The sequence below is a fragment of the Fistularia commersonii genome, chromosome 22, assembly GCF_037954325.1.
Source record: "Fistularia commersonii isolate RoL2024-O1a breed Wild chromosome 22, RoL_Fcom_v1.0, whole genome shotgun sequence".
Lineage (NCBI taxonomy): Eukaryota > Metazoa > Chordata > Actinopteri > Syngnathiformes > Fistulariidae > Fistularia > Fistularia commersonii.
The window spans coordinates 5,439,463-5,500,410 of NC_141305.1; the positions used below are offsets into that span (position 1 = coordinate 5,439,463).

Sequence of the window (60,948 nt, forward strand, 5' to 3'; positions counted from 1 at the left end):
AATAAATGTTTAAATAGTTTGTATTTCATATTAATTGGATATTTGCTCTCATTTTCTTTCTCAAATTTCAGTCAAATTATAATTTTTCAGTTATTTCTTGATGATATTCCTATTTTTTTGAATTATAATCTATTTCCCTATTTTTTAGTTGTCGGCCATGTTTTTGCTCATTGTCACTAAACTGTTAAGAAATTCTAAAGTGAGGTTACTTTTCCCCCTCTATTGCAGGTCATTGTTTTGTGCTTTTTCCAGGTATTTTGCTTCAATTTGATTGAATTCAATTCAATTCAATTATTTTTCCTATTGTTTTGGAAATTTTACCCAGATTTTCACATATCAACTGACTGGATGGCACTGTTACACCCTGACCAAAGCAGAAACCTTCGCTCAATTAAGTATCAATGATTGAACAACACTAGTATTCAGTTTGGAATGTAAATGTGGGAAAAGAAAAAATGAAAATTGATGTCTAATTTCACACATCTGTGTGTGTGTGTGTGTGTGTGTGTGTGTGTGTGTGTGTGTGTGTGTGTGTGTGTGTGTGTGTGTGTGTGTGTGTGTACTTTATGCATGATATCATTTAGTATGAGTGTTTGGGAAAAATGGTCATGAATTCCCAGCTGATAGGTTGAAGACATTGATTTGTTCAGGAAATGAATGCGAGTATATAACCTGATGGAAATTTGTGAGTGCGTGTGTTTGTGAGCACATTTGTGTGTGTGTGTGTGCACAGGTGGGGGTGGGGGTCTCAGGTGCAGCTCCGTTTTAGTCAGACTGGGGCTTACCTCCAGTTGAGTTACTTCCAGTCGGCAGCTGAGTGTTATCAGCAGGCCGATCGTCTGGAGCTGGGAGCCTTCAGGAGCCGCCTGGCCTTCATCCACTTCCTGCAGGTCGACGTCTCTCCTCAACCTAACCCCCATCTCTCCTCCAGCTGGGGTTTATTATTTCAGCGGTAGAATTGTCTTGGTAACACCACTTTGACTTGATCTTGTACTTTTTACTTTAAACTGCCACAGACTAGAGTCCACTCAAGAGGAAATAGGAGCTTTAAAGCTACAGATTAAAAGTCCCTCTTGTATTTGGGTCTTAATTATCCTGAAAAGTACAGAATTTAAGTGTCGGGAAAAACCCTGGAAATATTTCATGTAAAACCAGATAGTTAAAGAGACCAGAATGTCGGATCCAGCACCACAAGTCAAGAGTTCAGTGCTTTGTGTTTTGAATGACTTCCCCTTACCAGTTTGTCATCTAGTTTCATTCCTAACTCACACAAGCCGTGTTTGAGGTACTTCATGTCCCTGTCTGGCCTGCCTGTCAGCAAGTAGTTGCCACGGTGACCGTCTCTAGTAGGTGAATGACTGGATGGCTGTGGACGTGCCCCTTCCTGGACCTCCTTCAAGCTCTACTGTGGTGGAAACTTGATAAGGTCAGGTGAGGCTGTAAACTGTCAGGCTGCAGGGCCATTCAAATCTCTTCAAATCCTAAGCACCTGTAAAACCCTCGGCCTGATTTTATATCTTTTTATATATACTGCCCAAGTAAGATTACAACTCTGAACTTTAGCATGTGAGACACTTTTTAAACTTTAATATAAAGCAAATTTACACATAACCTTTATTGCCGTCTAAGTGGACCCTGCAGTTAATCATATCACAGTGTTGGTTAAAAGTGTTACTGTCATTCATGTCCATAGATGGATCGAGATGGATTGTCTGCACATGCTGCTGGTGAGTTGCAGGAAACAGCAAGCCAATCAGATGTGCTGCAGGACGCAGGGAAGCAGCAGCAGCCGAGAACAAGGAGGCCGTAGGTCAAAACTACTAAGAATCCAATAGGTTCATATCGAGTTTGCAAGCAGAACTCCTGAGAGTTTATTTAAAATATGAAAATGATAAAAAAAAATCTCCAAATACAAGGAAACATAATTCAGGATCATAGTTCATGTAAAACTTGCACAACCACAGTCATATAGTAAACACTAAAAAAAGACTGGTTTGATGTATTGTTAGGATGTCACCACACTGGCGCCAGCAGACGGCAGCAGAGGCTCTTGTAGCCTGATGGAAAATCTGTGGCTTCAACGGTGACTGACAGCGTTTCAACTCCAGACTGACAGGAAAGACTAGTTTTCACTTCCATCACTACTCAGGGTCCCACATTTCTTAGAACACTTTAACTGATATATGACAGATAATTTTGATGATATTTATCACATAAATTGAACAGTTGCTTCCCCAAATGGGTCTGTGTTGGTGACAAACATAGATAAACTCAAGGCTGAAGATTTAGGTCAAAAGCTCCTCTCTAGTCAGTCAGTCTCTCTAAATCTTCAACTGTCAGTTTTCATTTGTTTCAGTACCAGACGGTCAAACATACCTTGATCTGCAAGTTTAGACACTCTGAAGGATCTTTGTTTGCCCCTTTTAGCCATTCTGAATTTTCAATAAACACACACTGAGACATACATATGATCATTGAAATATAATACAATCTGTGTTTTAAGCTGGAAAATTGAATGAAACGTAAACTTGAACAAATGGTGCAATCTTTTCCTCCAACACAAGATAGCGCTGTATGTCTCTCAGCTTTACTGAGCTGACCAGCTGGTGACCCGAGGATTCTGTGGCCTGCATTAATCACAAAACAGTGTCAAACTGATGACAGTGTTAAGTGACTGCAATCTGACTCATCAGGTTTGAAGAATGTTATACCCGTGCTAATATTGGATGCCAGGAAAAGAATTAGTGTTCGTAGGAATGGAAGCTTTCAGCCGTTGTAAGTAACCAGCAGAACTTACCATCAAGTTGACAAAAATTATCATAAAAAGTGTTGTTTATTGGACAGTTTGTAGAGGGTCCAGCCCCACCCAGCCTTGTGTGCAGGATAAGCAGTAGAGACAATGAATCCGTGAACAACAAGTGTTAGTCGGCTGATTTTTTTCTTCCAAGAAATGAAACAACAACAACCTGAAGGAAAATCTGCAACACATCTTGTTGGATGTTTTTGGGCCCTTTTCTGGTTTAACCTGAGCTCATTTTAACTTCATTATCATTGCTTTACAGGCTTTTCAGATAAACACCCGCTTTGTATTTTCCACCACAGTGACTGAGGTAGTGAGTGTCAGTGTGGGGGGAGCAGTGAATGGTAGCAGTGCAAGGGGGGAGCAATGACTGGTATCAGTAGTGTGAGGGGAGCGGTGGACCCTGGAGGCCGCTGACCAGCTGAATGAGCAGCTGCTGCTCCAGAGAAAGTCCTGCAGTCCTCAAAAAGTGTAAACATGCCAGGCATACCCGAGGTACTTCACCTGGAGAACTTTAACCGAGTCCAGTGTTGAGGTCAAGAATATCTGAGGCCCCTGACAACCTCCCCCTGCTCCACACACACACACACACACAAACACACACACACACACACACACTCACACACACGCACACACACAACCAAGAACTTCCAGAGCATGACAAATATGGCAGTTTTTCCCTTTTTCTTTTAATAAAAGTTTGTTTTCATAAAAGGATAGGATCTTACACGCTTCTGCTCAGTAATGATATATATATTATAATTTTTTTCAACATAATGGAAAAAAATGTCGGTAGCTATTTGGCCAGAACAAATCTGGCAAAACATTTCAAAAAATGTTAATAAATTACTTCATTCCCCCCCTCCCTTAAATCCTCCAGATATTTCATAAAATGGAAGAGCGATCTATAACTAAGGTACAAATCACTGGGAAATTTCTGACAAATTACCTCTAAGTTGGTAGCAAATTACAAAAAAAATGAACAATATAAAAAATCTGTCAAAGAAACTGAAGGAAAGAACTGAACGGTGAGCAGGAATTCGCTGGAATAATTAGTAAGGAACTAATTATGGGTATATGAAGAATGAAACTATTGACGTCCAAATGAAATTGGTAATTTAATAGTTCACTGGTGTGAATAAATGACTTAAAGCTGTCGGAGGTTCAGTTTTGCTGCATGTCTTTGTGCTGATTAATAAAACAGACAGGGCGCTTTGAGGCCTCCGGAGGTCAAAGGTTGTTGACTCCAGTAAAAATGGGCAAGTGGATGAAATGTTCCGGGTTGCGAGCTGCGGGCAGAACCGGCTGGGACGTTCCCCTCCCCTTAAACGTGTCCAGATGTAGTTCTTTGTTATGTTGCGGTGAAACTTGGGCTCAGACGGCGGCGGGGTGAGACCGCTGCGCTCACGCTCCTGTCAATCACCCGCTCGCTGCGTCGACTCCAACCCGCCCGTTGGACCAGTGTCCAGGCCCTCAGACAGTGTGTTTGTGTGTGAGGACCAGATGTGTTGTGTCCGTGTGCCAGTCTGCTGGCCTTAAATCAAATTATTTTTTTTTTCTCAACTGTTGGGCTTTTAAGCTGTAGGTGGATTAAAGCTTCCTCATGATGGTGTGTGGGTAGGGGGTGGGTGGGGAGGGAAAGACAGCCATCAGTAAGTGATCTGAAAAGTGTTTCACACTCTTGCAATAAAAGGCTCATGTTACCGCCGTAGCCGCAGCAGCGGCAGGGCTGGAGGTGGGTCGGGGGGTTGTGGGGCCCCGGGCCCAGACACAAACACCTCTTTCTGGGCACGGCGGCTGGCGGCTTGGCCCCCGACCCACACATTCCCCGGGCCCGGGAGCTGCGCGGGGTGTTTTGTCTGGGAGGCAGCGGCCACGTTTGTAGTCTTAGGGTAGAGTTCGGGGCAGGTGACGTACGCAGACACGCAGGCCCACTGAGGTGAGGGCAGAACAGGATCTGTGGGTTTGGATGAGTGAAGGGGAGGGGGGGTCAGTGACCTGCTGCTGTGAATTTACTTCATTATGAGCAGAAATGTCAACCCCTGCCAAGGCCTTCATCTCCCCTCCACACACACACACACACACACACACTTAAACACACGCTCAGATCCACATCTGAAACCATCAGTTACGTCTGGACCGGCTTCCAAAACCTCCCAGAGAAACGGCTGATTGTTTAATGCAGGTCCACGTAATATTTCCCCGGAATAAAGGAAACGTCAGGAGATGCTTTAAAGACACACAGGTCCAAAAGAACAGTGGAATAAATGTCTGGAAATATTCAGGAAATAGGCCGGAAAATATCTGACTCTTCAAAAAGAATTAAACGAATAATGCAAAAAATATCAAATAAAGATGTAAAGAACAATGATGAAAATACTATAATGGGTAATCAAAATTTCTGTACGTTTTTCGATAATTATTGAAACTAAATCCACTTGATTTTGTTTTTCTTACATTGAATCAAATTATTCAAAAGAAAATATTCAGCTATTTTGAAAAAAGGCTGAACGAAAAAAAGAGTTTTTACTATACCGTATGACTGGATAAAATTTCCAGATCCATGACAAAAATTTTTTTTTTTTTTTTTAATAAAAGTTTTGTTTTCTTAGAAATGAGTTCAGGCGTCAGGTGATACCTGCCCTGCCGCGCCGAAGACGTCTGGAAATATGAGAGTCAGACTGTCAAAATAGGGTCAGGTCTTATTTTCCAGTGCGGTCCTCGTTGTGCAAAATAAATCAAATTGTTTGTAAGTGTGAGGAATCGGAAATTGTGGCTTTGATGAAAAACAAATCATTTTCTTTTATGTTTTTTTCATGATTTTGTTTGAATAATTTGTCCTTGAACGATTCATCTTTTTCATTATAATGAATGCATCGAAGTCACCCTTTCTATTATTTTCAGGTCATTTTGTCAGTTATCCCTCACTTTATGCTTTTTTAGGTCATTTTCTTTTTGCATTTTTTGCAGATTTTAGTTCATTTTGTTTTTTTCTCCCTTTCCTTACGTAATTAATAATCCTAAATGATCGATTTTGTTTATTTGTTCGGTTATTTATTTTTTATTTGTTCTCTCGCAGACTGTTTAGTAACTCCTCACCCGTTTCATTTACTTCATCTTCTTGATCCTGTTTCTTTCTGTGTTTTTTTTTAAAGTCATTTCTTTAAGATTTTTCAAATTACCTCCTATATTCCTGCAGCTTTTTGCAGCGACCAAAGTTGTCTCTTGATCATTTTTGCTCGTTTCCCCCGTTCCTCCAGAGTTGTCAATGATTTCCATCAGATTCTCCGCCGGTGTCTCCCCGGTCTGCCGGTGGGCCCAGACAGCTGCCACCTCCCTTCCCTTCAGCGTCTGATGCTCCACGACACATTTGGCGCCTCGGCGTCTTATAAAAGCAGTGAAATGTGCTTTTTACGGTTGTTCTTTCCCCGACAGAGACGGACGGACAGACAGCCGGCCTCCCTTGAGGGACATTTCCGTGGACAATTTATATATTTGGTAGAGATAAACCATCTGCCTGTTTTTTCTCCCTGTAAATCTCTCCGTCAGTTTTACTGGCTGTCTCGCCGCCTCTCCTCAGCTTGTCCTCACTTTGCTTCCCGCACATTCACCTTTTTGGTTTTCTTTATTTTGATTTCTTTTTTTAATGTCCACCGTGGCAGGACAACCCCGGCTCTTTACCCGTCGGATTCCAAGCGTCGCCATAGGACCTTAAATATTCTAACAGCCAAAGACTCTTTTTTTTTTTTTTTTTTCCTTTTTTTTGAAAGCGGGAATCGACGCGGTTTCCTGCTGAGGAAAATTCACTTCCCAGCAGAGGCTGCGTACGAGACACGGCCTTTTAGGCTTCCCGCCTCCTAGTTATTACCCCTGTGCATCGCTCATTAAGACTTAATTACTTGATATTTGTAGAGTAATTTAACTCAAGTATTAAGCCTTTTTTGGTGATTTCAGATAATTCTATTATTTCTCTGATTTTGAGGTTCTTCTGGATTTTTCTGATCTTCTTGACCAATCTCCAGTGTTTCTTTCAAAGGGAATTTCTATTCTATATTTATGATTTATATTCACGTCTTACATATGTCAGTGGGCAACTCCAATTATTTAACTAATCCCTTGGAGGTTTATAAGCATTTTACAGGTATTCTGACTGATTATTGTCTGACTCCTTTCAAATTTTAAGATGCTTTAGGATTTTTAAGACTTAAAAAAGATTGCTCCGGAATAAAAAATAACCTTATTTATTTTGCACTTTTCTCAACAACATCACAAAGAACCTCCAAACAGCAACAGCAATAGGATATAGTAGAAAACCTCTAGCCAGACAATAATAATTAAAAATCAAAAACAGTAAAAATAAATTAAATTAAATCAATTAAATGTCAACCAGATATAAATCCGGATATCAGTAATATACAACAGGCCTGCCAAAACACACTCGATAATTTAAATACATTAATTACATTACAACATCTTCAAGAAGATCGATAAGATCAGAAAATTGACGGTAAATGTAATTGCAATTTCCAAAAATTATGTCTGTGTTTTGAAAGCCGTGTTTATTTATTTTCGGTATTGTAATTTCCAACTCTTTTTGGCCCAATCTTCCTTAGGGATGAGAGGGGAGAAGAACGAGGCGTCTGTCTCCTTGGACAGACGTCTTCTCATGGCTGTCTGAAAAAACATCTCCTGCCGCTGAGACATCACAAACCTACCCATCCTTTGAAAACGAACATTTTTTACCAAAACAAACTCAGCATCTGCCACTACCTGCGCCCGGAACATTTAGCGCACCCTTTTCTTTGAACGCTCGACGGATCTGAGGTCCCCCTCATCTAAAACACCAGAACAGAAACGTCTTCCCGCCTGTGGCCGCCGTCCCCCCCCCGAGTAACTTGGACCCACAGGAAGTGATGTCACTTCCAGCCATTCATTTCTTTGAGTTTGCTGATGCTGGTCCCCTTAATGGGGGTGGAGGGTGGGGAGTTGTAGAGGGGCAGCGTGGGGGTGTTAAGGCCTCGCTCCCAGGGCTTCTCCCTGGGGACTTTCCACACGCTGCGGGACAATTTGGCCTTCTTGGGATGCTTCTCCTCCTTGGCTTTTTTGTCCTTGGATGCAGTGGGAGAAATCGTCTGGAGACGGAACAGAAGACAAAACTAATTGGAACTTTAAAAAAAAAAAACTTTTTCCAGAAGGATGAGGTTTTCAGAAAAGACATTCATGCTACAGGTTTAAATGTTTGTCCTTGAAATAAATGTGTTTTAGTTTTCGATAAAGTGAAAATATTTCATATAGGAGATGTACATCTTTGAAGCCTTGGTAGTCATATTATTTCTGAATTGTCTAAAATTGACTTTAAACCAGAATTAACCACAGACAAGGAGAGAACCACAAAAAAGTCAAACCAGACAGTTAAATGGTTTGTTTTTTCGCCACTGGGTTTAGTGTATAGCGTTACATCTGCGTCATCGGGAAACAGGTTACGGACAACGAATGTAAAACATCCATCATAGGACCTGGATCAGAGCCTTGTTATTCACTCTAAGTTCCTTGGTTGGCAATTGTAAAGATAAAATATTTGTTTGTTTCAGGTGACGTAATCAAATTAAAAATAATCAAGATCTAAATGAATGATATGATCACAAATTGTCTCATCAAAAAAAAAAATGTTCCCTGAAAAAACTCCAGGGGGAAGTTGGAACGTGGAGTGACATACGCAGCAGCAGAGGGTGAAGCAGCTGAGCTTGACGGCGTTGCGTCCCGTCCCAGCGTAGCGGTTCTTCTTGGGAAGCAGCAGGACGAAGGACACGGCCAGGGACAGGTGGTAGAAGCTGTGGACGTAGGCATAGTCCCACTCCTGAGGGAAGGTAAGTTCTGTTAGTGGCATCTGGTTGCAGTTCTGCATCTTATTCCCCGTGTGTGTGTGTGTGTGTGTGTGTTCATTGTTTAGTCCTTGAAATGACAGAATCCATCCGAGCCGAAACATTCACTGGTTGACAATTGAACAAATACTGAGAAACAGACAGGAAAATAAGAAAAACGTACTCAACATTTATTCACTTCATTTTATGTACAAGTTGTTTTTTGTTTTTTTTTGGGGAGAGACTTGTGTTATAGTGAATGGCAACATTTGCCAAAGGATGAAATATTAAAGTTTTGTTTTTAAAGTGAACAATGAAGGACTTTGGATGCCTGAGATAAGAAGACTTTGGATGTTTACTCTTAAAGTTCCCCTTTTTCACATGGTAATATTATCAAAAAGTAATCTATAGTACTAAGATTGTACCATGATCTGTGACAAAGGGTTGATATATTTGATTACACTACATAACCTTCATATTGTGACGGGTATTAGTACATATCATACATGAGGTGCATGGTTTTGCAGACGTTATGATGTCAGCCTGACTATGTGATACGGATCAGTTTTAGAGTCCTGATTCAACCAGGTTTTTACTTTTAACTCAAAAAAACATCCTGTGTTTCCTCCTGCAGGTTGAGAAAAAAAAAGACACAAGGTTGTAGCCGTGAGCGGGGCGTCACCTCGAAGTAGAAGCGCAGCATCAGAGCCAGGGCGCCGAAGCAGCAGCCGGGGCCGACCTGCTGCGTGTAGACGGACTTTTCCGGGTAGACGGCCCTCAGCTCCTTCATCTTCTGGAGCTGAAACACCACACAGCAGGAGAAGTTAGGAATGAAGCGGGAGGAGGAGCAGGGAGAAGGCGAGGCGTCGGCTCACCCATTTGACGGTGATGATGAAGACGGCAGAGCCGATGGGCCCGGAGTAAACCCCGTAGCCCCAGCGATCCTGGTAGATCCTCACAGCGATAGTCAGCACGCCAAACATGGTGATGCTGGAACGCTGCGGCTCGTCAAAGTCGCCCAGAGCTGCCACAAAGAGGACAGGTTTCAAAATAAGAGCATTCAGTTCCACAAAGTAAAAGCCCCAGGCGGGCGATGAGGTTATTTGACCGACGTGCGTTTATCTGACACCTGATTTCACTGCTCTTTTTGCTTTGATTCAGAAGAACTTGGGAGATAAAACAAAAATGCGAAAAGGCCGCCGAACGAGCCGCCGAACCTACCTATCAGTGTGACCCACATAGAGAGGGCGGTGCCGTAGACGCTGAAGTACTCCAGGACGTCGTACCTCATGAAGCACAGGATGGAGAGACCCGGCCCATCGCAGGCGTGGTAGATCTATGGTAAAAACAAAAACACAACAAACGTCACAACGCTTGAGGTGTTTTGAGATGAACTTCCTTTTTCAGCCTCCGGGTTTCCCGTCAAGATCATCTTAACCCTCATATTATGTTAAGGGTCAATTTGACCCATTTGACCAATTGACCCTTAACATAATATGAGGGTTAAACTTGCTTTCAGTCTATTTTACATCATTTCTTTTTTTTTTTTAATCATATCATTTACTCTTGGTAGCTTTTAAACTTTACAAAAAACAGGTGAATTCAAATCGAGAGTTCAGGAGGAAACATACTTTGCAAAGCTGGGCCGTGTCAGTTATTGGTATCCGCTGAAAAAAATGATAAAGCTCCAGATTTCAAACTTTCTTGCTTTCTCTTTTACGGAAAAATATCACCCCAAAAACGTGCATGTGGATGATGTCACAGGGAACCCCATCTGCGGAATGGTAGCTCAACCATGCTAGCGTTAGCTCGACCTTTGCCGCGCATTACACTTGGCGTTAGTATTAAAAGTTCTCTGTCCAGTTCTTGTTCCACAGAGAAGAACGCCGTCGCCACCAGTGGAATAACTGGATGATGAGTTTTTGTTTTGTTTTGGTGATTCATGCCAAAGTGAACACCTGCTCCTCACAGAGAAGGAACTGTTAATGATTGTTTGGAGGGAAACGGGGTCTCAATATTCTCCACCTGCCTGCCTGATTTCTCCCCGGGTGGAGTCTCCATACTCTCCAGTCTGGGTTCTCTGTGTTTTGTTCTCTCCAGGTTCTCTGTTTTCCTCTCCCAGTTCAAAAAAACAGTCTGTTGGTTCATTCAGGACTCTAAATTTTCTGCAGGTTTTGAATGAGAGCATCAATGGATGGATGACTCTGTGATTGACAGCTGGCCCGTCTGAGTTACACCTCGCCCCATCATGAAGATGATGAAGGAATATACGGGATGTTTGTGTCTCAAGTCCTCACATCACGCAGGTGAGAAAAGGCTGTTAACCTGGGTCGAAACTCAAAACAACTTGAACAGCGTCTGAAAGCGGTTTCCTCCTTGTCCGACCCGGGGGATTTTGCCGCCGCCCCTGAGCCAAGTGATGAGTGACTCACACCTGCTGATGCAGGGCGTTTCACGTCTGAGGTCAAATCCCCAAAATTGAACTTCTGACTCATTTCAGCCTATTTTTATTTTACTCTTTAAAAATCCCATCTTAATTGTCTGGTGTCTCGTTGAAAAGTTCCCGATTAATAGTGAAATGAAATCAATGAAAGATCAAACAAAAAAAAAAAAAAAAAGAAATTTTTCACCTTAACAAACTATGTGAAAGGTATTTCTTCTTCACGTTTAGGCATTCAATGTTTAATATTTTCCAAAAATCAAACACATATTGAAAGCAATTTTGAAAATATTAACCAAAGTAAAGTCAGGTTTTTTTTTTTGGTTTTTTTTTTCAAAATTGTTGAAGGTTCCTTTTGATTTTTCTGAAGGAGGATCTCACCGCGCTGAAGAACATGGTGAAGAAGTAGACCATGGCCTCACAGTGGAAGCCCCTCTTGGCAGCGACACTGGCGGCCGGCAGGAAAACCAGGCTGCTGATGGTCGGCAGCAGCATCTTGGCGATAAACGCTCCCATGGTGGAACCTGGAGCTCCCAGCTGAGGAGGAGGAGGAAGACGATGAGACGGAGAGGAAGAAGGAGAATCAGGAGATGAAGAAGATGTTCCGCTTTGTATCAAAGGTAATAGAAAGCTGCTCTGAGGCTCAGCACTCTGTCAGAGTGTGTGTGTGTGTGTGAGTGTGTTTGTGTCGGGGGGGTTCACACAGCTGTCCACTTTGGCCCCTTTAAAGTTTAAAAGTCCTCGGGGTTAACAGAGGCCTGGCCGCACGGAGTCATGGCCGACAGCTGTTGTGGGTGGGGCCACGGGGCCAGAACACACACACACACACACACGCACACACACACACACACACACACAGTCAGAACAACTGGAGAGGTTGGAACGTTCCTGAGCTTTATATCAGCTGAATATTCCCCACGTTTTTTTCCCCCCCAGCAAAAATGAAAACATTATTTTGCAAAGAATGAAGGTAGAAACAAATCCAATTTCCCAGATATTTACTTTCAATTACATGTAAATATATAACATTAATGGGCAGTTATTTGCCTTCTGGTGTAAGTCTGATCAGATTAGAGGTGATTAACAAATTATAATATCTAGACACACGAATGACAATTTGACAGCCATAACTGAAAGTAAAGTCAATAATACACCACTTTTGAAAAAGCTTAAATCAACTTCAGAAACAATGAGAAACAGCAAGAGACACCACAGCAGCTCAGAGCTGATCTTTCCCACGGGCCTGTGAACGCACCTGGATCCTCGTGGCCTGGGGTATCCAAAGTATGGCGTCCTGTCATGGAGATCGTGGATCCGAGGGGCGCCAGCTTATGAGTTCCCCGTGCGTTCGGCGAAGGCTGTCGGTCGCCCGGCAAAGATGAGATTTATCAGCGGCAAAGGACAAACCCCCCCTCAGCAAAGCAAAAACCAAGCTAATATTCGATATGCTATGCTAAGGAGCACTGCTAGCACTGCCCCCTGTGTGTTAGCCCATGGATGTGTCGACTATCTTAGACTAGTTATTTAATTTTTGGGAGCCGTGTTTTCGGTTTGCCGATGGTAATGATGTGTTGGTGTGAAGTCACATGTAAGATGTTGATCAGCTGATTGAATCTGAAGTTCCTGATAGTGAGGTTCTAAGATCCTTTTCCCCCCGTGAACTCCAAAATAAAAAAAAAGGACTAGAATTTGACAAATTCTTTGTGTTTTACTTTTACTGTTACTTGGCGTTGCGGAGTGCTACCGCTGACGTCCAGGAGCCGTGAGGCGTTCAAGTCCTGGCTGCAGCCGCCGCCGCCGCTCGACACAGAAAAATGTACAGGCAGCGAGTCCAGCTCCCTCCAGACAGTTTGTAGTTTTTTTATTTGTCACTTCCTGTTGGGAGAGGATTTTTACAGCAGGCTCTTCCACCCCCCAATTTCAGAATTACTGTGTCTGTCATTGCAGTTTTTACAAAGTGCTCCATCTTAACCGGCGCAACAGATGGAGGGTGGAAGTCCAGGCAGGCGCCCCGGTCATGTGACGCCCGGGAACCCGGTGAAGGCCTTCCCCCGTGACCCGGGTGAAGGGAAAGTGAGGGGGGGGGGGGGGGTAGAAAATCACACTTTTCAAAGGCCTCTAATCACAAAAAAGCAAAACTGTAAAGTCTGATCTCACAGACATTTGCAGGTAATGGTTGTCCTTTTTTTGGTTTGGAATTACACTTCATTCTAGGCGTTCGCTCCCGTTCTCTTCTCCCGCATCTCACCGTCATCGTCACTTATCGCTTATTTTCGCTGTTCCCGACGCAACTTCCCGCTCATCCGTCCGAGGCGACGTCCTCCCGGTTCCTCCCGGTTCTTCTCCCTCGCAGCTCTATTTTCCACCGCCATCCCGGCGGCCTTTGCACGGCCGTGGCGGCAGCTGCTCGCTCCCAGCTGTCCCACCTGCTCGGCCACACAAAAGCCCCCAGTGTGCCCGGATTCCTCGCGTTCCCTCGCGGCGCAAGGAAACCCGACACCGGGCCCGCGGAGGAGGCCGAGATGGGCCCCGGGCCCGGCGGCTTGGAACCCGCCCCGGAGCGGGGATCTAGCTCCTCAGACGCTCTGATGTAACTGTTAATTATTAAGTCAAATATTTAGATTTTCCGCGGCTGCCAAGCGGGTTATTAAGATTAATCTGGTTCCTTTGTCCGCCTGTTTATATAAAAGTTGGTGGGACAAAGAAGAATCGGTCCAGTCCAGCAGGATCCAGTACCTCGTTCTGCTCTTCACCTCCCTCAACCTTGAAATATTCTCTACATTCTCATTAATTTCCCAGAAATGATCCGCAATTGTGCCATAACAATCTCTTGGAATTATTTCCAGACTCGTGATGGTTTTAATTTTCTAATACTTTTTAACGCTGTGGGATCATACGGATGCCTAAAGACGTCACATTCTTTCCATAAATCTGCCATTTTTTTTTTTTTGAGCTCATTCCATTATCCTATCCCCCAATTTCAATATATCCTTTACTTAAGGTTTATTACCTCAAATTAACAGCAAAAGACTTTTCGTCCTGATTTGCAGCTCATATGTGACCTTTTGGTTCCTCTGTTGGTAGCAGTGAAATGGGATTTTCTCCTGGCCCAAAAAAATCAATCAATAGCTAAACCAATAAATATCTGATCAGATCATTTGGAGAAAGGAATAGTAAGTTGATGAAGAAAAATAATCCGAATGTAATTTTTCGATTTCAAAGGCTCTTACTGTGGAGAAACAGGGAGTGACTCGCCACCTGCGCTCGAAAATACCCGACCCTTCCTGGAGCCTTCGCCCACCTCCCTGGGGTCAGCTGACCAGCGCTCACCCCTTCCCAAGCCCTCCGCCAATCTTCGGGACCCCTGGGGTTTTAAGGTCAAAGGTCACGAAGGAACTTGGAATGTGAAAGTGGTGAAAAGTGAGTGTGTGTCAATTCGTGTCACCCGTGCCCAGTGTGTGTGAGACACCTAGATTTGGTCATGTGAGGTCATGTGAACCAACAGGTGGAACGTGCTATATTGGAAACACCGCTTCCTTTTCAGCTTAAATTGATTTCATTCTTTTCTTTTGAAAGAAAATTGAAAGATATGACGTCACAATTTGAGAGAAATTACCAGAGAAAGTTCTTGGAAAATACCATTTAAACTTGCTATAAAGAAATGTGACATGATCAGCGAGAATGACCAGAAATCACAGATTATCATCCTCTTTGTTGATTTTCAAAACAACAAGGAGAAATTCTGAACAGCAACCAAGCGGAAATCAGCTGAAAATCCACCAAAAAATACCCAGCATTTGAATACATGAATAAAATCCACCAGCTTTTGATAGATGATGGGAGATTGATATGTTCTCTCTGTTTTTTAAGATCCGTCGAGTCAGAAGAGCCGTCCCTGAACTCTGAACCTGCGGGATCAAACGCAGGAAGGCGTCCGCGGGGTGTGGAGAGCCGGTGCCGCCCACCGCCACCCGTGAGTCCGGTTCAGACCCGGGGCTGCCGTGAAACCCGAACGGCCCCGCTGGTTATGGTCCCGGGGTCGCGTTGCCGGCGGCGACTCCCAACTCTGGACCCCTTAGTCTAAACACGCCGGGTTCGTGTGGGAACGCAGAGCAGACTTCCTGCGCGCATCTGAAAAAACACTGCGCTTCCTTTTGGTAAAGGAATAAATAGCCATGACCTCTGACCTCTCGCGGGCCAACAGCCAGGGCAGAGCTGATGTTACGCTCCGGTGTCATTTCATTTCACCGTGAGCTTATCGGTCCTAAGGAGTTTGTTTCAAGCTCTTCGGAACCCGGAATTCCTCTCTTCGTTATTCATTGCGTATTAATAAGCAGCGACTCAAAAAAACCTAAGATCCGGCTTCTGAAGGCCAAAAAAAAATTGCGACTTGTGAAAATGCGAAACTTGAACTTGAGCTAATTGGGTTCTGGTCCGAAACCGACCTTGGAACTGGCCCCAAGGTCGCTGATGTTCTGCTCCGCTCCTCTGACCGGGATGTCATAGGACCACGCTTTTGTCCATGTTTTTAATTTTTCTTTTCCAAATATACCAAAAATGTCCTCTCAAACTCAAGGACAGAATTATCTTCCTCAGTTGGCCAAAGGTCAAAGGTCTTTGTCACCAAAGGTCAAGATCACCATTTAACATGGAGATAAAATCAATCGGCCGGTGCCCAAAGAACTGAGGGTCACTCGGACGGAGCTGTAACGTTCCACATCTGCAGCGAACACCAAAGAGGCCGTGCGTGTGGTTGGTGCGCCCCCCTTTCCCCCGGGGCCTCGCCCCACGGCGCCGGGCTCAGCCCGTGGCTTCCACGGTTCGAAACGTACCAGTGTTTCTTTGTCTGCCGGTTTTCAGCGGAGAAGTGTGTTTTGTTTCACACATTCCAGAGTGAAGCCAGAGCGAGGGGCTTTTTTCCCACCTCCTCTGTTTTCTCTATACCTGCGTTTGTGTTTATAACTCTTTAATTGGGCTTTTTGTCTGCGAGCGCCAGGCGTAATGGCTGCAGACTTTGCCTGGCATCCTTCGAACCCTCCCCCCCTGGGACTGTTGTCAGCCCTTGTGCAACACATTTTCACTGTACTCCAGGAGAGGGGGTGTGTTTGTATGCATCGGGGGTTCGGGGGGCTTTTTATTGGTGGGCGGAGCTTATTCCCCCGGTCTGGCGCCCTCCCTGAACTTTATCTATCATCTAGTTAAATGTGGCAATGGAGTGAATCGGGCTGTGGAGGGTGATGGATGGGGGTGTAGGGTGTGGTGGAGTTGGGGATGCAGGGCAGAAGGGGGTGAAGCGGGAGAAACCTTTGGGACAGATAGCCTGGGAAGGGCATAAAATCATGGCTGACATAACATACATAGGTAAGAAAATGCAGGCTGGTTTAATGTACCTGTTAACACACCGCAAGTCTTTAATACACCTGTGTATGGACATTGATACACCTGTGTGTGAAACTTGATACACTTGCATTGGTGTATTAAACCTGCACATTGATATTTTTGCCCAATACAAATATGGCCTTTCAGGTGTTAATATACATCATCAATAGATGCTAATAATACATAGAGGTGTACCTGAGGTTATTAATACACATCTTTGTGAATGATATCATCTTCTTTTCCTTTCAACCTTTTCTATCTAACCCTATTCTCTGTATCCTCCTCTCTCCCACCAACTACCTTCATAACCTCTTTCGCTACGTCCATAAATCTTCACTGTGTGAAGGTTGATATACTTCATCATAAAGTTTAATATACCCGGTCAGCCTTTAACATACTTGAGTAGATGTTCAATGCACATGTGGCCATTAATTCACCATAATCTTCATGTATGCTGTAAACCTGGGCAGCTTTTTTTATTACTTAGGTGGATGTTAAGATATCTAAGGAGAGTTAACTATCCCTGGGTATTTGGTGAACATTATTAGATTTTGGTGAATTTTAAATTTCATATCTGTGCAGCTGGTAAACTTCTTGAATGACCAAAAACATAGCCAGGTGAACAACAACACACCTGCACACCTATTCATACACCTGAGCTAAAATGAATAGTCTATTCTTTGCAGTCTTTTAACAGGACTTGCACTGGAATTGCACTGGAGCGACTCGTCCGCCAGTTTTTTCCGTCGTTTTTCTACAGCCCCGACAAACTAGATGAACTCCTTGTTACGTGAAGCAAAACCAGCTTTGAAAGCAACAAATTTGTATATTTATGAGCACAAAGTATCTTTTTTTTCTTACTTCACAACAAGAGCAACACAGGACATTACTGTTTTGATCCACTGAGTTCCAAATGTCAGGATTTTGTTTCTGTGCACATATGACAAAAAAAAAAAACCTGTGCAAAATAAACAGCAGGGCTGAAAGTGAAGAAGCTCAGCGACATGAACCACATCCAGTTACTGAGATCAAGACAGACGGAGACGGGAAAAAGAAACAGGGGATCAAACGGCGAGGGGATTAGAGGACGAGAGGACGAGGCCATGGAGGGGAGAAGAGGCAGCTGAAGAAACAGAGCGAAAGGGGAAGAAAAGAGCAAAAGCCCCAAGACAGAAACATACAGAGAAACTGAGAAAGAAGTGAGAAATAACAAAGGGAGGGGCAGACAGATAGACAGACAGACGGACAGACGGACAGGCAGACATGGGAGGACGACCCGATGGGAAGGCACGGTGGTCCACAGACATCCCATCATTCCGACCTCCCATTTTTTGGCCTTGTCCTTGTTTCCCAGTGTGATTCAGAAAATGAGGAATCTCAAATAAGTGGAACTTAAAGAGCAGTCGGCCCGGAGACGAGCAGGCAGATAAAGTAAACACTGGCATCCGAGCTCCGAGCGAGAAGGTTCTTCGCGTCACAGGATGGAACCATCATCTCCAGATCCTCTGTTTTCTTTTCCTAAAGTACTACCGCCTTCTGTATTGACTCTGTGCACGTCTGGGCCCTGCCAGCTTTCACACTTACTTTGTTTGGGTTTCAGGCCTTTCAGTTCCATCCAAACCAACATTTCTGGTGCAGAACCTCCCCATAGGCCCTGGTCTGGACCAAAGGGTGGGCATGTGGTCCGACCCAAAGAGGTGGTCTGGACCGGGCTGAGCCTCCGTGTGGTTGGGAGGTTTGCAGGGTGGAAATTCTTCTTGGATGGTTCGGATTTTTGGAAGTCAGGCGAGCAGACGAAACCTACAACACTCAAGTCTGAGTTCGCGCTCCAGATCCTTGTCTGGCCCACCCCCTTTTCAAGTCCATTTCCAACAGTTTCATGGACACCCAGCCAACGCGCTCGCTTATCTCAGAGGGGGCAGGTTGATACTAAGACCTGCTGAGGAACCAGCTAGTGTTTGAGAGGACCTCCTGACCTCCAGGGTCCTCTGATTGCAGCTTCTGGCCTGTTAAATCGACCAGCTCTCTGCAAGATTCTCCTCCAAGGATTGGCTGTTATTGTTGAGTCCAGAAAGATTCACCTTAGCTTTCCGATCAGGCAACACTAGAGCTGATTTTTGGGGCCAGTGGCAGGAAGTTATTATGCTGCTTATAAGATGCAAATGATCACTAGAGACCTCTGTAAAGTAATCTGCAAATCTGCCTTTTTAAAATTCTGATTATTTTGCATTGTTTTGAAGCTGAGCAGGAGAAACTCACTTCAGTCTCAGTTTGCGTTGCATCAGGAATGTCCTGAGCACCTCATTCCACAAATGATCACACAGACGGGCAGAAGTTTGTCTGTGTTAAGTAAGAAAAGGTATTCGATTCTCCATGTTCTTCTGGTTCCTGCCTGGGCTCTCTCCATGTTCACCTGCCAGGGGTCTCTCAAGGTTCTCTGTTCACCCGCAACCACACACAATGCATAGGTAAAAAGTGAATGGATGAAGAAAGATGAACATCTACTTTCACAAGTCCTTTCCAAAAAACATACATTACATTACATTACATTTGGCAGACGCTTTTATCCAAAGCGACTTACAATAGAGGACATAAGAACTGCAAATAACACTTGCAAATACAAGATGCACAGGAAATATTCAGAACAGTAAGCTTGGGTTAGTGAGTTTTTTGGGTTTTTTTTTTGACAAAGACGTACACAAACGTACACACACACACACACTGCATAGCCTAACTTGGTGCCCAACCTGGGGCAGCTCAAGCATCAGCGCGGTAAATAGTCCCGAATATACAATAAAACACACTCAATGTGAAGGTCAGGCCCCATTCCTTCATGATCTAATGAATCGGTCATTTCCTTCTTCAGGATCTGAACTCCTGATGCGCGGATGAGACCAGGTGGTGCAGGATTGGGAGAACATGGCTGCTTTTTCTCAAGGTCAGTGGATATTTACATTTAGAGCAAGAACAGTTTGTCTCCAGATCTTCAAGCTCACACTCATGACTGGATGTTTCATGACCAGAGGTGTATACCTTTTTTTTTTTTTTTGCTTTTTGCCACCTGTTTGAGTGATCTCACTGCGTCAGTTGGAGGATAAACCACAATGGCCAAACACAGAATTCCTCTCGGGCACTTTGTAGCCTGAGTTCAGCCTCACCGTGTGACAACAACTCTGTTGTCACTGAGCTCTGGATGTCCTCTTGGGTTGATTATCTCTTAAAATCATTACTACCTCTCAGGAGACAAGGGAATTCTGAAGTATGAGGTTTTTTTAAACAGTTTTTCCTCACTCCGATCAAGGATCCATCCGTCAATACCCCAAGAAGCGATAGGGCATATTCCACTTGCGGCAAATTCAAATAAATCTTTTTTACAGCAGTAAAACCTCCAACCGCAGGGGCGTGAACTGCAAAACCTTGTATCCCCGTAGACAGGAGGACTTACAGGAACTTGAAGTAAACAACCGCAGGTGTTCTTAGGAATTATTAAAATATTTCTTTATGTTGTCCATGAGAACCTTTTTTTTGGAAAGATAAAAATCGGAATCAACTGGTTCAAAAAAAGTTGAAGTGATGGAAATTGCCTGTCACTGACTATCACGGCGTTCCTTTTGACAGCTACATTTACACTTATACTTTGCAGGATTGGAAAACCAGCGCTGTTTGGATGGAAGGGTGTCCCTCATGGTTACAACCTGGGCTCCCTGTTATTTACTTTATTTACTGTTTACAAGAAAGTCCCTTGGGCGTAATACCTAAAACTCTGCGTTTCTATGCTGATGACACTATTGTCTACTGCTCCATTGCCTGCTCCTGCTTGGGGGTTCAGTTGTTCTTACCCTGTTTTTCAAGGCCAAAGTACAAAAGCCACTTTCTTCACAAGCATGGAAACACTTGCAATTTTTATCTAGTTACTGACTCTTCTTTATTGCTGCACGTTGGGTTTGCTGCAGAAAAGCTGAAAGTCTTCTTGGGGTGGATGTGTGACGTGAAAATGAGGAAAAAGGAGATCTATCCTTTCACCTGTTCCTCAGGCTATTCCCTCCGCCAGCAGGTGGCGTTTGACCGGTCACGGTTCTCCCGCTCGCCGTTTTGTATTTCACTAAGAAGTGAACACGGTTTCCCGGATGTGTACGTTGCGTCAGCCTCTGGCACGTCTTCCTCCACAGAGCCATTCAGACTGGAAATATGGAAGTCATGGTCCTTCGCTCTATGGACATTTTGCTATAGCAACAACAAACAAACAATGACGGACAGAAAAAAAAAAAACCCACGCTCATTCCCTGCGTTTGATTGTAACTTGGAAAAATGTAATCAAACTTCTCATCAGCCTGAAGTTTCTCGTTGGAAACTCTGGTTTGGTTTCTAGACATGCAGTTTGTCATCACTCGACCCGCCCACATTGTATGTACTATATATTGCGTGTCTACATACTCAAACATAAACAACTTGTTGCATGAAATTATAGGAAATCATAGAACACGTTCTTTTTTCACTCAGTCAGCTTTTAGACAACCAGCTCCCAGTGAAGTAGCTGCACAACATGGCCGCAGATACAATCCCGACTTCCTGACTGAGTGATGATGAAGCAATCATTACATTGTAAGAGCCCATGCGTTCTGAGCAGGTGGCAGAAAGAGGGATGCAATGGAGTATTTAAGGTCCCTTGACAGTCAATTAGCAGATGGACAACTTGAGATGAATCTGAAAATTTAAATGAATGAGTCGAAACTAAAATAGTCCAACGAGAAAACGTTCGATAAAGGGTGAGAAAGTTCCTTCCGGGAGCTGGTGTTTCAGCTCTGTCCGAAGGACCCGTGGGAGGAGAGCACTGTGGGAAACCGTCTCCTATCTGTCCCGCTCCGATTGGCTGTCATCACCATGTCAACCGCTTCGGCGGGGACGAAAGGTGGTGGTGGTGGGGGGTTTGTTTGTTTGTCCGGATTCTTCACGTCCTCGGGAGGATTAGCCAGCACCGCTTGGACTCCAGAGGAATCGTCCTGCATGGTGGCTTCTGTTTTCTTTTCCCTCCATATCTCCTCTGATCCTCCCACCTTCTCCTCCCTGCTGAGGAGGAGGAGGAGGAGGAAGAGGGATGCAGGGAGAGCACACCTTACCTCCCTCCCTCCCTCTTTCTTTCTCTCTTTCTCCCTCTCTCTGTCTCTCCCTCTTCACTCCACAGCGACAGCAGAGCTCAACGACACACCACAACACACCACCGCTGTCGCTGGCACGCTAACACACACACACACACACACACACACACACACACACACACGCTCACAGTGAGCGGCATCCTCAAGTCAGCCTGAGACGCCCTTGGACTGCTGGAGGGGAGGTGAGTGGCTGAATGCTTTAAACCTCCTTAGTGTGTGTGTGTGTGTGTGTGTGTGTGTGTGTGTGTGTGTGCGTGTGTGTGTATGCACACATGTGCATGTGTGTGTTTGTATGTAAGACTGGCAAAGTTTCTGTTAAGTGTATCCTGCTGTGTATTTTATGATTTAGTGTGTGTGCATGTTCCCCTGTGTTTGTGTGTGTGTGTGTGTGTGTGTTTACGAGGCACGCCAGATTCTGTTTTGCACCAGACCAAAACAAATCCACAAAATTATGCTGACTCGCCCTCAGACTTGTGTGTGTGCGTGTCTGCCTGTGTGTCTGTGTGTGACTGTGGAGGCTAGAGCTAGTCTGGAAACTTGTCAGCTGATGGGAAATGTGTATGTGTATATGTGTGCGTATGTGTGTGTGTGTGGGTGTGGGTGTGTGTAAGAGGTTGAATCCACCATGTGTGCCAGCGCTACTTGTCAAAGCTGTGGATTCTGGTTTTTGTGGCTGTAAACTGTTGCAGAGAATTACAGGATAAAACCTCCCCACTTCCTGCCTGCTGAGTTTCACCCTCTGGTCCTTAACGGGGGTAAAAAATACTGTGAAGCGGCTGCTGCTGCAGAATCAGGCGGTATGCTCCATGTACATGGTGCAAGTGCATCCGTGACCGGCCCAAATCAGCTTCGGCTGCTCGTAATCTGGGCATCAAGCTAAAAAAGTGAGTAAACCTGCCATGTTTACTTTGGAGTACACGCAGTACTCAATATCCTACAAATACATGTGTAGATTATCAGCTGTTCTTGGAAGCTGATGGGTGAGGATGTGTCCCAGGAAGTTTCTTGAGGGAGGTTGCGAGGGAAAGACTTCCTTAAGGTAAGGGGTAATGGATGGGGTTTGTTGAGGGCGGCAGGAAGGATGAGGCCTCCAGAGGCAGCAGAGGTGAACTGAAGAATTTAGAAATGAACTTGATGGGAGGCGAGTGGAGGGATGGCGCTGGTGGGACAGACGTGGTAGGGGTGGGGGTTAGGTTCAGTGCTCAAGGGGGTTGGGGGTGCTGTAGGTCTAGAAGGAGCTGCAGGCAGGACAGAGCAGCGAGGCTTAAGGATAAAAATAAAACGTGTGCAACAGCTGTCCAGATGAGAACATCGGCTTAATCCTAACCACAGGTGTGACTGTGACACCTCCAGCTGGTCGAACTGAAATCTAGGCCAGCATGTCAAGTAACACCAAACATCCATTCATACTGGTTAGTTTTATCCCAAAGTTGCAGCGGCAACGGCTGACCCCGATGTCTGAGAGGCAACAGAAGAGGCCCCAAGACAGAACCCAGAGGAACTCCACATCAAAAGTATTCCCCTCAAATACCACCTTATTTTGAAAAATGTGACAACTGTCTCATTTATTCAATTAATCCCTAATCACTGAATCTGTAGCAATAGTAATAAGCTAGGTCAGGAGTAGCAATACTTCCTTAACCCTCATATTATGTTAAGGGTCAATTTGACCCATTTCATCCATTGACCCAATGGGTCAAATTGACCCTTAACGTAATATGAGGGTTAAATAAATCATGTGTTCCGCACAACTTAACACTGTTTCAATCATGCATCTCTTGAGTTCAGATAATCACATGTGAGCGTGACCTTGTATCACATTCCCATGCCTTGGCTCTTTGGTGTCGTGTTCCGTGCTTCGGTTCCCGTTGGTGTCCCATCTTCCCTCCTAAAAACACAAATAAAGGACTACGAGCTAATTTCGATGACGCAACCGTGCCACAAAAATTGATGCTAACATTTGCAGCTTGTCCTGTTTTACAAATATAAGGTGAATGAACATCTTGGATAACAGATGCACTCAAACACACATATTATTGCCAGTATCGTCTGGGATGTAGTGAGTGCTTTGTTGGTGGAGTAGTTTGTCAGCTAGCTATAAAGTGGAGCAGTGACATCACCTTTTACGGATCACAATTCAGATGGCCATTATGGTATCTTGCAGGTCTTTTTGTAGATCGAGGGACTTCCACTTGACCTTCTGATACCAAGGCTTGAGGAAAGGTGCTGCAATTGTTCGGCTATATCACTGACTTTGCTGAACTGTTGTCAGTCATCCTGGTATGATCCAATTCCAAATTGTTTCCAATCAAATTCGGTTTGTAAAACAAATCTAAATTCTTCTTCGCGTCAGACAAAACTAGCTCAGAAAAACTGGAGAAAACAGTAAATTTTGAAAATTCAAGAAGTGGCCACGGTTATTGAAGCAGCAGAGTGTCTTCCAGCTTGACTTTGTGAGAAACTTCATGACAGTTCAGCAAAATGAACTTGATTCCAGACCCTTTCTTGCAGCATAGACATAGGAGTCGAAAAGGGACTCGAGAGCCTCCTCTTCAAGTTTTTTCTGACCAGAGCCTCACGCTTACTTCCCAGTTGATTTCAAAACTTAGGTTTTGCGAAAGAAGCCTATGTTATCCAGTGACAATAAACCAACCTCCCCTCCCCTCATATGACTGATACACTGACCCCTCTGCAATGTGGAGCTGCTCCACTGCTGTAAGCGCAGTCCCTGCCATGTTACTTAAATGTTCTCAAAATATCTACCAAATTCAAATACAAACACATTTGTCATCCTGAATGTACATGACGTCTCCAGCCATGACGTCATTTACAGATAGAACAAAAGTCTGCTTGATAGTTATTTAATTTCCCAGCGAAGGGGATGCAGATGAACTGTTGGTGATCCTGGGAAAACCGGCCCCGCCGAGCGACTCAATAAATGGGTCAGAGTTCAAGTGTGAGCAACCCATCCCGGCCCGCCTTTGTCCCGGGGGCAACTAAACTCAGTTGACCTCCCCTTGGCTTCTCAGACTGCCCCTCTCTGCTCCTCATCGCTCCTCTTCCTCCCCCCCCCGCTCGTCTTTATGTGTCTTGTCTCTCGGTCTGTCCTCAAGAACACGGGGCTCCGACAGGCTCGGATCCAGTTTCCACTTTGCCCGAGTTCTTGGGAAGTTGCTGCTGCCGAGAGGAGAGATTCTGGCTCGGGAGACGAAGAGGAAGAGTCTGCCTGCTAACAGTAGACACACACACACACACACACTCACAGACAGACACTAACACACTCAGACGCACTCCTCCATAACTTAGCTTGACACTAATTTAAAGCATCACATCAAGCAACTTCTGCTTCACAATTTTGCACGTTTGCACATTTTGCGAATGCTAAGCTGACCAGTGTAAATAATTATCCCTGGACTGTAGGGAGTAGAACCACAGGCATACAACTTACGGAGAAACAGCGGCTTGTGTCGATTTGCTAGTATTTACACAATCGGGCTAGCTGCAGATGTTAGCATCTATCCTGTGGTCCAGTCGGCGCTTTGCCATTAGCATTACTTTTGTAGCCAAACAAGCAACAGCTTGCAGACATCTCAGTGAGGCTAAGGGTTAGCATCCTGACAACAACTGATTTTAACCTTAGCGTCAAATCAATGTCAGAGTCAAAAGTTTCCTTTTGTTTTGTCCTTGAAAGCCATGCGATAAACATACATTTGGTGTGATTGGATCCAACTGTATCATTTTCCCTACATGCTAATCGCCATGATTCACCCCTATTTCCCAGCGCGGTAGCCTCCGAAATGGTTCACGAAAAAATGTGTGTAGATGTGAGAAACTCAGCCATGTTAGCATTAGCAGCCATGTTAACAAAAAAAAAGCAATGTTAAAAGAAACACCTGAGTTTTGTGTCAGGATGAAGTCAAGGAAACAAAGCAGATTCTAAAGGGAGTTTAACTGTGTGACAACCTGACTAGATAGACCGGTTAGTTTCTCTGTTTCGACTAGATTAGATTTCCAAATCTGTCATTTCCAATATTTATCAGGCTCAACCGGAAGCTGTTTCAGCTGCAAGTCCTGCAGGACCTCCGTACAGAGCGCTCCGCCACCCAGTGTTTCAGAGCTGTAACTGCTCTTCTGTGCTGCCATAATTCTGCCAATGTTCCTTCTTGGCGGCGCTATCTTTATTTTGTTTTAGATTCCATGAACGTTCCTTCAGAAGTATCCCTCTCCCCATCAAGTTCCAGCCATTTCCCCCCAAATTTATTGAAGCTGCAGAACCCGCGTCTCCGGGTCTGCTGTCCTGCGTCAACTCCTGTCACTCCCCCTGACTCACACAAACATTTCAAACATGATTAATCTCACTGTTAATACCTTGTGCGTCTTGGGGTCCGCGCTAGTTCAGACACGGCGGTAAAAATGTTCTGCGCGGAACCGTTTGGTTCCCGTAGAACGTCAGACCCGTCCGCGGCCACGTATCGGCCCGATGTATCGGTCAGACTCCAGTCCCGCCTCCCCGGGGGGACAAACCGCTGTCTGTCTGCTCCGCCTGCCAGCGCTGCAAAAACAGGACAGTGAAGCGAGGGGCCCCGGGGGGGCGTCAGAGTAGGGGGAGCGGGGGAAGAGGTGGGTGGGGGGTTGGGGGTCAGGAGAGACGAGGGCGGCTGTGTTTACTTTAGTTCTTCATGCTGCCCAGCAGAGGGGAGGAGGAAGGAGGAGGAGGAGGAGGAAGACCCTGTCTGGGTGGGTTAGAGGCAACGGGCCAGATTGTATTGTGTGTGTGTGTGTGTGTGTGTGTGTGTGTGTTTTTGTCTGAATGCATGTGTGTGTGTTTGCGCGTGTACATGTGTGAGACGGGGAGACCCGTGCAAAGGTGACGAAAGATGCAGGAGTTTTGTTTTCCCTTCCCTGGAATCAGACCGCATGCAGGGACTTCATCATGTATTTTTAATCTGTATCAACACAATTTTTACAGTCATTTAAACAGAAGCTGCAGATTGTTGTAAATTCCAAAGACATTTTCCAGTACTCTATTTACATCAGTTAAAAACAGTCTTTTTCAAGCATTGAGAAAATTTTAAAATTTGTTTTGACATTTCTCTTTGCAGTTTCTGACTTGAAAGGTGTTATCATTAATCATTATTATACTTTCATTTTATTTACCGTAATTTCCGGACGATAAGCCGCGACTTTTTGCGCGTAAACAACGATGCGGCTAATATATGGACTTTTTTTGGGTGGGGGGGCGCTAACGAGCTTCACGCCGCTAACACGTTTATCCTCGTCACATCGGACCGATGAAATGACCGGGAAATTCCGAGTCCGTTCAACTCCGACACCGAAGAAGACGACTTTGACGGTTTTAGTGCGCAGGAGGAAGCCAAAGATAGCGATCGGCTAGCCAGCCGGTGCGGCTTATATTGAGGTGCGCTCAATAGTCCAGAAATTATGGTAGTTGCCTCCCAACTTCAAGTCTCTTACTTTGTAACCTGAATGGTTTGGTTGAATGTATTGATATCTGACCTCAGGTGGTTTTACCAGCACATCTGTCCCAGCTTTGTCTGTTTTGGTGAGGTCAAGACCCGTTATTGTTCTGAGCCACCACTGTCAGGGAGGGATTAAGGTTGAATCCTCGGAATATGCAGCGTCATTTGATACATTTTTTAACTTTCGATTGTTTTGTCAGCTTCCGGGTGTTTGGCCGCCTCGTGGTCACTTCCGGTTTGCTGGCACTAACCCCATGTGACTAGCGCGGCTGCTGAACCCACAGCGAGGAACGCTAATGACCAGCGCACTTCCAGCGACCTTGTCAAGGCGGGTTGTGCGCTCAGGAATTGGTTCTCACATGTCCACACAGTAATAGCAAGCAGACTACGAGGCCAAAGTGTGTCCTTTTACAGAGGGAGATGTCCAGTGTGTGTGAGGGTGAGGGGTTAGAAAGGGGGGTTGTTGGAAAACGTCCCTATTTTTCATGGAGAAAGTTAATGCTCCGTTCAGAAGACTTGCTTGATAGCCCAACTAGGACTAGGCGAGGGGAGGTGTTTAACCTGGACAGGTCAGCTGTCAGTCATCACATCTAAGAATTCACCCTCGAGGTCATACCTATGGACAAATCTAGTCTTTAACGCACCTAATGATTGTTTTTGAAATCTGGGAGGAAGATGGAGGACCCAGAGAGAACGCATGTGTGAGAATATGGCTAGAACCTGCAGAGAGGATCCAGGCAGACACAGAGAGAACATGGTGACTTAGCTTGAACTGGATCAACTGTTCTGACCTCTGACCTTTTTAGCACAGTTTTGTTCTGTGTTAACCAAACACAGTGGCTGACACTACATGAGCTCATATGATTAGCAGCTTATAGCGTTTAGCTACCAGGAGTCGACTATAATGAAGCTCTCTCCGCCGTGAGAGATGAAGAGGAAGGTTCTGTGACCTTTTTCCCTCCTTAAAAAATGACAAAAGAACATTCAGATTGTCTGGAGAAAAAGACAAAACGTCAGAATCAGTTTAGACTTTAAACAAACCCAAAATGACTCCAATCTTGTTATTTCAACTTTTCTTTATATCTGCAGCAAAGAAAGCCTGTGTGAACAAAACTGAAAGTAAGGCTCTGCGTGTGTGTGTGTGTGTGTGTGTGTGTGTGTGTGTGTGTGTGTGTGCATGCCCGCACGCGTCTCATTTTCATACCTGGATGCGCACACAGTTCCCAACATTCGCATGAGCGCGTGCAGCCGGTTACGACACTGGGCGAGTGTGTACGCACGTGTAGCGTGTCTGAGTGTCGGTCTCCCCTTTGTGTGTGTGTGTGTGTGTGTGTGTGTGTGTGTTTGGCAGCTGGCCGTGCTCCAGCTGTGTCTGGTTGGATAATGAAGTCCAGGTGCTGCTGCGCCTGCTTTAAGACACCTGTCACCGGTGTTTAGTGCCAGAGAAAGCCAGACTGCAAACAGGGCGAGACGAGCTGTTTGCTTATTTGAACAAGGCTGCCGAACTGGACTTGAGGACCCGGGGCGTCCTGGGAGCTCTTTCCTAGAAGTCTTGAGTGTGTTTGTGTGTGTGTGTGTGTGTGTGTGTGTGTGTACGTATACGCGTGTATGTGTGTGTGTGCATATGTGCAGCGAGGAGCCTCCAGCTCCTGCTCCTTCTAACGCTGCAGCTTCCATGCCGTGTTTTCTCTTCGAGGTTTTTTTGGGGCCTAAAAATTCCAGATTCCGTCGCTTTTTTTTTTTTTTTTTTTTCCTCCGCAAAATGTGATGTATGCACTGGGGTTGGTTTTCAGCCATGAAATTACTGGAAGCAGAGGGAGCTGCAGAAATAGTCCCGCTGGATTTAATTGTCAGTCGGTTGAAGTTCCATCGGGAATCAAAGTCACGACAACGAAAACGGCAGCAAATCTTGACATTTACCACAAATTACACATTTAAGAAATTTTATTCCTCTTAACCCTCGTAGAAAAAGGTGGAGGAAGTAATTTCCTGGTTTGTGCAATGTCAGTATAAAGCTATTTCCGTGTCCCCAGATCAACAGCGTCTTGCGGTGATGAACAATGTCTGGTGGTTTAAAAAGACAACTTTATCACCAGGAGATGAAAGCATCACGAAACACCGGCTGATGTTACCCACTTTCTGAGTGACAAGTTAATGTTTCCATCGTTTATGGAGGAATCCTGGTTACTCATCTCTCGTTTCCACGGCGACGTTGCAGACGATGGTGGCTAGAACGCTGCGGTCATCCCTGCGAGATCATACCGGCTCGTGTTTCCCAGCTGACTCACTGCGTTTTACTTTCATCAGCGTAAACCATCGGCGAACAGAAAATTCCACACATGCGTGAACCTTCGGAGATCATTTCGACTTTTTACTCCCGTAACATTTCCACCTGAAAGATTCTGCTGTTCCCTGACAGCGCTGACCAAGTCGAGGTCAGAAGCATCCCAAAGCCCTGAGGCCACCGGGTGGGTCCTTAGCACCTCCTTCCCCCCGATTCAGCCTTTACATTCAGACCCCCCCCCACCACCACCACCTCTCCTGCCCCCACCTTGTCTCCCTCCACCCAAACAAAGGCCTACCTGTGTAAAAGCTCCAGGAAACTTACCTCCGTCCTTCCAGCTAGCCGGGGCCACTCGCCGCTCTGCCGTCCAACTCCCGTCTCCAGCACCTGCGGCCTCTCAGCGGCCTGTCAGCCCTCCTCCTGCCAGCACATTAAAATACCCGCAGCGCTGGCGTGAGACGACTTCGTTTGAGAAAGAGCTCGCCCCGGTGTGCCTCCCCCCCCCGCCCACCTCCACGCCCCCGCCGGGTGTTTAGAGACACAAACACAGATTTACCTGACGCGGTAACGCAGAACATCCCTGTGAGCCCCCGGGACGGCGCTTTCAATGCAATTCAGGCGGCAGCTTTATAAACACTTTGCGTGCTGTTTACATGTGTTGGGGTTGACGGACCCGACGGGTGCGTGCGTTTAAAAAAGAAAAAAACAAACACGTGTTCGATTCATATCGCGCTCAGACAAATGTGCACGATGACCCGCGTTGGCGGTAATTGTGAGCGTAGCTGAAAATGTGGATTTTGTTGAGGAAACTTCGGTAAACTTCAAGTGAGCTAACTTGCTCTGGCCTTCTATTCAGCCGCTTGTGTCAACAGTCGTGTTTCAAAACATTGGCTTCTCATACAGGAAATGTATTTCCTTACAGGCGACACTAGACGGTGTGCTCCGATTATTATAGAGACTTCAAACCACTAGAGGCTCCTTTCTTCATTGGCTTGTATTGTATTGATTGACATCAGGTTTAATGACAAAGGTCTGACAAATATCATGTCAAGTTGATATTTACTCCGATATATCGTGAGCTGAGCTGCATGTTTACCGTTTTTTTCCAGTCACCCCCCCCATCCCCTCCGTCTGTGATTGGCCAGGATGAGATCGAGATCGTTGGACTGGTGTGGGGAGACGGGCCTGGTCCTCCTGGGCTTCCTCACCCTGGCAGTGTCCCTGGGGAACCTGTCCACCAGGGAGCTACAGGTAAGCGACATAACAAACAGTTTTAGATTAGATTCAACTTTGTCATCATTACACATGTACAAGGCAACGAAATGCAGTTTCGTCAATCTAGCAGAAATATGACTTTTCTTTGCTGAAAACACTCCCGTTAACAGAGTTGGAACTCAAACTGCCTCACGCTGAGCCAACTCGAACGGTACCTCGAGCCTTTTTAGCCAACGTGTACACTGGAGCTGCTTCGCACCATCTGGACCCAAAGCTGATTAAAAACATGAAGGGTCAAAACAAAACAAGTTGAACCAAGTCATAGCTGCTTTTAGTTGTTGCCATTTTAAGGCTAACAACAATACCGGCTGTTATTCACATGCAGGGTATCGGTTTTGGACGTCTAAGCCCTTCAGCCGGGCTGATACCTCATGGTGTCCCCCAGGGTTCATTCCTGGGTCCCCTGGAATTGACCTTAATACTTTTCAACAGGACCCCTAATTTTAGACAATCCTCTTTGTCTGGCCGGTTTTGAGCTCGGCGTTGATACTTTTGCCTCCGCTCAGCTTCAGGGAGAGAATCCAGCTCGGATGAGCCGGACAAATCCCACAGGAAAGAGTCAATGATAGTGTGAAAAAGCTTGTCTCCTCCGGGTGCGCAAATGGGCGGAACCCTCAGAGTAGGGTCGACTTGAGGACACCTGGACTCGTTCGGAGCCAGGAACGGTCTCATGGGTTTTCAGTCTGTGATGATGAGCGGTTGTAAAAACCACCGAGGCGTTTGCTGGATTTTCACAGTAAAACACGAGACTGACGCCGCGTCCTCTGAGAAGACGGAATAGCCGATCCAGGCCGGCACAAAGAACCATCTCTCTGGAAAGAGGTGCGGGTAGAAGAAGGAGGTGGGGGCGGTCTTTATGAGGGAAAGGCGAATCTTATCGGGATTGTGATTTTTTTTTTTTTTTTTTTTTTTGAACATTTATTAGAACAAGTTCCTTGACAGAGTCACACACATTCTTACAAAACCTCATGACAAGATAGACATTATACAATATTCTTTATAGGTATAATTATTTCTACCGTTCATTTAGCAATTCACTTATTTCCTCAATAGCAAGCGAAAAAAAAAAAAAGCCAACATCTAACTCAGTCAAATAGAGATAATATCCTCGACTTAGAATATTTTTTGATGGGTGCCCATTTGTCAAGATATAGGTCTGTCTGAAGTCGTAGGTTTGCTGTTATGTGTTCCATGGATTTACATCCTTAAGCCTTTGACGCCACTGGTCCAGGGTAGGTGGGTGGGGTTTGAGCCAGTTTACTGTGATCATTTTATGTGTAATTAATAGAAGAACTCTGAGCAAAAACACCTGGTTTTTCCTTAAATCACTTGTTGATGCTGTACCCATAATAAATTGCTGTGGATCAATTGGTCTGTTTAATTTTAAAATCTCACTCATTTGTTTTTTTTTAACCTCTTCCCAGAATTTCATCAGTTTAGGGCAGTCCAAGAAAATGTGAGAAGAGTCCCCCGTTATGCCACAGCCCCTCCAACACTGGGGGGAACAGTTACTATCATAAGAAGCTATTATCAAGGGAGTTTTAAAATATCTTATTCTTAACTTCCAGCTGAACTCCCTCCAGGTTGGGCTGCTTAAACATTTTTGCCAGGGCATCCAAGAACTCTCCCATTCTCCATCAGCAATCACAGCATTAGATTCCAGTTCCCACTTAGCTTTCACATCCAGTGTATCCACTGAAGTGTCCATACGTATCCTGACATATAAATCCAATATTATATTTATAGTTTCTGATGAGGCAGAAACAGTGTTTCGTAAACCCTTGTGAAGTGATTGTGTGTGTGTGTGTGTGTGTGTGTGTCCAGGAAGAGGGCGTGGCCTCCAACAGTCTGGAGGATGCGCTGGAGGTGACAACCTACTGGTGGGGGGAGTGGGCCAAGTGGACGGCGTGCACCCGGACTTGTGGTGGGGGCGTGATGTCACAGGAGAGACATTGCCTGAAACAGAGGTCAGTTGGCCCACACACACACACACACACACACACACACACACACACATACACAAACACATGTAATTACAAACATTCACATACAAACACATAAATAAGTATGCACAGACACTCTCCCACACTCACACACATGAATACAAACTAAAATAGACATAAAAATACAACATACACCCTATAACATACACACTGATATGGGCACTAAAACACACGACCACACACGCACGCACGCACACACACACACATACACACAGGCAGACACTTGCTCCCAAAAGTCATGATAAAATTCTCTTAACACACATCTGAATTTAGAAAACAGGGCAAAAATATAATAAATAACAAGAAACTCTTTTAAAAACTGGAAAATTAATTAAACAAACACTTAATTAAACCTCGAAACTCATGAAGGAATCAGCTGATGACAAACAGCAAAAATGGCTTTAAAAAGTTTAAAATGAGTGAAATTAGTCAAAATCCTTTTATATACTAGCTGATTGATGAGGTTAGACAGGAATCTCCGTGGAATTTGGCGTTTGGAGCAGTAGATCTGTAGTAAGAGCAGGGGACGGGTGGATGAAAATTTAATGGATGGGGTGAAAGAGGACAGGAAGTTAATCGGTGAGACAGAAGAGGATGCAGAGCTGAAGGGAATAGCTGACAGGAAAAGGTTTACACCAAAAACAGGACGAACGAGCAACTCAAGTCATATATGTTTAACAATTATATTCTGGAAATTCAAAGGGCAATATACTTTATGAAAATGAAATGACAAATATTTTTCCTCACTATTGATTTAACCCTCGTGCGATCTTAATATTGTGTTTACTCCCCTTGTCCTATGGGTCGAAAATGACCCATATAAGACAATCTTTGTACCCTATTGGTGTACAGCCCACATGGAAACATAAACAAAAAAGAAGTATCACTTTTTCTAATTATGGGGTCTGTTTAGGAAATGTCTTAAAATTTCAAGTTGGAAAAAAATAGGTTAAGGTGTTTTTTTTTCTACAGCTAAACATTGTAGTGGGTGACTTTTGACCCGCAAGACAACACAAGGGTTAATATTTTAAGATTAATGAATATTTGGTATCTCCAGGTTGATTGATTGGCTGTTTCTCATCACACCTCCTAGTGGCCACATCGAGTGATCGTCAGTACCAATACCATACCGATAATTAATCTTATTCGGTCCCTGTCGATTGACATCCAGAAATAACAAACCCCTTTGTGCCACAGTGATGCTGCTGTCAAATACATTAGGACAACGCCGTGAGATTGACATTAGTCGTTCTTATAAAACTCAACACTTTGTTTGAAAAATGCCCAATTTGAAGCTCAAGCAACTTGAGACTATTCACTGAGCATTTATGAATAAATAAATGTAATGCAAACATGCAATGCAAACAACATCCAACCTCCAAATTACCTGCTTGAAATCCCGCAAAACATCCTTGAGTATGATTTGAGCAGCTGCTGACAGATGAGGCAAAATTGATTTTATTTCCCCGCCTTTGCTTCCCAAAATATTCCTCTTCTGGCCAAAGAAAGAAAGTGTCAGCTGGAAAGGACAACATGACGTGCACGGGAACCTCCAAGAAGTACCACCTCTGCAATACCAAAGTGAGTCAGGCTCGTGTCCGGCGCCCTCCGGAGGCAGCCAGCGCCTACAGAAGTGACGCTTCATTCACTCCCTCTTTGCGATGCAGGAGTGTCCTTCTGCCGGGAGGAGCTTCAGGGACGAGCAGTGCTGGTCCTTCAACTCACAGCTCTACAACGGGAGGAACTACCAATGGAAGCCCTTGTATCCTGGTACAAGAACCACAAGAGAACCCTCAGGGAACCTCACCACAAAACATATATATATATAAAACTGATTTCGATCTGCAAAATGTGTTTATTTTTCATAAAAATAACCAGCATTTTTCTTCTTGTTTATTGAAAGGACTCCTTTGTTTTGTTTTTAATTGAACATCATCATCATCATCGAGCTCCCGCAGGTTCTGTGGTCGGTGTCGTTCCTCCTCAGTGTGACCTTCTGACATTTGCCCCGCCTCCACCAGACGACTACGTCCACATCTCCAGCAACCCCTGCGACCTGCATTGCACCACCACCGACGGCCAGAGGCAGCTGATGGTGATGGCGCGCGACGGCACTTCCTGCAAGTACGGCAGCTACCGCGGCGTCTGCGTGGACGGTAAGTGTGAGGTGAGTTCGCCCTCTTCCTTATTCGACCAATCAGATGGAAACTCAGATCCGACCTCTGACCCCAGAGCCTCCGGGCCGAGTTAAACCTGAATCTACCCTGAAAACAAACAATCATCTCTATCGTTACATTAGTTTTTCTGTTGGTGATCGGAAAATTTACTGATCAGAAAACCGAACGAACTGGCGTTTTCTTTACATTTTCATTGTCGGACAAACGGAGTAGGGACCAAGGCTCCTCGACGCTAAGTTAGTTTGAAAATTAGCAAATCAGTAAATGACGTAATGAGTGATTTTCTGACTCATTCAGTAACTATTTCATTCGGGAAAGGACTGAAGGACTGACTTAATAGAAAGAAAAAGATACAACCTACTGACCAACCAAACTCAATGACTGACTTGTATTACTGAGTGTTTTGATAAGTGATTTACAAGTTGGCAGACAATGATCAAGCAGCTGACTCATTGAATAACTAGCTGGCTTACTAAAGAGCTGGCTAAATTTTTTCACACCCTGACATGAATAGTGACGGATCAACTTAAATTCTGTCTTTATGACTGACCCGTTGAATCACTGACTTGTTTTTCTGAGTGATTACATAACAGACCAATCGATTGACAGACAAATCCAGAACGTCTTGTTTAACTAACAGACTCATCTGACTGACATACAAACAACTTACCAATGGACTAGCTGGCTGACTAGCTAAATCACCCACTTTCAGCACAGGTGATAGATTTAAACCAGGGGTCAGGAACGCGAGACATATATGGCTCTTCTGGTGATGCCATATGGCTCCCAGACAATTTTGAGTTGAAAAAGCAAAAAAAAATCAGTTTGGAACTGATTTTAAAATACTTGCGATATTTCTTCATAATAATTTTAGGGTTAGATGGAGAAAGTTGATTCGCTGTGGCAACCCCTGAAGGGAAAAGCCGAAAGAAGAAGAAGAAGATTTTTTCATAATACTGTGTCATTTTAAAGTAAACAGAAATTAGTTTTGAAGATAAATTTCACGGGTCACCCGTCGGTCGGGTCGGGAACCATCGGCTTCCGAGCACGTCTGGGTCATTGGAAAGGTGAAGAAATTAATTTTATCAAATAGCCAACTGCTTTATCCGCATCAACCCTCGTAACGGAAAAGAAGGCGACAAAGGAAAAAAAAGACGATGATTACCGTGCATTCCGGGCTGCGTGGACGGAGGAATTTGCATTTGGATCTGCGGTATGTCTAAGATGCTATGATAAAATTGCATAGATGAAACGATCAAATATAAAGCAGCACTTCGAGCAAATCCATGCAGCACCAGAGGTCGCATTAAAAGTATTAAGACGTATTTCATTTTTTGTGCGTTTATAAATACTATATGGCTCTCGATGAAATATATCAAGAAATATTTGGCTTTTGTGGCTCTCCCAGTTAAAAAAGTTCCCGACCCCTGATTTAGACTGATGGACCAATTGGAAAAACTTATCAGTTTACTACTGAGCTACTGACTGACAGGATAAGCGACCACGTAACGTCACGCAAACTTACAACTGAATCTACTATCTGCTAATTGAGGGACCTTATTTATAATTTACTGACATACTAACTTCCAAATCAATGACTAAATAAAGGATTCACCTCTGTACTCCTGGCCACTACATGCAACTGTCACTCACTGACGTCACTTTACTCTTTACGTTACTGTCCTTGCGTAGCAGTTTGTCATCTATTTTTATCCTTTAACTGTTGTTGTCCCTTTTTTTTGCTATTGTTATTGTTTAATGTCTTTTAAAATCTGTCATCACTCACTCTGGTGACCTACTAACCAACTTTACTACTGACTTCCCAACTGACTCATCGACTGACCTTGTAACTAACCGACTTCCTCCCCCCCTTCTCTTTTTCCTTCCTCCTCAGCCAATCGGATGTGACGGCGTCCTCTTCTCCTCCAACATCTTGGACAAATGTGGCGTCTGCCAGGGCGACGGCAGCAGCTGCAGCCGAGTCACCGGAAACTTCCGCCGCGCTTCCAACACTTTGGGTGAGGAGGGAGGGTTTCCAAAGCAAGGCGCAGGAAGATTATTATTCACGAGTTATTTAAATTAATGATTGTTTTTGATAGTTTGAGCATTGTTTTTTTTTCTCGTGAGTGTACAGGATCATTATTTTCTTAATGAAAAATTTTTGAAAAATTGGAATTTTACAAAATCCGCAAGAAAATTCACTGAAAATGTGAAGTGAAAGGTCGGCGGAGAAATTTGCCAATTTCAGTAAAACAGGAAATCTTCATCCTGCGACCCCTGCCGGGCAGGTTACTCCTTTATCACTCAGATCCCCGAGGGCTCCTGGGACATCCAGGTCATTGAGAGGAAAAAGTCCCCGGATGTTCTGGGTGGGTTCCACCGGAAATATGTTTTCAATATTTTTATGATCATGAAAATGATAAAGGAATGATAATAATTTAATCACAATCATGAGTAAAAGTTTGACTCTCCTGTTGCTCTGTTGATGTCGCACCCTAGCGGTGACGGATCAGGCTGGGAACTTCTTCTTCAACGGCGCCTACAAGATCGACAGCCCGCAGAACTTCCACGCCGCCGGAACCGTCTTTAAGTACCGGCGTCCGATGGACGTGTACGAGACAGGCATCGAGTACATCGTCGTCAAGGGACCCATCGACCAGGCCATCAACATCCTGGTACTTACTGCGAGCCCCGGCCCACGTGTCTGTCTGCTCGGGTTGTGACAAGAGTTAGGTTCCCGGTCGTCATGGCAATTCCCCACTGGGTGGAAAAACGGAGAGCATTTAGTGTTAAAGGGGAAGTATAAAAAGTTCCTTTTCTAATTTTTTGGGTCCATTTTGTCCCCGAATATCAGGACCACTTGAAGAAATTTTCTGCTGAGTTTGTAATGTGGTATTTATTTTCCCAGTATGTTTTTTGCGTGACTGATTCAGTCGTTGGAGCGTCCTCACGCTGGTCACTTGCAGCTGAGCAACCCATCAAGTCAAGGAGATCTGGTTTCTCAGGTCTTTTCTGTGCAGGTTCTTAGTCGTTCAGGTGGAGATCCTGGTTGCATAAGCTTGTCGTAGTGTATGGACTTTAATTTCTCGAGGATGTTCCTCTCACCCGACGACCTTCTTCAGCTCTGACAACTCACTGGAAGATTTACGGTGCATTAGTACGAGAAATGAGTCCGAGGTGGTGAGGAAGGACCACAGCAAAGAAGCTCTCAGTTTGAGGCAGTCTGGGATCTTTGGCGACATAACTGACAACAAGATCTTAGAATCACGTTAGCAAAATATGTTTCTTCCCCAGAAGGCTTAGCCTTAGCAATTTCTGCTTCCCCATGGCACAAGGAGTCACTGGAAGAGTTTTTGATGAGGATCCCCCTGTTCAAGGCGTTTTCGGGCTCATCCACCGGGGGATGCTGTTGTAGAGCCAGGACAGCTCAGGGTTCCACCAAGGGGTAGCTAGAGTATCTCTGGGGGTCAGGACTTGGGTCCCCTGAGTCAACCAACTCTGTTGCCATGACAACCTGGACTAGCTAAGAGGCAGGAGGATGTCTAAGTGAATGAGTGTTTCCAGGGAAACCCCAGTTGAGGGTCTTCTGCTCCTCTCAGGTATGGAACCAGAACGGTCGGACCCCCTACATCACTTACGAGTTCACCGTCCTGAGAGACTCCCTGCCTCCAGTCCCGCCTCCTCCCGTCTACACCGGCGCCGACTCCTCGGCCGGGGACGTCTCCGTGGAGACGGGGGGGCTGCTGGCCCCCAATGGCAGCATGTACAACCCGGCGCACCCCCACGGCCCGTCAGACCCGGTGGCCGAGGGCCAGAAGGTCCAGGAGACCAACGAGGTCTACGAAGAGGCGGCGGCCATTGACTGCGACCAGGACTCCGCCGCCAAGTTCACAGGTGGGCGGTGGGAATTCTAACAACAGGATACTTCATCTTCATCTGTCTTCCCTTTCGGGGCGGGAGGGGTTTGTCGAACTGGAACCGCTGTCCTTCACCAGAGGGGGGCGCTGACAGACAGACAGAGAAAGAGACAGGAGTCTTGTCTGCATTATTAACCAGCTGACAGGAGATGAAAAATTCAGTTTATCTTTTCTTTTAAAAGCGGCTGCATCACAAACATGTGGAGAGATAATGGCCTCTGGATGAGTCGACCCCCATGTCCTCCCTCTGACCGCCTCAGCAAAGACGGCCCATCGCACATGTACACACACACACACACACACACGCACACACACACATACTCCTCCCATTGTCCTGAATTTTCCCGTTTTATTCAGAACTAGAAGGACACGATGGAGTAAACCTTCAGGTTTTTAGAACTCTAATTATTGATTGCAGTGAAGGAGAAAATGAAATGAAAAATTGAGACGTTTTTCGAAATAGGCAGAGATGAGCTAGAATCAAAGAAAAAGTTAAAAACGAAGGGTGATATTTTTATAATCGAGAACATATTTAAGAATGAGCTTATACAAAAAAGAACCAACCTAAAAGTCGGAAAGGATCGATTCTCCCCAGCTCACTGCTGCCCCTGGTGGCCAATATGGCTCCCTGCAGGTAAAAAGACTTGGTTTTGTCTGGATCCGGTCAAGTTTATGTCCACCTTGACTCTGACTGTTTGTCTGACCAGCAGAGGGCAACAGCAGCCACACAGGAAGCACTACGGCCCCAGCCGGCGGGCCCCTGGACGCCGGGCCCAACTCCCCGAACCTGATCTGGCGGGTCCTGTTGGACGGACGCCTCGGAGCGGACGAGCTGCTCATCAACATCTCGACCAATCAGCTGCTGACGGAGGGAGACGGCTTGTTTTCCTCAGCCGATGTGGACATCGGCGACTTCGACCGGGCCGACCCGTTCGGTCTCAATGACACCATGGAGTTCACTCTGGGCCGCAAACGCAACGACAGCGGGGACGGGTTCTACCAGAACAAAACCGTGCAAGGCGGGAGAACCTCGGGGCGCTCCAACAGAACCAGGTGCTCCAAACAGAACCAAGTATTATAGCAGAACCAAGTGGTTCTGAGAACAAAAGTTAGGATCATGGCAGAGAGATGCCCAAAAAACAACAGCAGTGGAAATATTATTAAAAATGATCTCTTGTTCATCAGCAATGTGTGTGTTTGCACGCGATACTAGGGGGAACCAGAGGTTGAACCAGAAGAACCTGAAGCTGAGTCCAGCCGACATGTACCGCTGGAAGTTATCTTCTCAGGAACCCTGTAGCATGACCTGCTCCATCGGTAAGTCGGAAGATACGCATAAACGTCAAACGGGAAACAAGCTATCGAAATCAAACAGGAAGTGGGATACAGGAAATAGTTTTACAAAATAAAGCAGGAAGAAGTCTTAAGCGTAGTAATCACCCCAGATGCTGACAACCATCTTTGTTTCTCGTCCTTTCAGGTGTGTCCAGGTCATTCGTCACATGCGTGCGCTACGACGGCGTGGAGGTGCACGACATGTACTGTGACGCGCTGACCCGCCCCGAACCCGTCCACGACTTCTGCATCGGGAGGGAGTGTCAGCCCAGGTAGCGGGTCACATGACCCAAACGCCGCCGTCAGAAACCAGAGGACACTATTCAGTGACTAATCCGAAAAAGAAAAGAAAAGAAAAGAATCCAGATGAAAAGCCAGAAATGATTGAAAAACATATCCCAAAATGATAAAGAAATTCATTTTGAAGAACAAAAATCACACTTCTTCTTCTTCTTCTTCTTCTTCTTCTTCTTCTTCTTCTTCTTCTTCTTCTTCTTCTTCTTCTTATTCTTCTTTCGTCTTTTCCCGTCAGGGGTCGCCACAGCGAGTCAACTTTCTCCATCTAACCCTATTCTCTGCATCCTCCTCTCTCACACCAACTACCTTCATATCTTCTCTCACTACGTCCATAAATCTTCTCTTTGGTCTTCCTCGAGACCTCTTGCCTGGCAGCTCCAATTCCAGCATCCGTCTACCAATATATTCACTATCTCTTCTCTGTACATGACCCAACCATCTCAGTCTGGCTTCTCTGACCTTCTTTCCAAAACATCTAACATGTGCTGTTCCTCTGATAGACTCATTCCTGATCCTATCCATCCTGGTCACTCCCAAAGAGAACCTCAACATCTTCATCTCTGCAACCTCTAGTTCTGCCTGCTGTCTTTTGGTCATTGTAACAGTTTCTAGTCCATACATCATGGCTGGTCTCACCACTGTCTTGTACACCTTTCCTTTTATTCTGGCCGATAGTCTTCTATCACATAGTACCCCTGACACTTTTCTCCACCCATTCCAACCTGCTTGGACCCGTCTCTTCACCTCTTTTCCGCACTCTCCGTTGCTCTGGACTGTTGACCCTAAGTACCTGAAATCCTCCAGCTTCTTGATCTCCACTCCCTGTAGCCTCACCGTTCCACCCGAGTTCCCCTCATTCACACACATATATAGTCTGTATTGCTGCGAAAAATCACACTAAATTAATAAAAAAAAAAGAATAATGAATGACTTTCCAAAAAAAAAAAAAATGGAGGTAAAGAGAAAAATTTGCTTAAATTTGCTTAAATCTGGAGTGTCAGGAAAGCCCTTGAGCTCAGAACGTGTCATGTGACCCGTCAGGTGGGAGGCCAGCAGCTGGAGCGAGTGCTCGCAGACGTGCGGTGAGGGCTTTCAGTTCCGGCAGGTGCGCTGCTGGAAGATGCTGTCGCCCGGCCTGGACTCGTCCGTCTACAGCGACCTCTGCACCGTGGCGGATCTGGAGAGGCCCCCGGAGCGGCGGGCGTGCAGGGGCCCCGCCTGCGGGCCCCAGTGGGAGGTGGCCGAGTGGAGCGAGGTGGGCCGCGCTCAAATGCACACACAGAGAAATATACTTGGAGAAATTCACACAAGCAAACATGGACACACAGAAACGCACAATGCATAATCAGGAGCTGATTATTGTTGTTGTTGTTGTGACTCTCTTTTTATTATTATAAATAAAAGTAGACGTAATAGTAGCTCCACTTATAGCTGAAGTTGCAGTATTGATAGTAGCAGCAGTCTTAGTTAAAATAGTAGTAGTTATTGTTGTTATTATAGGAACAATCGTAGTTGCAGTAGTTTCCTGATACTTCCTGGATTATTTGTTGATTTTCAATTGTGTTTTAACGGGAGTTCATTCTAGTTCGAAGCTAATCGCAAGCCCAGTTTTCCCTAATCTGCGGTCTCTCGTAAATGATGGTCTTTTTCTGAAAAATTGCAAATTAAAAGGATTTTTTGAATTATTGACATGAAACCAGTAGATGCAAGTGTGCGTTTGTTTGTGTGTGTGTCCAGTGTCCTGCCAAATGTGGCCGGCGTGCTCAGGTGACCCGTGACGTGCGCTGTTCCGATGAGACGACGCCGTGTGATCTGTCGACCAAACCTCCGGGCGTGAAGAACTGCACCGGCCCGCCGTGCGAACGCCAATGGACCGTGTCCGAGTGGGGACCCGTGAGTGTGTACATTTCTGTAGATAAAGAAGGCGTGGGGGGTTCGGTGAGAACTTCTTGAACTTCAGAACACTGACAAAAGGCCCGGAGAGATGATTTCACTGCTCCCAGGTTCTGTAATTGCCCTTCACTCTACACTCACGACCTCTGATCCCTGTGTGCGTCCAGTGTTCGGGTTCGTGCGGCCAAGGGAAGATGACGCGACACGTATACTGCAAGGCTCCAGAGGGCCGGGTGGTGCCGGAGAACCAGTGTTCAGTGGAGGAAAAGCCCCTGGCCATCCACCCCTGTGGGGAGAGAGACTGCGCCCCCCACTGGCTGAGCCAGGACTGGGAGAGGGTGAGGGGGCGATATTTTTTTTTTTTCATATCTTGACCCTAAAATAAGCTAAAATAAATATGCATATATATGTAAACAACAAATGTCTTTTGAGATTAAGAAAATGTAACTTACAAAAAAATAACGTATTATTATTATTATTAGGATATTATTATTATTATTAGGATGTATTAGGATACAGAGAATAGGGTTAGATGGAGAAAGTTGACTCGCTGTGGCGACCCCTGACGGGAAAAGCCAAAAGAAGAAGAATATTATTATTATTATTATTATTATTATTGTTATTATTTATTTATTTATTTATTTATTATTATTATTATTATTACTATTACTATTATTATTATTATTGTTGTTGTTGTTGGTGTTGTTATTATTATCATTATTATTTCTATCATTAATATTATCATTATCATAAAAGGAGCAATAACATGTACATTTTTGCCCCATAGATATTTGTAGAAGAGTGGTCATCTTTTTTTTCAATTTTCCTCTTTTAAAAACATTTAAGATAAGAATCTGTAACGATTTTAATGTTTTGCCAAACACCTTGACGCTGCCCGGCTCTTTGGCCCTCTGAACGGTTGGCCGTGGGTTTCCTGCCCGCAGTGTAACACAACCTGTGGTCGGGGAGTGAAGCACAGGGTCGTCATGTGCGTCGGAATCAGCAGCGGGAAGTTCCAGGCTTTCGACGAGGACGCCTGTAGCCTGGACGACCGGCCCGAGGACCAGCACACCTGCTTTGAGAGGCCCTGTTTCAAGTGGTACACCACCCCCTGGTCTGAGGTGAGTCTCCATCCGCCTCTCCTCCACCATCAGGGAGCAGCCCTCGTGCGCGCTCTTCACTTCGGACTCTGCTCTCTGTAGTGCACAAAGACGTGCGGCGTGGGCGTGAGGATGAGGGACGTTAAGTGCTACCAGGACAGGGAGCTGGTCCGAGGCTGCGACCCGCTAACCAAACCGGTTGCCAAACAGACGTGCACATTGCAGCCTTGCCCCACTGAGCCACCAGGTAACTCCTTGTTTTCACTCAATAGCTGCTGCTAAATTACTAACTGGCAGGAAATTTGTTAGTACTTTATCCATAGAGATCAGAACATCATCAGCGTACAGGGAGGACCTTACCTTGTGTGGCTGCTGATGTCTCAGTGTTTAAGGTGCTTTTGAATTATTTTAGAATGTTTGAGGGTGAGATTTTGTTTTCAGACATGAACTGGGAAAACAACGTCCACAAAAATGTTAGTAAGATCTGTGGATAACAGGAAAGAATGTATGAAATATTGTTATGAAATAGGAATCTGATGAAGAAACAACAGGAGGGAAAGCAAAAGATCAATGAAGGTGCTGATCTTTCTGAAAGGTGTTTTTTTTTTTTCTCCCCACGGTTCAATCGACTACGAACCAAGGAACATTTCCTTCCAGGGTTATGTCGTTCAGATGAACCACAGATAAACACCTCGCTAATCACCCTGCTAATCACCTTGCTAATTTTTAAACTGGAACACAGTCATTATTAGAACGGAAACTTTTCTCAGGGTTGAACATTTTCTGGTCAAAGCTCATCTTAGACTGAGGATTGGTTGTCTGGCAACTAGAAGAACATCGATACCAAAACCCATCTTGAAAAAGTTTTATCACCGCCATTAAGGGTTGAATAAGTCAAACCTTTTTCTGGGTGAAGCCTTTAGTCACTCTAATTGGTAGTTGTTGCAGGTTTCAGGTAGAGCTTGCGTTTGGCGTGCAGGACCCTCCGGCGCCGCCCTGGCGGTGTGAGGTGACATTAGAGCTGGATGTTATGGAGCCCTGCTCTGATCTGGCTGCGCCCTTTGACCCCCCAGACGAGAGCTGCCAGGACCGGCCCTCCACCAATTGCCTGCTGGCGCTGAAGGTCAACCTGTGCAGCCACTGGTACTACAGCAAGGCCTGCTGCCACTCCTGCCGCGCTGTGCGCCCACCGCCATCTTAGTCCAGGACTCCCCCAACCCCCCCTCCCCCCTATAGGTGCAGCTCCACGCCCACTCCGTCTCCGGAACCAGGAAAACACCGGGACCCGCAGTCACTGTGAACCAGGAGGACGCCAACAGACACTTGGGGATGGCGGTGCAAATCAACCGTACTCCCTCCTCACCCCAGCAGCCAACTCATCACCCCCTTCCACCCTCTCTGGACGTCCCGCTTGCATTCAGAGACTCTCTCAACACAGCAGGAAGAAACAGAAGGATGGAAAAGTTTGTCACAGTTTTTATTTCCAATTCCTCTCCTTTGTAAAGGAGAGCCTTCATGTTCCGCCAGTTTGTTAAACAGAACAAATGATGACATAAGAACCCCATTCAAAAAAAAACTAATGGTGTTAAGAAAAATTTACAATCATGAATCCAAATTTTCAAATCCAAAGGTTTTATCTCCAACAGAACAAATAACACTGCAAATATTTAGCTAATATTTAGTTATAAAACGGTTTGAGGCGAAAACCCTCTCTTGGTTCTCCAGCCATTAGACACAGAAATACTTCAACCACTTTGAAAGTCAATGAATCGGAGTAAATCATTGATCTGAGTCAATAATGATACTTACAGGGACAACGCCAAATTACTTCGAGCAACAAAAATGCAGAATTCAAAGCTTCTCGGACGAAAAACAGAGATAACCTTTGGATTTTCATGAAAAGGGGATCGAAATCCACGACACGCTTGACGGCACGGCAAAAGCGGTCAGGAGTCAGAGGGCGGGACGTCGACCTGCCGATGAGTCACTTCCTGTGCAGAGATGTCGGCACATCGTCCGACTTGAACACGGAGGCTGATTTATCAGAACTTGTCCTTCCCCCAGCGACAGTTTGCTCGTCCAGCTCAGACCGGGGTTGGCGGCGGGTCAGGATTTCGGAGCGGCGAGTCGCCTCCAGGGGCCGGCGTCCTGCCAAGTGCATTTGTCTGATTTCCACTCAAAAAGAACCAAACATATAACAGGTAAAATATCTTTTTTATGCTGAACCCTTTCCCTGCCAGAATATTCCCATGCCAGAGAATAATCACCCTGCTGAATATCGGGAAAAAAAGAACAGGCTTCCTCGGTTTCGGGCACGAAAAAAATCGCATATCTTGATTTATTAGAAATATATATGTAATGTATCAATTTTACAGTCAGAAACCACAGAAAAACAAACCTCGGCATTCGGATTTTGTCTTCGTTCGATCAGCTCAACTCGCTGAGATTCGTCCGCTGTTTATCGGCATCCTTTTGCGGTCAGAGTCGACCATTTCTATTATTTAACAGGGAAAACACACATTTTGTACAAATTTAATTTGGATCCTCTTCAACATTTATTTGTCAGTTGGAAAATACAATGTGAGGAAACAGGAAAACACATAAACAGACTTTGAAGATGATTGGATTGAGAGAAAATGGCAGCGTTTGCTTGTTTTGCCCCTTAAACACTCACGTAAGCTAGAAATGCAGACGGCGGCCATGTTGTCCATCTGATCCGAGAAGAAGGCAAGACAAGATCAAGATTGACCCCGGGGATGCAAAGCTAATGTGTTGCCGATAGCAACCGCAAAACTTCAGACGAGCATTGTCGGGTAGTTTTGGATGGACTCAGAATGACCAAAAGCCAAGGCGCTTGCGCTCAATCAGACTTCAACCAAAGGCAGGTGGCTTTCAAAATTCAGAATTGAAAAAATATAATTGATATTTAAAATGATTCAGTTTTTTTTTTTTCCATCAAAAATAGCTTCCTAAAAATTAAACTCAAAATGAGATAGGGAACTGAAGAGAGGTGCTCCAAACAGAAGATATTAGCAGTTCGACAGGAACTTCCTGTCAGACAGGAAGTAGCTCAACTAGATTGGAAGGATAAAAAAACAGCACAATTCAGCCCTCGTCAACCCGAGAACAGAAATAAATACGTCAAAAAATTTAACCTGATATTAGAATTTTGAAGTTTTATTCCTTCTCACCCTCAGCCATCTGATGGAAACCTGGCTGCCGCTCACGACGGATGATTAATCCCAAAGCTGATTATCGGTCTATCATTGGTAATTGATCAACCTCACAGCTCAGGGTGGTTCTGCCGGGTCATCGGTTCCCACTTAGACTGTGAGATGCGGATCAGACTTGAAACCGGTGGCGTGTTTTACACTTCCAGCCTCTGGACCCTATAATTTCCATAATTCCTTTTTACTCTGGGACGGGAGTTTCAGGTTCACACTGTGGGACCTGGTGATTTGTTATTGATTATCTATCGGCCGGTGGAGTCGGAGACACAGCGGAGCCTCGGCAGCTCTTCATCGCCGCCTTGAAAGATCCATTAAATTATTTCTCAGTGGCATTTACTTGCATGACTAGACTATTTAAATACAGAACCCGTTATTTAATGACGTCTGAGTTTTTTTGTTGTTTTTGTTTTTCGCCGTGCATCTCGGCCCAACAGGAAGTTTAACGTCCTCCCCGCCCGCTACACGGCGCCGGCTCGCCCCGCAGGAGGCGGAGCCATAATTTCAAGTCATGCTGTAGCACTTTCTCATGCATGGCGCCCCCAGTGGTGCTCCTGGCGGCGCCCCCTAATGGCGGCCGGCGGCAACTCATCGGGACGGTCGGTTTTCTATTTTCAGTTTGTTTTGCGACAGAGGAGTTACTTTGCAGACGGAAAGGTTCCTGACACTTGAAGTACTCAGACGTGTACATGTATGTCTTGTGTGTTTTTATATACCTGATGCCTCTTTGTAAAGAACTTTGGTGGGGATTGTCGATGGTGAACCGAACTCCGAAGGTTCTGGTATCGACTTGTATTGCAGTTAAATAAAAGTTCTGATGAAAGTTCCGGCTCCGCTGATCTGATTTCGGTAATCTGCAAAAGGTTCCTGGTTAAACAGCAAAAAGTTAAAAGCGACAGAACGGCGACCTCATCACCTATCAACCGATAGGAATAAAATACCAGATGTTTGGACGGAATCAGCCAATTGGAGTCTTCGCTCAGTCGGGTTCAGTTGTACCAATCAGAACTCCAATCCAGAAAAAGGTTAAAATCTCTTGGGGAGCAGTTCTTTGCTAATCTTTCAGGGAGAATTCTGATTGGCTGGATCAAAGTTGGCGGCAGGGAACAAAAGTTTTCATGTGATTTCGTGAGTTCAGCTGTAACGCAACATCATATTCGGTCAAGACGCTGATTGTTGTCACCTGTAGAGGGCAGCATTTAGCTTGCAAGACAATTTAGTCCTCAGTGAAGCTTCTGACTGTCTTTAGACTGTGGGAGGAAGATGGAGACTTCTTCTTCTTCTTCTTCTCCTTCTTCTTCTTCTTCTTCTTCTTCTTCTTCTTCTTCTTCTTCTTCTTCTTCTTCTTCTTCTTCAGAATCAGAATCAGAATCAGAATCAGAATCAGAATTGCTTTACCACCAAGGAGCTCCACTGAACGCCACAGGAGGTCTTTCTTACCTGAAGCTATCAGACTTTTTAATTCCTCTTCCTTCAGCCGAAGCGAATATTCAAATCTTTGTACTTTTTAAGACCTTAAAACACTTGATAGCCTTAACTTTGACACTTTATATTTTATCGTATTTCTTATTCTCCCTCCTTCCTACTATCATGTATTATTGTTATGTTTTACTTGAAACTCTGGCACGACAATTTCCTTCGGGATAAATAAAGTTGTTCTTATTCTTATTTAATCACCAAGTAAATTTGCAACTACAAGGAATTTGATTTGGTCAATGTTGTTAAGCAGTTAAGAGTGAAATCAAGGCCATTGTTGTTTGTGGTGCAAAGTGGCAAGTTGTGCAATAGAGCGTTTGGAACAGTATCAACAGGGGACTTATTGATGAGGCAGGCATGCCGATGGGAACAAATAGTTTTTGTGGCGGGTAGTTTCAGTCCTGATGGACCGCAGCCTCTTGCCAGGGGGAAGTGGCTCAAAAAGTCTATATCCTGGGTGAGAGGGGTCACCCAGGATCTGTATGCCTGCAGGTTCTGGAGATGTGCAGGTCCGGGAGAGACGGTAGATAGCAGCCCATCGCCCTCTCGACAGAGCGAATGATACGCTGCAGTTCGCCCTCGTCTCTGGCGGCGGCGGCGGCGAACCGGATGGTGATGGAGGAGGTGAGGATGGACTCCATGATGTAGTTGTAAAAGTGCACCATCATCGTCTTTGGCAGGTTAAACTTCTTCTCATCTGCACGTCAAACTGACTGATTTGGAAGGAAAAACAACAAAGTGATTCAGAATTAATTAGGTTTCTGTTTTTGTTTTTCTTTTTACTCCTGAAGGCATCATGCACACACGCACACACACACACACACGCTCTGCTGCATGATTGACAGCTCCAGCTGAGGCCCCTGCTGGTCCTGAGGCTTTGGGAAAAAAAAAACCTCTATTCAGGAAACACTGTGGAGGATGTGCATTTGTTCAGCTTCTGGATTTTCAAAGTAATAGGTTGAAACTGAAGCTAGAAGGTCCAGAATGATCTTGTTTAATCATGTGTGTGTGAGTGTGTGTGTGTGTGTGTGTGGTTTGACTACCAGAGACGGTTGAGTCATCTTTTCTTTGACTCATATTAACTTTTTATTTGAAATTTGGTTACAACTGAGTTTTAGACAAGACGAGGGAAAACAAAGCTCACAGAAATCAAAACACGGCTTGAAAAAAAGAGAACAAAAGAATCAGGTTTTTTGTTCAATAGCCTTTTTTTAAATTATTATTTTTTTATGATTGTAACATTTGGTCCCTCTGCTCCTTCTTTGAGTGACATTTTTGCCAAATCATTTGTGATGTTTTTCTGTCTGAAAGTAAACATGTATCCTTCCGACCCGTGACAAACACTCCTGCCAGAGAGGAGTGAAAACACACACACAATAGATTAAACCAAAGGGAAAAACAACTCATGATTCACTTCTCCATCTTTGTTCTGGGTCAAACAGCCAGGTGTTACACTCCACACCAGCAGGGGGCAGCACACCAACAAACTCCACTTTTGTCAGAAACCGGTTCTGTGCCGTGATCTTCTTCAGGTAAGGAACCTGTAGGTGCAGGATCATCTCCGACAGTCTCAAAGTTCTCCAGCAAAGATAGAGTTGAAGCTCGCCGCCGCCGGATCTTCGATGCTTCAGAAAAGCCCTTTAAAAGATGCCATTATTTTCCTGGATGGCGACAACAACCATGACAGTGGTAACTATGAGTCTGGGGGTTAACACACACACACGCACACGCACACGCACACACACACACACACAAACATAGTGAGTTTATTCGCTATTTTCCTCCCAATCAAGGGTTTAAGTGCAATTTTTCTCACCTGCTGTTTGTTTTATCAGGATTAGCAGCTAAAGATTCACCACTTATGAAAAGTCCATTTGTTACGGTTGTTAAATTTAAAACAAAATGTAATTCTTTTGGTGCATTTACTTCCAAAGTTACTTGAGATTCTGTATCTTTTAAACTAAACTAACAGCTACTGTTTCACTCAAGAGAAACTTTTTAACTCAAATCAACAAACTAGCTTATTTTGATATCAGAAAATGTTCTGTTTGAGGTTCTGTGTCTCCTAAGAACTGAAAGAACGTCTGGAGACGGTGGGAAAATCATTTTAAATTGATCGAGTGTTTAAATGAACGGCGCCTTCTGCAGGCCACGCACACACGTGATTAAAAAACAGAAACTCACATACATTTGTTGCTACGGTAACAGCTGTGTCCTGTGAAAGCCTACAGGTATGTTTGTACAAGTACACGGTTAGAATACACACGCACACACACACACGCACACACACACGCACACACACACACACACACACACACACACACACACACACAGTTCATACTCAATGCTGTATTTCTATGGTTGGTTTCTAAAAGCTGCGATATAAACTAGTGTTAACAGGAAGCAGCTTTTGTGACTTCCTGTCAGTTAAAACAGTGACCACTGGGATGAGACACGGCCAAAAGTCGACGTCTCCAGCCGCCATCTTCTCGTAAAGGCTAGTTTTTGCTCCGGTCAAAGCTTTTGGATGGCCGACAAACAAAATGGCGGCACTGGATCTGAATCAGACCGCCGGTGATAAACACGGGCGGCAGCTCTGTGCGGTTGATGATGCCATTCTTGATTCTACGTCCGGTCGATGCTAAACATAGCATCTGGTCTCGCGGCCACTCAGCACAGCGCTGACCAGGCATCGGGAGTGGATCGAACCAACCGCTCAGACCGGGAGGGATGGGGTTCTTCAAACAAACAATTGAACGTAATTTAGCAGGCGGTTATCCGTCTTGCAGAAGCAGCTCTCTGGCGCCTCCTGCTGGGACTCCTCACACCCTACAGTTTGTTCCCTCTGCCCCCTGCCGGTCAGACTAGCATGACCGTCTAATTTTAGAGAACAGATTTGACCGAGGTCTGATCAACCGGCGGTTTAGCTAACTAGCCAACACAGCGCTCGTCCGCACATACAGTTGTTTCGTCATAAATGGTTTCAGGTCTGACGGGGCGTGCAACATCGTCCCGCCGGCTCTGTCTCTCCTAGACGTCGGTGCTGACGCTGTGAGTCACCACCTCCCTCATGGTAACGGAGTGGATGAGATTCAGCTTCTGGTAGAAGTTAGCCAGCTCCGCCGGCAGCTCCAGGTCCTCCTGCTGCACCGTACGGTAGCTGATGCGCCGCCCGCCGTTGCAGAGCCGCTCGGGATGCTGCAGGTAGAAGGGCAGCGAGCAGCGGGCGCACGACGGGCAGAAGGCGTGACCCCGCTGGCATCGGCGCGGTGGCGGAGGTGGGGAGTAGCTGCAGGGCCCGTTAGCCTCGGTCAGGAAGGTGGGCGGGTATGTCTCCGTGTCGTCGCTGTAGTTCTCCGGCGTGGGTGGCGTCGGGGGGGCGGACAGAGCCAGGGGTCGGGACGGCGACATGGTGGAGAGCTCCGGTTCCTCCTCTTCTTCATCATCCCCCTTCTCAGACTCCTCTCGCTTGCAGCAGTAATACTAGGCAGGGGAAGCGTCGGGGGTTAGCCATCATTTTAACAGCAGACAATGAATGAAAACAAAAACAATCCTGGGGGGGAAAAATAAAGTCCTGATTTGGTTGCAATGACTTTTGAAATGTTATTAATCTGTGATTGTAATTTACTAAATCATATTTGAAATGAAGTGTAGTAAATCAGTTGACTACAAAAGCTCCTTAAAAAGGTTAAATTAGAAAAAAAAAGGTCGTAAAATTTAAGTGAAGGGAAACTGCAGGCTTGTTCTCTTGCAAGCTTTATTGAAAAGTTGTTTTGCCATAAAAATGGGAAAATCCTAACTGATAAAAATAACATGTTTTTTGCTTTATTACTGAAAGAATCCTTTTTTCTACAAACATGGACGGTACTGTTTAAGGTAATGCAGGAAAACAAATTAAAAACTTAGCTCCGTGATTGTTTGTGCTCTTCGTACCTGCAACCTACATAAACACAGTACGGCGACGATGGTCAGGAGGATGACTGTTGCCAGGATCCCACCTGCGATGACCACTGTCCCGGCTGACATCCGAAATCCTCTCCATCAACAGCCTGTGTGCGGAGGAAGAGCAGGATGGGAAAGGACGGGTGAAGACAGGTGAAACCCCTCTTTAGCTGGTTAACGCCGATCACACGGGTCAGTTATTTTCTGTGACGGCTGTTAATGACCGCTCTCATGGCCACAGCCTGTCACCTTTTGTTGTAATGTTTGGTCAATTTTTGAGTTTCATTGCTTTTTTTCCCCGCGGTACAGGTTGTTGGTCCACAGAGCGTGACCCCAACAACCTTCATCTGACAACCAGCCCAGCTCCTCGGCTTCTTGAGCGGAAATTAAATAAATTCTACCTTTAGACGCCATATTTGTAGGTCCGCCATTTGACCATGACAACATTCTGGCCCCACAAGTGATCAAGGCTGTAGATTTAGAGAAATACTGTTTTTCAGACTGAGTTTCTTTTCTCATGTTAAGACTCTGGTTTCTTCCTGTTTTATTAGGAAAGGTCTTTTTTGCGCATTGCCTTCAGCCTCCTATTTTTATTACTTTTTCAGGTTTTCACGTCATCGACATTCAGAGCGACGGATTAAAACAAAACATTCTGACCGAAGGAGCTGAATCATCTCACAAAAGGTAAAACAGATGAAAAATAGATAAAAGAAAGAAATATGAAACAAAATAAGATGTCATGAAAGGCAGAGAAAATAAGGCAAATAAACAATATTTATTTAAAGAACCTTGCAGACTCCATGTTGGTTCCAGAGGAAACTGTGGTGGCTCTTGTTGATGGCATTGGTCTCTTTGGTCTTGTGTGGAATCAGAATTTGCTGCTTTTCTGATTTACAAGTGATTTTTAAAGTCCTTAATGCGCTACTTTCTTTTTCTTTGAGCTCCGCCGGAAGGCGAAGGTGAGACGTCAGCGAAGGCAAGCAGCATAATGTGGCATAATTACGTAACAGTTCCATTATTCATCTTATTATTCTTCCCCCCAAGCCCCTCCGCCCCCCGTCTTTCCCCCCCTTACTCTCCATATGTTTTATGCAACAAATCTAAGCCCTAAATCACAAATTAAATGCATTAGCGTCCGCAGAGGAGAGATTATAATCCCGATGGGAAACAAATTCTCCCCGACATCATGACGACAGCCGATTGAACACATTTCAACCCATCACCCCCCGGCCGCCCTCCATCAGGATCATAGACCTCAGTTATTCCTGCGTTCATGTTTTAAACAGCGCACGTCTCTGAACGACCGTCTGATAAATAGTCAAACAGGGTGAGGATGAGGATGAGGATGAGGATGAGGATGAGGATGCCCCCCCTCCGCCATCACATGATGATGACGACACGACCGGGCACCATCTGAATCTCAGGAACCTCGCAGGAGAATAGAAGGTGGACAGTGACTAACAGAAACAACACAAAATGACACAAAATTTTACTGGGTTTGATTTAAAGTTATTGAGTTTCTGCATAGTTTCTGCAAAGGAATTCGCTACATTGATTTTTTTTTACAGATGTTTTACTCTCATTTCTAATTATCTGTGTCATTATTGGAACCCAGAGCCTACGATTAGCTCCAAAAATTAGCACTGCCCGATTCATGAGAACCAGGATTTCCATAATGTCCTGTGGAAATAGAGATTTTTAGAGCTTAAAGGAAACGTCTTACCTTGATGCTAATTTTTTTTCTGCAGGAAACCTGAACACAGTATCAGGGAACAGCCACAAAGCTAACACCCAGAAGCTGATGTTGACAACTTCAGCTACACCTGTTCTGTTTATGTTGGCAAGTGGATATTAGCATCTTCATTTCACAATTTTATGTTTGTCACACATGTTGTAGTAACATGGAAGCTAATTTACACGTAACATGGAAGCTAACCAGTAAGCTAACTGTCTGCTCGTCTTCATTTGGATAACAACTCCGGCAGTGCCCTGTTTCGCGCTGCATCCCTTAAGATTTAGTCGCGCTTTACATTTTTCTGAATTTTTCCCTCGGCAGAAACATGCTAAAAATCTGTTTTTGTGATGGAAGCTATAGTTTGCACAACCGGAAGATAAACATAAAAACAACGTAGACGAAAAACAGTGCTCTTTCCTAAAGACATGCAGTTCCGTCGATGAAAACAAGAGCGCTAAAATAAGTGAAAGACAATGAATCACACGAAATAAAAACGGCATCTTAAATGAACAGACCATAGAAGCTTAAATAAAACAATGATAAAAGAAAAAATGAAATATAAATAAATGAATAAATCAGAAAAAAAACAGCCCATTTCTTTTTCCAAAACACAGATTTCATCATGGAAAATTTTCAAACATCAACCCTTACTTTGGCAGGACAAGAGTTCACTTCTAGTCCTGCAAACATCAACTTCCCTCAAATGAACTCATCGGAAATGGTTTGAAAGACGCGTCACTGTCATGAAAAGACTCATAAAATCCAAAAACAAACAAATAAAAAATGTTGCCAGTTTAATTTGTGACTCACTGTCGCCCCCGAGGGGTGATCGATGGCACTAAGGTATCAGTACAGTGACGTCACAATTCTTTGACCAATGAGAGGACAGACAAGGGGCGTCTGGTTTATTGAAAATTGATAGAATAATATTCATTCATATCTTTCATTATGTTATAAATAAAATAACATATATATATATATATATATATATATAGCTATATATACTCAAAAAATGTCACGTATGAATATTTACTTTTAGTTGTAAATCAATATTTTGAAGTCAATATTTTTTGTAATATATCTAAAAATAAAATTCAAATATTTTTTCTCGTGTTTGAGAGTTTATTTGGCCACTTTTTTATTTATTTTCTTCATCCTGCTGATTTCGAAGTTTTTTTTATGTTTTTTTTGTTCCCCCGGTAGAATCAGGACGCACCGGTTCTACCGAGCTCTTTCCCGCTCCGATCGATTAGTTTGATCACATCGAGAGAGAAAAAATACACTTTCGATCGACGTGCTATAGATCAGGGCCTGACACCCAGCGCGCGCGCATAATCGAACTATTGATTATTGAAAAGTGTAAAAGCTGAGGTTATTCTCTGCAGCGAATCGATGAGGGCCCAGATCTCAGATCGATAACTTTGAAAAAAACATTAAAATATGCAAGAACCCTTCCGTTCCGCGCGTGACAGTCGCTCCGCGTAATTACGCGCCTGTGCCGGACCTCATCCAGCCACCAAGAACCGTCCACTCGGTTCTGACACACACACACACACACACACACACACACACACACACACTTAGGATGTTGAACTTACCCATCACATCAGTGTTTGGATCATCATACCGGCTCCGGGCGCTCCGGTCCGCGGGCACCGGTGGGTCGAGTTCCGCGGTGGCGGGAGGGGGGACCAGGGTGGAGGGTTACCGGGATCCGGTGTGGAGATCCGCCTCGGTGCGTCACGGGAAAAAGCCAAAAAAAAAAAAAAAAAGAAAGAATCACCAGTTTGTTTTGGAGGTGCGAAAATAAAGTCCACGGTTCGTCCTGGAGGTGCCAAGTCCGGGTGACCGGTTTGGTCCGGTTCGGTCCGGTGACACCTGAGCAGTCAGCCGGTTACAGCCGGCGAGTCCCGCGCCGTGGCGTGGCGTGGCGTGGCGTGGCGTGGAGGGGAGGGGACGGGTGGTGGGTGGGTTGGGAAGGGGGGGGGGGGCTATCATCCGGTGAGGGCGGCTGGGAGGACGGAGGTTCTGCGTACCGGATCCGGTCCGAGGTCCGGTTCCGGTTCTGCAACATTCAGATGACCCCGCCGTGTCACGGGAGCGCGCATCCAGGTGGACCGGCTTACATCCGGGAGCGCGCACGGTAGCGAGCGGAGATAAAGAACATAACTATTACTTTATATTACCAAATTAATGTATAAAATGTGACGGAATTACCTACACATACATACATAATTATATTTAAAAAATCAATACTTTTTTTCTAAAATCGAAATATTATTTTATTAGTATAGTATTAGAATAGTGTATATGCAGTATTTTATAATAAATTCAGTTACTATTATTTTTCATTTCATTTAATATTATTAAATTAAACAGTCATGTGACGTGAGGTGATGACGTTTGGACGTCTTCAAATTGTGTTTTTTTTAAAAAGAAAAATGATTTTCCTGATTTTCAGAATTTCAAAAGCGGAGAAGTTTTGCTGCCAGAATAAAAGGCATTTTGTAATGCTATTGTTGGAATAAATCACTGGCCCTGTCAGAATAAATATAACATCTTGTCAAATTAAAAGTGATTTTCCTGTCAGATTAAACATAATGTGATGACAGAATAAAAAAAAAATTGTGACAGATTCAGTGTAACTGCCTGTCGGATTCAATATAAGGTCCTGTCAGAACAAAAAGTGATGTACTCTTGGATTAAACACACCGTCCTGACAGGTAAAAGGTTATGTTTTGTCAGAATAAATCCAATGTCCTGTCCCATTAGAAGTGATGCTCAGTAATCCGGCCTCCGGCCCGCTGTGTGATCGGGGCACCGGTCAGAGCGGCATCGGGCGGAGACAGCAAATATTTTACAGAGTGAATAATTCAGAGGGCGAGGTGGGCTGAGATTACTGCGTATTGTGCCGAGGAGAGCGTGTAATATTGATGAGCCGAGATGTCGGAGGTTATCTCTCCCCCGCCTGCCGCTCCACACGGGGAGCGGGTGATGCTCCCCGACCCTTCGAGGCCAAACCTCCACTGTGGGTGCACAAGGTTGAACAGGAAGGAGACCTCGGCGCTTTCTGTTTACATTAAAAGTCTGAGAAAACACAGCAACTGCAACCATCTCCATGGAAATGAATATCTATCAAATCTGAAAAAAGCCTAATATTCTATATTTCAAAATGTATGTGAGCACTTTCTACATTCCTTTATGTCAATTCTAAAAAGTTGTTTATACACACAAACTCAGACACGTGTACTATTATCTTTTTTAAAAATACAATACAATACAAACTATTACACAATATTTTATATGTACATATACACGAACAATCGTGTGTGAATATGTTTATATATACATACATTGCCAAGTAGTTTTCACATACAAAGGAATTTGCTGCGGTTTAGCGTCACTAAGCATAATATCAGAAGTTAGATTAATGGTAATAATAAAATTAAACTAAAAATGAAAAACAAGAATTAAAAATTTTAAACAGGTTCCCAAAAAGCTTTCATATATATATATATATATATGTGTAAAATTGGATGCCAAGTTTACAACAAAATAGTCCCTGGAACTCCCCATTTCATAAAATGCGGGTTCTATTTTTTTTTTTTTTTTTTTTTTTTTTTACAAAGCTCTGGTGCCTTGATAAATATAATAAATTAGACTGTTCTTCATCCCCCCCCCATCCCCCTGGCACACCTGACACAGCTCGAAAGGACAAGCCCGGCCTGAGTGGGTCCCACCACCCAATCTTGATCTGCATGGATCTGTTTGCGGCCCGGCTCGTTGAGTCTGACAGAAAGAGTACAACACCGTCACTTTGTCGAGACACAACAGGTCACAACAAACAGCTGCACAGAAAATATTGTTTAATTTAAAAGTTTGAAATATTACCAGGAAATTTGCCAAAATAATGAAAAAAAGTAATTTAGTAATTACCAGTAATTAAAAGTAATAATTAAAAAGTAAGTAAATAAATAAAAAAAGACTCTTGAAAATGCAACATTTTCTGAGCAAAGGAACCTAAAATTAATAAAATAAGACCAAGACCAATGATAAGATTGATGTTCTATCATTTTCTTCCGAAAAAGCTGCTGCTACACCCAAATTTCCCCTGAGGGGATTAATCCCACCTGGGATTAATTATCTTGTCTTAAAAACTAACAAAAATCCTTCACTGGATCTCAAGAAACAAAGACCTCTTAACCTCACCGACATTAATTATGTATAAAATTGTTTTATTTATACTCACAACTGTTCTGAAGAGGAAATAAACAAATAAAAAATAAAGAGTAAATATCATTGGAAAATTGAAGATCTAGACAAACCCAAAAAATCGGAAGTGGGGTTTTAAATAAGTAACACAACAGAAATAAATATGGAATAAAGAGAATAATATAAAAACAAATTAGTAATATCTCATCTTTTAGTATTAATGTTAGATCACAGAATCCAATTTATAAACTGTATCTTGGCTCTGGAAAATTCTACCTGACATGTGGTATTCATTTGCTTATTTACTTAACTTTTTTTAAATAAGAGTTGTTAACGGAAGGCGTTTTTATTGTGGTACTACTTTTTTGCCGCTTTCGAGCGCCTGTATTCTTACGCGCACCGGAGGCTCAGAAACGGAGGTCATTGGAAGCGGCGGAGTGATTCGGCCTGCCCGTCTCAGCTCGGCTATTGCTAATGCTAATGACCGTTGACTTTGGACGCTAGCGAAAATGTCCGGGCCGCCGTGGACGCGCCGCGGCGTGTCGCCGCTTGAGTTTCCCCCTCGTTAACTTCGCCGGTACAGGCATGCTGCCCTCTACGTTAACGTCATATGTGTTTTTTGTCCACATCATCACAGGGTAAGAGATGCCCCTGCTCTACATTTCAACGACGGTTCGGGTTTAGCCGTGGTCTAGCTAGCTGTCGCCGTTAGCCCTGCCCGGTTCCCGGTTCTTCCGATTTGAAATGTCTCAAGTGGTTTTCCCTCCAAAATATATGTACTTGGACACGCTATTATGTTTTGTACGGCAAAAGCAATATCTATTTGTGTGTGTGTGTATATATAACAAGGGGACAAGGGGCGCATTTTTGATTAAATGCATCACCAAATGGATACATGATGGCTCCAACACTTTACTATTAGCTTTATTTACATGTACAGGTACTCGTGAAGGGGCAGTTTAGTTGCTGGCATTTTTCAAAGCAGTGATGAAAAGGGAATGAATTTAGTCTAGAATGTTTCTGTAAAAGGTCGTTTGACTCTCAAAGGTAACAAAACATTTGGAAGTTTATATTCCAGTTTTTTAGTCATTTTAGCATAACTTGATTGAAACGCCGTTATTGTAGTTTTGTTTTGCGGCGGGGGCGTGAGTGCTTTGAGTCTGCAGGTTTGAAAGGCGGATCTTGCAGAAGGACACGTCAGAATCGGAGGGCCGACGGCAACGGTCGGCCGCTGCCCGAGCAGACGCTCATTAAAAATCCGACAAGTCTCCAGCCTCTGATTCGCGATGAGGTCAGCCCTGACCAACCTCCCTGCAGCCACCTCCTGTCGCAACAAGTACAGAAAAACAAGACACCCAGGTTCTTCTGAAGCAGAAGGGATGATTTCCAGCATCGCAACAAGGTCAAGTACGAGCTAACGGCGGAACCACGAGACGATCTGGCTTATTTTTATATGTAAACATTGAAAGGAAAGGCAGTGAATCTCCATCTGACGGACTGGAGAAAGGACTAAGGGATGTCGCAAACAGGCACATCCAGGAAGTGGAAAGATCCCTGTTGTTTTCAAGGTTCCCTGCAGGCGTCGATGTGTTCCACCTGCGTCCTGTCAGTCACTGGCCATTAAGTCAGGAAGGCCTGTTTTCAGCCTACATCTGATCAAGATGGCGGGTTGGTTACTTGGACATCCTGAAATGGAAACAGGGTGACAAACAGCTAGAGACAGCTAGTCCAGGACAGGGCCAGACTCCGGGCGGAGGGCTAGGGTGTGGTGCCACCTAGCGGTTCTGCACAACCAAAGCTAGCCTGGTTTTATCTTTATTTATTTATTTTTTTTACATTTGTGACCACAAATGCATGATGTCTCACAGAGAAGTAAAAACAGGGTTCTGGAAAAGTGGTCCCGGGATTGTTTTCCACCTACTTCAGTTATGGCATCAAGACTCTTTAATCTTCAACAAACTTGAGTCTACACTTCAGAACTTATTCATCAGATGCTTGCATTGTCTGAAGGCCTTGAGACTGAGAGAGTCTGACTAGGAGTTTCTTACTTTGAAAGAGCTAGGATGTGCGTCATGGACTGGCGGGGCTGTAAACACTGTGGGGATCCAGTCAGACCAGCCGGAACCAGGAGCTCCAGTTTTCAGTGGCAACTTTCAGCGTGAGTTGTTTTCCTGGCAGATGTACTTGATCGATCCGGCGCGTGAGGCACCCGCTGTTATTTAGTCTGGAGATTCCAGAAGCCGGGGTACCTGGCAGCCATGCTTTATTTTGGTTTCATAACAGTTGTCTGAGGAGTGTCAGAACCGTGGACCAGAGCTTCCAGGAGGGAAACGCAATGATGCGGGTTCCCAGCGATCTGCGGTGTTTGTAAAATATATAGAGATTTCCTCAAGTTACACCCCGTGATGTCACGCCGCCACTGCCTGCGTCATCACCCAGCAGCCGCAGCCATTACAGGCTGGATCCGTTTAAACACCTGGGATCCCAGGCCTGCACAAACAGGCCCCTGCGCCCCAGACAAAACAGAATGAGGAAGCCCTCCCGTGTCTGGTTTGTTCCCAGCAGTTAAAGAGGTGAAATATTAGCCCGACTCCCAGGAGCGGCACAGAGGTTACTCCTCAGTGAAAACCATTGCTGCACCTCTGGAAGACTTTTTTCAAGAAGCCTTCAGAGAAAGTTTAAATAGCCCTCTGTGGCACAAAGGAAAGCACACCTTGAAATAGACAATGCAAAGCTGTCAGTCCAAGATCTAGAATATAGACTAGAATATAGGTTTCTATAACAGATAGAAACCAGTGAGAACGTGGCGAACGTCCTGCTTTCCCAGACCGCCGAGCTCAGCGGTCACATGACATCCTGACCTGTCCATTGGTTCAGACAGTGAGCTTCCACTTTCCACTCTTCACGTGCAGTCAACATTGCCATTTTGTGTGTGTGTCTGAAACATCAGTTTCTGATG

At 44.8% G+C, this 60,948-nt stretch overlaps 3 protein-coding genes and 2 long non-coding RNA genes across 6 annotated transcripts in view; 3 read left to right on the forward strand and 2 right to left on the reverse strand.

Annotated features, from left to right (window-relative positions):
* Positions 1 to 390, forward strand: part of LOC147221385 (uncharacterized) — a 2,760-nt gene extending 2,370 nt beyond the window's left edge. The window contains exon 3 of the long non-coding RNA XR_015107897.1: positions 1 to 390. This exon is cut by the window's left edge and continues 226 nt beyond it. This is a non-coding gene — a long non-coding RNA (uncharacterized LOC147221385).
* Positions 391 to 682: 292 nt separating this feature from the next.
* LOC147221386 (uncharacterized) lies at positions 683 to 7,534 on the forward strand. The gene is made up of 3 exons (XR_015107868.1): positions 683 to 1,426; positions 1,694 to 1,806; positions 7,414 to 7,534. It is a non-coding gene; the product is annotated as an uncharacterized LOC147221386 (long non-coding RNA).
* On the reverse strand, positions 7,055 to 11,701 carry mymk (myomaker, myoblast fusion factor). The gene is made up of 6 exons (XM_086169749.1): positions 11,483 to 11,701; positions 9,883 to 9,997; positions 9,537 to 9,685; positions 9,344 to 9,460; positions 8,517 to 8,657; positions 7,055 to 7,932 (listed from the first exon to the last, which is right to left on the reverse strand). The coding sequence occupies exons 1-6, from the start codon at positions 11,615 to 11,617 to the stop codon at positions 7,717 to 7,719; spliced, it is 873 nt and encodes a 290-aa protein (XP_086025875.1). The 5' UTR covers positions 11,618 to 11,701; the 3' UTR covers positions 7,055 to 7,716.
* Positions 11,702 to 21,742: 10,041 nt separating this feature from the next.
* ttc16 (tetratricopeptide repeat domain 16) lies at positions 21,743 to 44,719 on the forward strand. Of its 2 annotated transcripts, XM_086169419.1 has the most exons (19): positions 21,743 to 21,818; positions 30,510 to 30,651; positions 32,500 to 32,642; positions 34,184 to 34,259; positions 34,346 to 34,448; positions 34,700 to 34,845; positions 36,750 to 36,873; positions 37,144 to 37,224; positions 37,355 to 37,530; positions 38,455 to 38,749; positions 39,483 to 39,825; positions 39,986 to 40,089; positions 40,253 to 40,379; positions 41,446 to 41,659; positions 42,142 to 42,297; positions 42,465 to 42,635; positions 43,242 to 43,418; positions 43,500 to 43,644; positions 44,471 to 44,719. In XM_086169419.1, the coding sequence occupies exons 2-19, from the start codon at positions 30,547 to 30,549 to the stop codon at positions 44,596 to 44,598; spliced, it is 2,814 nt and encodes a 937-aa protein (XP_086025545.1). In that variant the 5' UTR covers positions 21,743 to 21,818; positions 30,510 to 30,546; the 3' UTR covers positions 44,599 to 44,719. The 2 variants fall into 2 exon arrangements, with proteins under 2 accessions (XP_086025545.1, XP_086025543.1); XM_086169417.1 differs by lacking the exon at positions 21,743 to 21,818 and having other exon boundaries at positions 28,848 to 30,651.
* A 6,046-nt stretch (positions 44,720 to 50,765) lies between these two features.
* fam163b (family with sequence similarity 163 member B) lies at positions 50,766 to 55,676 on the reverse strand. The gene is made up of 3 exons (XM_086169815.1): positions 55,376 to 55,676; positions 52,034 to 52,149; positions 50,766 to 51,583 (listed from the first exon to the last, which is right to left on the reverse strand). Exons 2-3 carry the CDS (start codon positions 52,124 to 52,126, stop codon positions 51,131 to 51,133), a joined length of 546 nt encoding a protein of 181 aa, XP_086025941.1. The 5' UTR covers positions 52,127 to 52,149; positions 55,376 to 55,676; the 3' UTR covers positions 50,766 to 51,130.
* Positions 55,677 to 60,948: the final 5,272 nt, after the last annotated feature.

Excerpts from the sequence above, each read along its gene's own strand:
- mymk (XM_086169749.1), bottom strand. The coding sequence starts at position 11,617 with ATGGGAGCGTTTATCGCCAAGATGCTGCTGCCGACCATCAGCAGCCTG. Across the intron at positions 9,461-9,536 it reads TCATCATCACCGTCAAATGG|CTCCAGAAGATGAAGGAGCT; the intron begins GTGAGCCGACGC and ends GTGGTGTTTCAG. Across the intron at positions 8,658-9,343 it reads TGCTGCGCTTCTACTTCGAG|GAGTGGGACTATGCCTACGT; the intron begins GTGACGCCCCGC and ends ACCTTCCCTCAG.
- fam163b (XM_086169815.1), bottom strand. The coding sequence starts at position 52,126 with ATGTCAGCCGGGACAGTGGTCATCGCAGGTGGGATCCTGGCAACAGTC. Across the intron at positions 51,584-52,033 it reads TGTGTTTATGTAGGTTGCAG|TATTACTGCTGCAAGCGAGA; the intron begins GTACGAAGAGCA and ends TCCCCTGCCTAG.
- ttc16 (XM_086169419.1), top strand. The coding sequence starts at position 30,547 with ATGAGATCGAGATCGTTGGACTGGTGTGGGGAGACGGGCCTGGTCCTC. Across the intron at positions 34,260-34,345 it reads ACCACCTCTGCAATACCAAA|GAGTGTCCTTCTGCCGGGAG; the intron begins GTGAGTCAGGCT and ends TTTGCGATGCAG. Across the intron at positions 43,419-43,499 it reads ACACCACCCCCTGGTCTGAG|TGCACAAAGACGTGCGGCGT; the intron begins GTGAGTCTCCAT and ends TGCTCTCTGTAG.